Source organism: Rhinolophus ferrumequinum, chromosome 21 (assembly GCF_004115265.2).
Source record: "Rhinolophus ferrumequinum isolate MPI-CBG mRhiFer1 chromosome 21, mRhiFer1_v1.p, whole genome shotgun sequence".
NCBI classification, from domain to species: Eukaryota; Metazoa; Chordata; class Mammalia; order Chiroptera; family Rhinolophidae; genus Rhinolophus; species Rhinolophus ferrumequinum.
This window is the reverse complement of record NC_046304.1, coordinates 30,960,026-31,032,114: the sequence shown is the minus strand read 5'-3', so window position 1 is coordinate 31,032,114 and position 72,089 is coordinate 30,960,026. Positions and strand designations below refer to the sequence as shown.

The following is a 72,089-nucleotide window of genomic DNA, read 5'->3' as shown; positions in this document are numbered from 1 at the left end:
GATAAATTTAAAGTTTGTATGGAAAGGCAAAGACCTTGAGTAAACAGCAATACTGAAGAAGAACAAAATTAAAGAGCTCACACAGCCCAATTTCATAGCTGCTTATAGAGCTATATCTTGGTTATACTGTAATCAAGGTAGCAGAGTATTGGTAAAAGAATAGACATATAGATCAATGGAGCAGAATAGAGAACCCAGAAACAGATGCACGAATATAGTCAAGTTTCACAAAGGAACAAAGACATGTCAATGGAGAAAGGGTAATAATTTTAACAAATAGTGCTGAAATCGTTGGACATCCATATGCAAAATATAGTAATAGATACATGCATGCATACATACACCTAGACATAGACCTTACACTTTTGACAAAAATTAACTGAAAATGGATGACAAACCTAAATATAGAACACAAAACTATAAAACATCTAGAAAATAACATGGAAGAAAATTATGTGACTTTAGAATTGGCGATGAGCTTTTCTGTATAAAACACCAAAATCATTACTCATGAAAGAAAAAAATAAGTTAAAATTTATTAAAGTTTAAAACTTTTCTTCTGCAAAGCGCACTGTTAAAAGAATAAAAAGATGAGCCACATACTAGGAGAAAGTAAGTGAAAAACATATCTGGTAAATGACTTCTGTCCAAAATATACAAAAAAGCTCTTTAAACTACACAATAAAGAAACAGTTTAAAACTGGGCAAAACATATAAACAATAGGCTTTACAAAGAAGATATACTCATGTCAAATAAGCATATAAAGATGATGAACATAATCTGTTATTAGGGAATTTCAAATTAAAACAACCATGAAATAACACTACTCACTTATTAGGCTTAAAATCCAAAACAAACAAATGAACAGAATAAAAACAAATTGCAAATAAAGATACAGAACAGAAGAGACTCTCAGTCATTGCTAGTGAGAATGCAAAATGCTATTTCACCTTGGACAAGCTAAGCATAGTCTTGCTATATGATGCAAGGTATTTACCCAGCTGATTCAAAAACCTGTGTACACAAAAAACTCTGCACATATGTATTTATAGCAGCTATATTCACACTTGAAAAAATAAGCAGTAGTAACCAAGATGAGACATCCTTCAATAGGTGAGTGGATAAACAAACTTTATAACATATGTATAATGAAATGTTATTTAGCAAAAATAAACTATCAAGACATGAAAAGACAATGAAGAATCTTAAATGTATACTTCTAAATGAATGAAGTCAGTCTGTAAAAGCTGCATACTATATGAGTCCAACTATATGACATCTGGAAAAGACAAAGCTAGACCAGAACTCTGAAGTGAAGGTTTGGGGCAAAGGACAATCCATTCCAACATCTGGAAGCATCTGGCCCTAGACAGTCCTTGGCTGGTGGACGCATCACTCCAGTCTTCTCCTGGCATAGTCACACGGCTTTCTCCTCTTCTCTGTGTCCTCCTGTTTTGTTTCGTTTTATTTTTATAAAGACACCTATCATTGGATTCAGTGCCCATCGGGATCATTCAGGATAACCTGTTAATCTTTAAATCTTTAAATTAATTACATCAGCAAAGACCCATTTTGCAAAATGGTAGTATTCAAACCACTACACATGGTAGTGTTGGCAGTGGCTCGGGGAGGAGTGGATGGTTGGATAGCTAAAGCACAGGTGATTTTTTATGGTTGTGAAACTATTATATAATGCTGAAGTTGTGGATACAAGACACTTTGTATACGACAAAAGTCCATACAACTTTATGTTACAAAGAGGGAATCTTAAGGTATGCAAATTTTAAAAAATCATTTGAGAGGTCAAAGAATTCCAGGTTGGAATGGAAAACGTGACAAATCAATTGAACTGTATTACAAATTTAGGAAACCACCTCATTCAAAGGGGTGGGGAAAATAATGATGAACTAAGCTAACTTCGGAAACGAGTATAGTCTGTAAAACTAAAGATATGTGAAATTGTACTGCACTCTGATAAAGTTGTTTCACATGGCATTATGGGTTAACAATTCTTATGCTTCTATACATGTATAGCGGAGTTAAACAATTACGTAAATGGATTGTGGATTGTGGGAGCCAGGCTTCTCTCACTATTGAAGTGGGACGCTATGGATAAGCAAGGGAAAGAGTTAAGACTGAACCATGCAATAATAGATTAGAACTGAAGATACCAGTTTGAATTCATGTTAGCTTAATACAGGTCCAGATGGTTACATACAGAAATATCTATAAATATGACATTATATGCCCATTAGTATGTGCACATATGTTTCCTTATTGTGTCAGCTGAGAGGACATAGAAGCTATGACACCCTCATAGGAAACGCAAACCTACTACTCAGATCTTGGTTTCCAAATCTGTTCTCCAGTAAAATGAATCACGCTTCATCGGAGAAACGGCTGATTCTAGGACTTGGGCAGGAAATATACACAGGAGTCAACTGAAAGAGTTCCCAGTGGCCAAATCTGAGACAATGTGAACAACAAAATACATAAAGTTGTACTGGATTGTAACCCAAAGTATAAAATACGTACCCTAGAGTCTACATTTGTATAAATAAATGATTGAATAAACTGCTATATAGGTGAGAATAGACAAATCTCCCATGCAGAAGAATTTCAAATTTATGTAGATACTCCACTGCCCAGAAGGTGGGGCAAAATTCTCCACCATTGATGTGGATGGTGCATAATGACTTTCTTCCAAATTATAGTATGCTTCTTCTAAAAAGTACACTTTGGGGAAAGGAGTAACTTTATAGCAGAGAAATCTGACAAACATCCTCAGCCCTGTGATCAAGGTTAACGTCAACAGTGACGAGTCATGTTGATAGCAAGTATCCTTGATATGATGTGATGCAAATGGTTCTTTACTTCTGTGGTCTTCCTCTCCAAAACACACAAGTCTAGTCTAATCATCGGATAAACTGAAGACAAATTTCAACTGAAGGACATTCTGCAAAATACCTGACCAGTACTCTTCCAAATAGTCAAAGTCATCAAAGTCAAGGAAAGCCTGAGAAATTGTCATGACTAAGTGGGCCTAAAGAGACGGGATGACTACATTTAATGTGCTAATCTGGGTGGATCCTGGAACTGGAAAAGTATATTAATAAATACGAAGAAAATATGAAAAAGCCATGGACTTTACTTAAAAGGTACCAATATTGATTTATTAATTGAAACAAATATACATATTAATATAAGGTGTTGATAATAATGAAAACTGGATCTGGGATATATGGGAATCTTGTGGTATCATTACAATTTATCTTTAAATCTAAAACTGCTCTAAAACTTTAAGAAGTTTATTTAAAACAAAATGTAAGATTAAAAACAGTGAAAATAAATGTAAGAATCTAAAAACTAACTGTGGGAGTGTTAGCTTATTACATCAATGTATACATTATATTTTATATTGAATCCCTGAAACAGTCTCAGGAATATAATAATATTTAACATTTTACAATGTCTTAGTCTCCCACTATTGCTGTTATTATTCCTTTTTACTGTTACTGTTGTCTTGAAGTCCAACTTATTTTTAAAGATCCAACGAAAGCCTTCTTTAAAGGCTTTCATACTCACCTCCCATAAAAATGGTCTTTTCTTACGCTGCATTACGAGGACACTCTGCTTATAAGACTGCACTGTACTTGGATGTGCACTTGATAGTGTGAGTTTCTGAGACACTGTGAGTTTCTTGGTGTCAGCACAATACAGTATTTAGAAAATTGACACCCAATACTCCATTTTCCAGTTGCATTATTTAACAAGTCTGTCTCAGGTTTTTATCTATAAAATGGGTCCAATAATAGTACCTACATATAATGATATTGTGAGGAATAAATGAGTTAACATTTAGAAAAATTAAGAAAAATGCTGGTATATGGAATGAACTATCTAGGAATCCTCTATTGTTATATTATTATTATTATTATTAGTAGTAGTAGTAGTAGTAGTAGTAGTAGTATTTATATTCCTATTATTATTTAAATTTGTGTCACTGTCACCTGGCCATAGCAAGGGCTTATTAAACAGCTGTTAATTTTCTACTCAAGTTTAATAAATCTCGTGGAGTACAAGGCAGCCAAGTCATTGCTGTTCATGAAGCAGTAATGTGACTTTACAGAATAAGTTTAAGGAATCAGAAACTCTAAATCTCATTCCTATAATAGATTTCTTCTCACTCCACAAAAGCTGAAAGTTTCCAATAAATAATTCCTCTCTAAACATAGGTGATTATAGAATGATAGAGGTCATTTTATAAACTAGGCAGGTTTCTATTATTTTAAGAAACAATATTGTTGGAAATTTGACAGTGTCTTTCACACAAAGAAAAAGTAGTTACTATTAGTAAGGCAAAATGTTAATTAACCCAAAGACCCTATCAACCTGATTATATGAAAAGATATACTGATGTGGTGTTTGAATTCTTCAGATGCATGTAAGTTATTCACACCCAGAATACCTAAAACACACTTAAATTTCTGTTCCCAATTCCTAAGAAATTCATAAATTGCAATTAATATGTGTAAAATACCAAGAATCAGAAGTGCTATACTTATAGATAGCAGAGTGGACATAATAATTTAATCGTAAAGAATTATTTTGCATTTCCTAAAAATTCTAGAAACAGTCTCTCTAATAAATTTATTTTTTCAAGTTTAAAAATAATTAACTTGCTCTATCTTATAATTACCTACCTTAGAAAGACCAGAATATATATGGCAGCTAACATAAACCAACATGTGATAGGAAGGAATTTTATGCCAACAAAATAAATCCCAATAATACAGAAATCATGTAACTGTACCAAATATCATTATTATATATGATGTATATAAACATTTTACATATGATACAGAGGGAGAGTGATAGCTATAAAGACAGTGAGACAGCACAGCTGATTGGCAGTGGATACAAGGGAGAAAAGAGTAGCTCTTAAACTGACATTGAGAGACTCAAGTTTCATGTTCATAATTCATGTTCATAATTAGTATCACCTCCCTTCTCCCATAATTATCAAGTTGGGACTGCTCCTAATAGGTACAGACACACACACACACACACACACACACACACACACACAAGACACAGACAGAGGCATACAGAGGGTGCCAAAAAATGTATACACATTTTAAGAAAGGAAAAAACTATTCAAATTGTAATAATATACACCGATAACAAAAGATGAATACAAGTCACGTTTGACTTCTGCAATCACAAGAGGTGCTCAAAGTGGTTGCTATCAGTGTCCAGACACTTCTGATGATGGAGAACTACTGGTTGAGCAATATAGACCCAAGTGTCCACTTGTATACAGTTTTTTTTTGGCACTCTCGGTATACACCTATAATATTTTTATAACCTCTCGCCTTCCTAGACCAAAGCAATACATTCATACAGAATTATTTTCCCTTTTTCCTATTCTACCATTATTTACATGTCACCTTCAAGACATCCCATTGCCTATCTAAATATCCACTTTAATATACAACCAGTAAATTTACAAATATGTCTAGCTCTACAGGAAAGTTAGAAGAATTACTATAGCTATTCATTGTGTGTGAAAATTCTTTGGAAAGGATATGCTATTGTTATTGGTTAATTTTCCTTAAAGACTAAAAGCAATTTTAAACCTGGGCATCGTTCTTATATTTTGGTGATCATAACTTCTTCGATAATGTGATGAAAGCCATGAGTCCTCTCTTTAGATTCGTGCACACACACACATACACACTCACATATAAAAAATTAATGTAAACTTTCAGGGTGCTTATGGATCTCCTGAAGCTGTTTGGGGGCCCAAAGATTCCACATACGAATTCTTGTTCTAAAATATTTTAACTGCATAAAGCTTCTACGTCAGTAAAACACAGGTGATATGCAGTGCAAATTAATCATTCTGGGTTCAAATAGTGCCTACTTGATCTTGGCTTCAAACATGCCTATTCAAAAGGCAATATTCAAATCCAGTCTTATTGTGGAATCACAGTTTGATTCAGAAGTTTTTTCAGCTTCCAAATTCACTAGCATTTTTGATGGAGATTTTCATATTTTTTTGCACAATACCTTATCCCATTTAACATACTATGTTTTACTCTTACTGACATATGAAAGAATGCCACAGACAAACATACTATATCCCCAAAGTATTATGCTCCCCTCGACTACTACCATTTCTTGGGCACTGAAAAAAATCACACACTGCATTTAACTTCTACATCTGAGGAAACACAAACTGTAGGTCCTTCAGAAGTTACCTGTCTTTTTGAAAATACAGTGTTTCAACCAAGAATTATTTCCTATGGTTGACTCTAACCGCTGCCCTTTTCTTTCATCAGCATTTTTTTCTCTCTGAAGTTACATGTCGTAGTCTAAAGACCATCATGTTATAATAACTCTTGTTACGCATATTACGGAACTCAGTAGAAACCACTTACAGGTTTACAAAGTATTTTAGAGCATTTACCCTGTGATTAGATTGCCGTGTATTCACATTTTGATTGTCCCTAATGTAATTAACATTTCCTGTTTATCAATTATCTGGGAAGATTTGCCAAATGCATCTTGACTGTTCCGACAGGAACTTGCAGCATTACAAATTATTTGCAATAAGTTAATTTACACCATAGTGTAATTCTAGGCTACATGAAGAATGAATACTATTTATTCGTGTGATAGTGGAAACACTCTAAGGGCTTTCTGTCAAAAAGAATTGGGTCATTATTTGTTGGAATGAGCAAGTCATTAGGAAGTACAACATAAATCTAAACCAAGACAAAATTATTTCTCTCTAATTTCATCTCCATAACTTTCAATTTAAGATATTTTCTATCAGTGCAAAGCCAAAAATGAGCTAGTCAGTTCTTAAAAATCCTTATTAATGGTGAAAAAAAGTACCCTGATATTTCTGAAAATGTACATATTGAGCTTTAAAGGGTGATATAAGGATATATAAAATTTAAATGAAATAGTGAAACACAATGGTGAACTCAAGTCATCCTCTTCACTTCCTATCTGATATGTGGAATGCTGATAAACATTCAGTTTAAAGCTGAGCAAAAGTTTCTTGCTAAGTTTACTCATTATTATTTTTTTTGAGTTGAAAAATAATTGTTTATGTATAAAATATATTGTGTTTTATAATAATTGATCAGTAGACACTTTCTTTTATGTTGGCACACCATAGGATTAAGCAGAATGGGTGACAGATTCACTTGGTACGCATGTAAGGAAGGAGACATAATGAAAAGATAAAATATGAATGGTCAGTAAAGCTATTAAAATATTCAAATTGACTAGGAACCAACAAAATGCAAATTATTCCAACAAAGAAATATCCTTTTCACCTATAAAATTGGAAAATATGAAAATAAAATCCAGAAAAATAGATTATCATCTACCTATATTTATACATCTATCTAACCCTTCATCAGTCTTACCACTGGATTGAGAAAACCAAGAGGAAACACAAACTCATAGAACAGTAACACATATACACACTTTCACACACACACAACCATATATATATATATATATATATATATATATATATATATATATATATATAATTTAATTATATATATATAATTTAAACGAAATACTGAAACACAATGGTGAACTCAAATTATCCTCTTCACTTCCTATCTGAAATGTAAAATGCTGATAAACACTCAGTTTAAAGCTGAGTGTTTATATATATATATATATACACATATATATATATATATACATATATAACCATACATAACCATATATATAACCAAGGCATTTAGGACACTTACTATTTCCTGTAATCAGTCGTTAAAATGCTATATCATCATCATATAGTGAATTATTTTTTTTGGCCAGTTATATGTTGACATGCCCTCAGATCTGAATTGTGTTAAAGCATTTGGTGTGTGTGGGGACAGAGTCCCAGAGAGCAGTTTCCAGGCTCTCGGCCTCACGTGGAAAGGTGCTGGCTTCGGTAGTAGATGGCTGTCAGCTGTGGCTAATTGACTGTCAGCTGTAACCAGTTAGCCAATTAGCCCCTGATATAACTGCCACAGCTGCGCTGGTTGGAGACTTGGAGAGTACAGTTGAGTCAGTCGGTTGGCAGGCAGAGAAGTGAACAGCAGGTTGCAGGTCGTGTGGATCCAGCCTCCAGTGAGACTATAGTGGTATGACTCCCCTACCTATGGCTCCATGGGTGTTCCTTTTTGGCCTAGCCATATCCTGTGTTCTTAAGTGGGGAGCGGGACCAGAGACCCCGCAGGCTGCCCCGCACGACAAATGGCAGAGAGAACAGGGTCTCACGCACGACAGTGTGTCATGTGCAGCTGCACAGTTTGTGCACTGCCCAAACGCACTGAGCTAAAGGAGGAAGAGTAAACTGAAATCCAGTCTGCGCTTAGTTCACCAGCTCTGTGCTCTGGAATTGGACTGAATCTGCCTGTAGGAAGGCAGACAAAAGTATGCCTTTTATCAATTTGCTCCCTGCAAGGGAGCAGACTTTTCTAATTATTCTTCCCAAGAAGCAAATGTTTCTAAATTGCCCTCATGTAGGGGCTTTTTTCCTCCAATTGAAAAAAAAAAAAAAAAAAAAAAAAAAAAACAATGGTGTATTAAAGGGTGGTGGTAGTCCTGTGTAGAGAGTGAGTGATCCAGAAGCAAGTGATAAAGTTTTATTGCTGGGCTCGCCTGGTGGAAGCAATCTTCTTGTGCTTTCTTATCTTATTGTAATGGAGAAAAAGTATTTGTCAGGTCAATAGCTGCTTGCCAACTAAATTGATTTGTTCTTATAATAAGACCATATCTGGAAGAACAGCTGCTTTGGAATGATGATATGATTAAACTTAAAATCCTCCACTATTTTTCCAAGAGGCATTTATCTTTTGCATCAGCCAAGAGAAAATCTTAAATGGGAATGCGATAAGAATCACCATTCCCTGTTCTTTAAAGTTTTGATATTGACTCTAATATCTGCAATTCACCCAGCATTTGGTTTTGCTTTTGATTTAGTTGTCTTCCTCACCCATAATAGTCTTTACACTCTGTGTCAGTGAGCTATGGGGGTAATTCTGCCAGGTCCTAATACATGTTCAGATTACACATTCTATTTTACCAGTCCTATCATGAGGAAGATTAAGTCAGATCTCCTTTTATCACCTGACCCCTGACCTTGACAGCTAGACCTGTGATAGCCTGGTTTCCCAATAATTGGTATTAGACAATGGGTGGTATCTAATAGTATTTCATTCATATAAGCACAGTTACCACTGAGTTGCTGTGAGTCTCTATAGGGCAGATTAAGAGGAAGTCACAATATACAGCTGTCATGGTATTGCAGTATTCTTTCTCAAGGAATTTTTTTTTCCTCAAATAAATTTTTCCTAAAGGCAGAAGAAGATATTTAAGGTATGAGAAAAGTTACAGAGATTTTTTGAAATTAAATACCCAATCAAAAAAACAAACAAACAAACAAAAAACAAAAACAAGTCAAAGGAATTTTTTAGGCAGATAGGATGTTACAAAATTTGCATGTGAAATGTTAAACATTTGGGTAAATATAAACAGTTGTATGTCCTCTTTCTTTAAAATGCACGTACCTCTTTAGAGTAAACAAACAATATATACTGTTTTCTTCTATAGTTTATAAAGTCCATACATATTATATCTATAATAGTAGTATACATAAAACAAAACAAAAACCAAACTGTATGGACCTATGTGCCAAATCCAGCTTACAGTTTATGTATAATCCTCAAGCTAAGAATTATTTTTACATTTTTAAAAGGTTGTAAAAACAAAACAAAACAAAAGCACTATATGCAATAGAAACTGTTTATAGCCTGCAAAGTCTAGAGTATTTCTTATCTGTGTCAGGCAAGAGAGAATACACATCACTTCCACTCAAACCCATTGGTCATAAGGAGTCATGTGTTCTCACTTTAACTGCAAGGGTGACTGGGAAATGTACAGGAGCCCATGGAATATTTGGTGAGCCCATGGAATATTTGGTGAGCCCAAATTGTTTCTACTTAGGAGGAGAATTTCACAAAGGAAGAAGGCAAGGTCAAATGCTTTAGAAAAGTAATGAAGAATGAAAATTGAAAATTAAATGTTAGGTTACATCAGGAAATCTGCAAATTATAGCCCCCAGGGCAAATCTAGCCTGCTGCCTATATTTATGAATAAAGTTTTATTGGAATACAGCATGGTCATTTTAAAAAATATATTGTCTATGGCTGCTTTTGTACTACAATGGCAGAATTTAGTTATGGCATAGACTGTTTGGCTGGCAAAGAATACCATCTTTACTATGTAGCCCTTTCTAGAAATAGTTTGCCAACCCCAGAATTACATGATTAGAAAGTTAATCATGATTTTTAAGTTTTGAAAGGGTATGATAGGACCAATGAGAGAAGGAATGATAGGTAAAAAAGCAGATTCATAAAGTAGGTATAACTTTTTCTAGAAGTTTGCTGGAGAAGTAAATATAAAAACATATTTTAGATTTGTTGCTCATTTACTTATTCATTGGTTGTTTATTTTGTCAAATGGTTGTTTTGAGAACCCTAAGACTGGTTGTAAGCCATGGTGAAACTGAGAAGATGGAGACACAGGATAAGGTAATTCAGAAAGTGAGACTCTGGAGTAGTCAGAATAGGATGAAATTACAAATGTCATTGGGAGGACCAGCCTTGGTAAAGATGATAGCATTGAAATTCCCGAGCCAAGTTTGAAAAGAGAAGAAAAAGATCACTATGTAGCAATTGTATATATACTTTCTTTTTTTTCCTGACTATAAATCTAATTTGTTACATATTAAACAGTTGAACACTAGAAAAAGAATTTTAGAAATTTAGAAAAAGAGGAAATGAATTTCTCCCATAACTGAATCATCCCCCATGAATATTTATTGATAAAAAGTTAGCATTGGTTCTTCTGTATTTTTCTGGGCATGTAATTTATGAATGTTTATACAGTTATGATCATAGATGTACTGTTCTTTATTTATTTTCTTTGTCATGGTTTGTCAATTATGTTTAGATTTCTCTTTTTTAATAGCTTCCCACTTGTATAGATATTCCAGGTTTTATCTTGCCAATTCATATAATGTACATTTAAGTTATTTCTAATTATTATTAGGATACTGCAATTAGTATGCCTGTCTATGTTTCACTTTTATTAATATTTCTATAGAATAAATGCTAGAAGTGGAATTTATAGTAATTTTAAACTGAAAAAGAAATGTTAAAGGACTGTACATCCAATAGCGTTTATCCAGTAAGAAGCAAGCAAATTCATCAAACTTATGACCTGTGTGCTGTATCCAGCCTACAGTTAATGTGTGTAAGAGAGAATGGTTATATTTAGGGCTTGAAGAGAATGGAGAAGATCTGGAACATCTAATGCCAGATGACACTAGTCTTGCGGCATTTTTTAAAAAGTATAATGCTATTTTACCCCATACCTCTAAATCCTTTCACAACTTCTGAATGTTCCATAGCTAACCATAAAGTACATTTCTCATTGCTATGAAAACGTGATAGCTGACAGGAGAGCTAATCTTGCCATAGTCTCACTAGCTTTCTCTTGTTCTTTTATCTGGAAGCCACGTTAAGTAACTAAAAGGAGCTCTTTCAAAAGAAAATAGCACACTACAAAATCTGAAGTTGTGTAATTTCTTCACATTGACCTGAATGGGGGAAATATAAACTATTCAAGTCTATAGTTGGGATACTGGGAAAATAGACCCAAGTACAAGTGAAAGTTTAGACACTCTTACAGTGTTCTCTAGTCAACCTACTTTGCTGATTCATCTAACCACTTTGACCAAAGTTACCGACTGACCTTGCCAGTTTTTATGCAATACACTTCCAACATTGAAATTACTCTTATAGCAAAAATAGTAATAATTCATAAATAATTGGTTAAGTGTTTGAATTTAGCCTAATAGCTAGATATTTTTAATAGCTCTTTGCATTGTACATTCTTTAGTGAATGCTCTGTGAGAGCCTACTATGTGCCAGGACTAAGCTAATGTGATTAGGATACAATATGGACAAGACATAACCTCTGGTTTCATGAAACTTTGATCTTAGTGAGGGAAAAAGACAAGCAGTTAAAATATGTTATTATCGTAGGGGAAGGCAGGGTGTCAGTGGGTTTTCAAAAAGTTAAATCGTATTTTCAATTCATAAATAAATCATATGAAATAAGAAGTTTGAACAAAGTGAAAGAAAGCATGATTCACTGGTAGAACTGAAAATATTTCAGAAGAATTGGTTACCAGGATATGAATACTATGAAAGGGCTATGAGCTATATAAAACAAAAATATCATGATAAAAAGGACTATAGAATATGATTTAATTCCATTTTATTTCTTCATGCAGAAAATGTACGTATATTTGATTTTATGTTTGGACAAATTAAAGGATTTATACAAATTTTGAACACTCTATCTTTTTTTGAACAAAAAATATCTTGAGTTTAAAATTAACAAAGTATTTATCCAAATTTTCCAGGTATGATAAAAATCATTATGAGCATTTTCACTTATCTTTGCCGTTCATAGGAAAATACATCAGTGTAATTTAGTTTTCTTTCAAATTCCCATCATGTCAAAAGAGGGACAATTACAAAATGAATCACAAATTACCTGTTTTTTCTAATGTCTTTGTTTAGAGAAGGACATCCTTGCTATTTTCAAAGAACACACAACACAAAGTCTAGAACTAATTAGGTGCAGTTCCTTGCCATTTCTAAACCAATAGTAAAGTTACCAATAATGCTAATTAACATAAATAATCTGTTGATTTCTATTGTTAATGCTAAGTATTAAATCTTTCCTCTTTATGCCTTTTGGATATGTTGGGTGAATGGGGTGAGTGAACCTCTACGGAACCAATGACTTAGCAGCTGTGTATTTTAACTATGCAGAGACTTGGCTAAGACCTGACAGTTGCATAAACAGAAACCATGTATCTATAAAAGCTGCTAGCACATTTTGTAATAATAATCATCTGTTTTACTACTACATTTCCCACCACAATGCAATTACGTTTAGACCATTTAATCATATTTGTCTCTCTACTGTTAAACTGGGCATGATACTGGCAGTGCTGCAGAGTCTTGTAGTTGGATTACAGTTTGCTTGTAGTTTGGGAATTGCAAAACAGGTTGAAAGCAATCTTTTCTGTGAATTAATGAGATACTCAGATCATCTGCAGTTGTCATCTCCATCGAGCAGGTGCAAAAACGGCAAAGGGATAATTGTTTTCAATTTTGTTGTGCATTGTGATAAAATCAAACTCTACAAGCAACAACATGAAAGGCTCAAAAAGGAGGTGGAAAGGTCTAATAGACAGCAAAATTAAAAACTTAACTCTTGCGGGTGGCGGGTTAGCTCAGGTGGTTAGAGCGTGGTGCTGGTAGCACCAAAGTTGCCAGTTCGATCCCCGCATGGGCCACTGTGAGCTGCACCCTCCTTAAAAACAAAACACAACACAACAAAGCAAAAAAAAGTAATTTAACTCTTTGATGTGTGACTGCAAATTATTAAGATTGTTTCCACTATATTCTCATGCAAAATAAAATGGGGTTGAAAGTTTCAACACACTAATTATTCCTTGGTCTTTCTGGTGACCAGCTCCCATCCTGAAACTATTTAGGCCACCAGTCTTCTCATTAACATACAAGACGCTTAGCTTAGTGACCTTTTCTCATTTATACAGACTCTGTCTTTTCCCCTTCTAATAGCAGAGCCCACTGAACTTTTCCCACTCAAAATTTGCTCTTTATCTGAAGATCCACTCATGTTCTCAATTTAATCTCAATTCAAGCAAGAAATCCATGACCCAGTTAACAGTTACGGAATTTAACAATTCAGAAGTAAATGGTCTGCTTATAGCCGTGGTATTTTGTGCTGCTTTCCAAATCTCCTCTGTTACAGTTATATCTGGAATCCAGGATCAATTGCTAGATGTTCTAAGTTTCCTCCAAGTTTTCCTCAATTGTTTGAATATAAAGGGCAGTTATCATTTGAAAAAATAGACTTTGCAATTTTTAGAGCAGGTTTTAGTTCACAGCAAAATGGAACAAAAGGCACGTAGATTTCCCATACACCCGCTTCTCCCACATACACACAGCCAGCCCCACTATACAAATTCTGCACTAGAGTGGAATTTTTGGTACAATCATTGAACCTACATTATCACAACATTATTACCCACAGTCTATAGTGTATATGAGGGTTTACCCTTTGTGCCGTAAATTCTAGGGGTCTTGACAAATGTATAATGACATGTATATACCATTATAGCATCATACAGAAGGGTATCGATTTTAGTCCATATAATTACCTCCCCTAGGGCTCTACATGAGTGGGCTGATCTCCAATAAGATCCCTTGAATGAACACTTCCTACTGGTCTAGACTTCTAATTACCACTTACTCCCAATTGTCTCGTCTGCACTCTACTCACCTGACAAGACCCTACTACTACTTATTTTGATGTTGATCTTTTGTTAAGTTAGGCTCACAATTCTTCTGACCTTTGAACAGTCTGACTTACATTCCTCTCTACCTTCATGTTCATACAGTACAACGGGGTCAGTTCAGTCTGCAACCATCTGACTCCATCAGTCCCATGTTTTGGGTACTAATTCCCTTTTTATATTCAAATATCAAAGTCACTATGAGGCAAATCTCTTGCTTGAATCTCGATTATAGTCTTAAATACACAAGAAGTAAATTCGAGAGAACAAAAGAAAAGGCTCCCATATATTTTGAAATTAAACTTGCCTGGTATATTTAATGTTTCATTGTAATCATAGAACAAAGGAACAACACGGTATTTCCATAATGAACATTAGAAACACAGATTTTATTTTAAGTACTACTAGTTTGTTTGGATCCTGTGCAACTCTTGAGAGTTAACTCATCCAGCAGAGCATAACATCATAGAATCTTATAATTCTGAAGGATCTTAAAGATTATGTGGTTCTCTATGTGTTCCATATGAGGAGATTGGAACCTCATTGGTTAATGGGAACTACCCAATATTATTCAGTTAATTAATAGCAATAGCAGAACTAAATGTCGGTCTCCTTATTTGTGGTTTAGTGTCTTTGCCCTGTGTGGTTTTTAAGGTAAATTGTTTGAAAGAGAATGCAGGCATGGAAGCAAAAAGCCAAGGGGTTACCTTCCAGAGAGCCTCACAGTGTAAACTCTGTATTGTTAAATTTATCAAGGGCAAACTCTGTGAAATACAATCAGAAATGTATATTTGGTCTTTGTTTTGGTTTCTGGCCTACAGTTCATAAAACCCTTGGACTCTCCAGAGTGCTAAGGGTCTTGTATGTTAATGAGATGAATGGTGGCTGGGGTCCCCTAAATAGTTTCAGGACAGGAGCTGGTCATCAGAAAAACCAAGGAATAATTAGTGTGTTGAAACTTTTAGCTCCATCCTGACCTCTGAGAAAAGGAGAGAGTCTAGAGGTTGAGTTCAATCACCAATAGCTAATGATTTAATCAATCATGCTTGTGCAATGAAATCTCCATAAAAACTCCTAAACCATGGGATTTGGAGAGCTTGAGTTGTTGGATGGATTTGGAGAGCTTGAGTTGGTGCACCATGCTGGAAGGATGGTGCATCCCAAATCGGGGATCGAAGCTCCAGTGCTGAGGACCATTCTGGAGTTTGCCCCATATACCTCTTCATCTGGCTGTTTATTTTATCCTTTATAATAATCCAATGAGAGTAAGTTCAGTAATTCCCAGAGTTCTGTGAGCTGTTATAGCTAATTATAGAACCCCTGACTGGGGGTGTCATGGGAACACCCAAATTACAGCTGTTTGGTCAGAAGTGTGGGGAGTCTAGGACTTGTGATTAACATCTGACATGGGGGCAGTTTTGTGTGAATGAGCCCTCAGCCTGTGGGGTTAACATAACTCTAGGTAGGATCAGAATTAAATTCTAACACGGTTTGATATCTGGATGGTTGGAGGATTGGTTGATGAGGGAAAATAAACCAACGCTTTTGGTGTTAGAAATGTTGTGAGTAAAAACACAAGAGTCTGATTCTCAGAATTGTAACATCAAAAACTTAACTTTATGAATATTCCCTCATGAATCACATTCTAAGATGGCAGACACAATGTAAAAATTTATAGGAGACAGACAGGTACGCTAATTTTTTAATTTATGGTGGAAATATTATATTTTTAAGAAAAAGAATCAAGGTCTCTTTATCCAGGGTTTCAAAGCATTTCTGAATAAAATATTGACAAGTTATTTAATAAATCATGTATCTAGCAAGTTTTAATCAAAAAGTAGTTGATGTTTGCTTTCTTTATTATTTAAGGTATATCTAAGGTCTTCCATCTAAATAGCTCCTTCATAGATGATTTAACCCTACAAGTGGAAGGAATAATTTCTGGATTGTTGACTGTTGTTCATTGATGCTTTCATAAATTCTATAGAGGAAATACACACACACACACACACACACATGCATGTTATAAGAACATTCTGCTTTTTATTATAGGAAGAATGCTTTGTTATCATAGCAAATGCTCTTTGCTGGACTAATAATAATAATAGTAATAATAAATAAATAAATAAGTCATTAGTCTCCCAGTAAGTTTTCTTTGATGTTCAAAACACTTCTTAAACTATATTATGATTACTCATGATTTCAAGCAAAGACAGTATGTATGCATAAATGCTAAGTCTTACCATGTGTCAAGCTTATTGGTGGTAAATATTACTGCAAGCTATTAGAATAGGGATGCTGCTGTTTTATAATACATATGTATTTTTTACTCAACCGGTTATAATGAAGAATGAAAGCCTTAGCAGTGTACATATTGGAAATATTTTGTTATCACCAAGTTCGGCTTTATAGATAAGGGCACAGTTGTATTACGGCATTGCCTCAATTTTTAACTTAATCACTGTGATTATAAATAAATATTAAGCAAGATTGCTTTTCTTTCCTGGTAATTAAGAACTCTGTAGAAGTTAAAAAATGGGGGAGGTGTTGATTTTTTGGGGGTAATTGATAATTATTTAGCTGGTTCTCCCTCCAAAAGCCTTAATGGGAGATGGTACATAATACTGAAACCTTTTTCTATCCAGGCACATTGTAGCAGCAGACATGCCAACCCATTACTAAGACTGCAAACATACCAATCAGTGTGGCATGCTTCCTAATTTGCCCTCAAAGCGAGCAAGGAGCACAGATACTGTCTGAGGTGAAACATCACCTAAGATTTTGGATGGAACTAACATTACATGTGTAAAATAGACTTTAATAAGACAAATTTTTCTTGACTCCAAACTAAGACACTTATTTAATAAATGCCTCCAATTTTATTGTGAAAAGTTCAGCTTCTTACATTCGTGGTCTCCCAGCAGTGACTCCGGCTGTTTCACATATCCCAGTTGATTTAAGGGTCTCTGTGTTCCTTCTTGAATATTTTGTTTAAAATTAGACTACACTGCCATGCAAGGAAGAGTAATTCCATGATAATACTTCCTGGTACACTCTCTACCTTCACTCCTTCACTCCCTACTAAAGCCAATGTGTAATCCACACTGCTAATAGTGTGTGTGTTTTAAAGTGCATATTTCACCAAATCAGTTACTTGTTGAAAATTCTCCAGTACCTCCTCCACAATTCTTCCTTACTATACCTATAGAAGATTTTACATACTTTAAACTTATACACAAGTATCATAAATGGTCCTCATTTATCAATCAAAATTTTAATATCCATCTGAAAAGCAGTATTATTAATTATTTGCAGTTTATCTGCAAACACTGAGCCACCTCAGGACTCTTTGTCTTCACAAAACCTTTCCCTCTGGTATACGCAGGCAGGTTTTCCATAGGTTTACTTAGCTAAATGCCAGTTTTCATGCAATTCCATTTATCTGTCCTTTGTGCTATCTATCTATCTACCTATCTATCATCTATCTATTCAGTTACCTTCTTATTTTATCAAAATAAATAAGAATCTTCAATATATCTACAAAATATTATGGTTCTTGACTCAAAAAGCCAGTGGTATAAGATGGTTTGAGAAAAGCAATTTTCTTAAATCATGTGCTTTTGATCAAATTTCTACACATAGTATATGTAGAAAGGATCAGAGTTAACACTTTGTACAAAATACCTGAAAATCTTTGCTAAATATATAAGTACAAAAGTCAATGTTCTATCATACTTCTATGATTAGTTTTTTAAATGATCCCCTAAAAGGATTAATCAAAAATAAAATAGTCCAAATTTAAACATATTTAAATAAATGATTTTATTTCTGGTTATCTTTAATAAAGATATAATTGTAATACAGACATAGGTTTTATCCACAATGGTAGTTAATACATCAAAAATTAGAAATAACCTCAAGTTCAACAACAGAGTATTATTACATTATTGTATAACCATATAATGAAATATTATTCATTCATTAATATTTAGGGGAAGTTATAATATTAAAATACTAATATGATAATATTAAATGAAAATAGTTTAAAATTATATATCACATATAATCTCAACTTGTTAACAAGTATATCAAGAATCAACTATAAGAAATGACACTAAACTATTAACAATGGTTGTATTGGGTGATGAAATGTGAAAAATTTCCTCATTTTTATTATTTTCTATTTTTCAAAGTGCCTTTAAAATGTGTACAACTTTTATTAGGTTGGTGCAAAAGTAATTGCAGTTTTTGCAATTATTTTTTAACCTTTTAAACAGCAATTACTTTTGCACCAACCTAATACATTTGAAAAGAAATTAAACTTTATTTAAAAAGGAGAATTAAGTAGAGTTGAGAGAATGTGGCAATTCTACATCAGAGCTCAGAGCTCTCAAATCACGTCTGTTGTCGTCCTCCCAAAATTATTCTCCTCTAAATTTTGCTTAAACAGTTTTGTTAACAAACATACAAACTGAGCTATTTGGTTTTGTCATACACTTTATAGTTTCATTAGGTTAGAAACAAATTAGCTGGCAATTTGGTTTGGGAACATGTAACAGCTGCCTTATTGGTAGATACCTTATTAAATTGCATTGGTAAATGATCTATCAACAAATTAAAAACGCACACACTCTTCTCCTCATCTATTAGAATTCCAAACATATACAGAGACTCTATCTTATGCAAATAGACAAATCAAAGGAATACTTAAATTAACTTATTTTTTACTTGAGGTTATTCTTCGTTTGAACTTTCCACAAGTTTCACAGTAATTGAGATTTTATTGAGCATTTTCTTGTTAAAAATTGAAGAGATCATGTAATTTAGATATTTCTCTGCAGAAAATATCTCATCAACATTAGCAGATAACTATTATGAAAGCTTTCATTTGAAAACTTAAAGGAGCTTTGCAAATTTGATTTATCACAACAAACTCAGAGTACTCTTATTTAATCAGCTTCTCTTTTCTGATTATGTAATTCAGCTAAAGTCCCAATTAATATAGAAAACAGACTATAAACAATAGCCCCTAAACGGTCCAACACAAAATAAATTTGCAAAAGACAAAAATATATATTGAGATCAAACAGCAAAGCCCAAAGCCTTTGCTTTACCAATAAAAGTAAAATTTAAACATTTCCATTCAAATCTCAGAATTAAGAACACCTATTCCTCTATCAACAAGTATTTTCCACGCGCATTTTGCTTTTATTAATTTGGAGAAATGTAATAACAATAGGAACAATGACCACTTATTGAGCATTCAGTACATCCTAATAGCTATACTATTACATTACTGATGGGTTTAAAAATATTAAATGACTTATTCCATTTAATTTTAAATAAATGTTATGGAAGCACCACATATATGCGGTCTGGCAATTAAGTTCATGAACTTGCCACCGTGCGCTTACATTGGCAGCACTGTGCAAACAGCTTGGTAAGGTTTCATAACCTTGGTGTATCAGTGTCTCACAGCTGTGTTCGTGTCGATGTGTGGTGGTGTCTTGCTGAGTGGCGTTCTTTTTCGTTGTTGCGTGTTTCTGTGTGTCATGGCGAGAATATCTGAGCTTGAATTAGAGCAACGAACAAACATTAAATTTCTTGTTAAACTTGGTAAAAGAGGAAGTAAAATCAGGGACATTTCAGTCCAAGTTTATGAGGATAACGCCATGAAGAAAATGGCAGTGTACAAATGGATTGAATGTTTTTCTAAGGGGAGAGAATACGTCACTGATGAAGAGTGGTCAGGGCGGCCAGTAACAAGAAGAACTGAAGAAATCATTGCATAAATTTGTTGAATTGTGCATCAAAATCATCGGATGACTGTGAGAACATAACAGACCAAGTAAACATCGATAGAGAAAAAGTTAGGAAAGTCTTAACTGAAAATCTTGGCATGACAAAGGTGTGTGCAAAAATGGTCTTGAAGGAGTTCTTGCATCATGACAATGCATCAGTTCACACGACACTGTCTGTGAGGGAGTTTTTAGCCAGTAAACAAATTACTGTGTTGGAACACCCTCCCTACTCACCTGATCTGGCTCCCAATGATTTCTTTCTTTACCTGAAGATAAAAAAAATATTGAAAGAAAGACATTTTGATGACATTCAGGACATCAAGACATAATACAACGAGAGCTCTGATGGCCATTCCAGAAAAAGAGTTCCAAAATTGCTTTGAAGGGTGGACTAGGTGCCGGCATCAGTGCATAGTTTCCCAAAAGGTGTACTTCAAAGGTGACCATAGTGATATTCAGCAATGAGGTATGCAGCACTGAGTTCGCAAACTTACTTGTCAGATCTCATACACAGAAAAATGCAATCATAAGGGAAGAGCTCCTGATTTTCACAAAATATACACTATAACAATCACCAATATTAAGCAATATAGTATTCATAGTGTCCTTGAAGCAACTTGATACTGCCAATCATTAACTCCTCTGCTATAGTAACGATCCTGATTTCTATCACAATAGATAGAATTAAATGACATGATTGTGTGACTGATTTTTTTTGTCAACATTATGCTTAAGAAATTCATCCATGTTTTTGTGTTTAGGCATAATTTTCAATTCTTATTGCTTCCATTGTTTAACAGGATAAATATAACATAGGTTATTTATCTACCCTCCTAGTTATGGACATTTGGGTCTCTAGATTTTTGGCTTAAACAAATAACATTGCTATGAACATTAATATGTGTTCAAATTTAGTAGATACTGCTCAAGTGATTTCTAAATTTACATGTCCAAAAAAGGACATTAACCTTTTTTACTGTTTATCCTTTCATGTCAAAGGTTGAGAAAATTTATCCTTTTTGAGGTATTCAAGTTATTAACAATATTTTTATTTACATATATATTATTTTTTCTCTATGGCTCTCTATTTGCTAAATGTTATATTTCAACAAATAGAAATTCTTAATTAAATGTAATTAAATTTTTCATATTATGGTATGACTCTGAAATATGTTCTGATAAAGATATCTATTCTAAGATCATGGAGATATTCTATTATCTTTTTAAATTTTTTTTTTTTACCCTTCGTATTTAAATGTATAATAGGAATTGGTTTTTGTTTATGGTGTGAAATTTTTACATACTCTATGATTTATTGTTCTATGTATATGGAAAACTGTAGATTGATAAAAAACGTTAAAAAAATGTTTGGACAGCCCTGCCATAGACAATTTGGAGAGGCAGGCAAGTAACTACCAATTGAAAGTCAGTATGATGTGTGCTATCTTAAATTTCTAAAGAGGATTCGGTGGGAGTTCAGAGGAAAGAAATTTAAATCAAGGTAATGATGTGAGGAAATTTACCAAGGGAAGGCACATTTTACCATGGATTGAATTTTTTAAAAATATCTTTTAAAAAGATTTAATGTGTTTCCAGCAAGAGAAATAGTACAGGCAAAGGCATGAAAAAGTAAACACCATGAGACGCAAGCAGTAGAATACGTCTAAATCCAAACCCAAATAGCATCCATGTTATGAACTAAATGTGTGCCCCCCCCCAATTCATATGTTGAAATCCTTTTTCCCAATGGATTAACCTTTTTAGCCAATACAAAAATTGTCTTAGCTTTTTTTTATTGCCAAATGTAAATGTGGCATCAGGAGTATCAGAAGGTGGGGACTTTGGGAGATAATTAGGATTAGATGAGGTCATGAGTTTGGAATCCTCATGAATGAAATTAGTGCCCTTACAAGAATATGAGAGAAAGCTTGCTTCTCTCTGCTTCCCACCATTTAAGAATACAATGAAAAAATGGCTACTTTCAACTTTAAAGGTGCCTCTCACCAGATACTGACCCTGTTGGCATCCCTCAGGCTGTGACAGTCTGTATAGATGCCCTTCTGAGCCTACTTGGGTTCTACCACCTGCTATTGGGCTACTGCTGACACTCTGCTCCGATAGGCACATTTCCTCCTCACTCCGTTGGACTGTGGCATCTTGTTGGGCTGCTGTGATAGCTTTTATTCCTGAGCAGATACTCCCTCTTTCACAAGGGCTCTGACATGCTACTCTGGATTGCCACTGCTGCCCTATGTGAATACCCTCCACCCCTGGCTCAGCCTCCCTTAATCTGCTCTGAGCTGCAGCCATAGATATTTCCCCATTCAAACTTTTGCTAGCCTTGATCTCTAGGATGCAGCCTTTAAGGAATATTTAACTACCATATCTCTCCTCGTTGGCAGGTCCTGAACTCCATTTTTTTTTTTTTTTTCTCTGTAGGAGCACGAGACAATTAAAACGTTTGTTTAGGCTTTCAGCCACTTTCTGTAGGATTTCTTAACCTGTGTGCAGGATCAGAGTGCCTGGTTCACTTCTCTGACTCTCACTTGCTTTAAGTCCTGTCTTCCTTGAAAGTCCCAAGTTCCAGTTTTTACCTTCCCAATCCTGTGAGATTATCAAAAGTTCTGGTCTCTTTTCTGTCCGGCTTCTCAGTCTTATGCTACTCTGTAATTAACTCAGTGGAATAACCTAAGAGAAAAAGCAGCTTGCACAACTCAAAGCTCCCTTCAGTGAACTTCTTTCTTTCAGGGATTTGTCCCCTCAACCCTTAACTCTTTCAGCAGCTTTCCAACACTTTCAAGAAGATACACTTTTATTTAGTATTTTTTGTTGTTCTTGGTGAGGGTGGTGGTCTGCTACAAGTTATCCCATCATAGTCCTATTTCGATTAAATTTTAAAAAGCCCAAATTAGATAGATTCTATTGCAGACATTTGAAAACTAAGGGAACTCAGATATAGGAATGTAATATTACCAAGGTCACAAAGTCTGTCTCAAATTCAGGTCTGTCTGGTTTAAAAGCATTGCTACTAATGCTGTACCTTTTATCACCATAATTCAATGTCTCAATTACTCTATATTTATACTAGATTTTTGAGTAATCTATGAGAAATAATTCATAGTTCAAAATGAAGAGTTAATAAAATTAAAAGAGAAGGGGGAAAGAAATCCTCCATTTTTAAAGTGACTTAAACACAGGTGACACACATTCTTGCTTATCTAGGGAGTCACCTACACTAGGTTTTCTTCAGTTGCGCTGTGGACAGTGGGGTGGGTAATTCTTTGCCGAGAGTCAGCTAGCCTGTGCACTGGACGATGTTTAACAATATCCTAGGACACTACCCACTGGATGCCAGTAGTATCACCCAGTTGTGACAACCAAAAATATCTCCAGACAATGTTAAGTGCCCCCTGGGAGATAATGTCACCCTTGGTTGAGAACTATTGACCTATAGTAAATGGTAATTTTGAATAAGGTATGCCACTTGTATCTAACTCACAATATCGTCTCTCTTTGTTTGTTGAGACTGAAAAGTACAACTTAATTTATTTTTCAAACTCCCACTAACTCTGGCGGATCACAAAACTTCAATTCAGTAAGATATAGGCAGTGAGATCTACACATTCAAAATGAGACAAAATAGATGAGAAACAGTGGCACGTGCCTTACTGGTCATGTCCCTCTCTGAATAGAAATCCATAAAATAAATAAGCTGCCAAATTCAGCATAGCTTAGCTTTGTCTTTCGTAATTCCCCGTGGTGTGCTTAGAGGACAAGTTTAATTCCTATTGAACTTTTATCCAAATTTAGTAAAAAGCAAGATAAATCTTTCTCTGGCCCTCTGTGATTCTCCTGCCTGCTACATCATCACTCTTTTCTTTCCCAGTGTAAAGAGTTTAGCTTTCTGTTTTCAAGAGGGTTGGAAACTGTCACTTAAGCTGCCGTTATTAAAAATGTGTTCTGAATTTATTTCAACAAAGCAGGAATATCTGAGATCCTGACAAGGGCAAGAACATTTCAACTTGGAATCAGGTCAACTGCCAAGTAATTCCATGTAGCTCCTTCAGAGCAGCAACTTTTGCTTACTCCCCTTTCTATTTCTTATCTTAATAGAATGCCTAATAGGTACTGAAACTAATACAAGCCAATATCTATCAAGCACTTTCATAACTAAACTCAATCAATCAATCAATATTCAAAGAATCTAGTATCCATGTTGATTTCCAGAAAAAATATACGTGAGTTCACACACACACACACACACACACACACACACACAGACACACAAGACGCTATGATGTGACTCCCAGATCTTCCCTTTAAGGTAGGGCATACTGCCCTCGGTCTAACTTATTGTATTATTGGAGGCAGTCAGTGCACTATAGTTTGAGTTTTAACTATATAATAATAACATTATGTTAGTTACTTTTATAGCCTCCAATTAATACTCCTTTATAATTTTAAAAACATATTCAGAACATAAGGGCAGAACACTTCCCAGAGTAATCTACACATGTTTAGTTGTAAAGCTGAAAATAGTTATGGGTAGTTCACTTTAATTGAAAGACAAAAGAAAAATCTCATAGCCTGTACAGGTACAGTCACTCTATGATAAGCATACAAAGTCCAACTTACCTATCTGAAAGAAAACAGGTATATCACTTAGGGTATACACCTACCTTAGGCATCACTAATGAAGATCTGCTTTTGAATCAAAGGAGGACACAGGAGTTCATGGACAAATGTGTATCTCTTGGCTGTACAATACACGTTTTTGGTTTTGTTTTCATTTGTAATATGCCTTTTTAGCCAATATAAAAATTAAGCAAAAATACTAAAACCCACAAAGTGAGGCAACATAATAAGCAAAAAGTTGCTATATACAAAATACTACTCATAAATATCAAGAGGTCATGGATTGTCTTAGTCCGTTCAGGCTGCTCTCAAAGAACACAAGACCTGGTGGCTCTTAAACAATAGAAATATATTTCTCACAGTTTTGAACACTGCAAGTCCAACGTCAGGATGCCAACAGGGTAAGTATCTGGTGAGAGGCAACTTTAAAGTTGAAAGTGGCCATTTTTTCATTGTATTCTTAAATGGTGGGAAGCAGAGAGAAGCAAGCTTTCTCTCATATTCTTGTAAGGGCACTAATTTCATTCATGAGGATTCCAAACTCATGACCTCATCTAATCCTAATTATCTCCCAAAGTCCCCACCTCCTGATACTCCTGATGCCACATTTACATTTGGCAATACAAAAAAGCTAAGACAATTTTTGTATTGGCTAAAAAGATTAATCCATTGGGAAAAAGGATTTCAACATATGAATTGGGGGGGGCACACATTTAGTTCATAACATGGATGCTATTTGGGTTTGGGTTTAGACGTATTCTACCGCTTGCGTCTCATGGTGTTTACTTTTTCATGCCTTTGCCTGTACTATTTCTCTTGCTGGAAACACATTAAATCTTTTTAAAAGATATTTTAAAAAAATTCAATCCATGGTAAAATGTGCCTTCCCTTGGTAAATTTCCTCACATCATTACCTTGATTTAAATTTCTTTCCTCTGAACTCCCACCGAATCCTCTTTAGAAATTTAAGATAGCACACATCATACTGACTTTCAATTGGTAGTTACTTGCCTGCCTCTCCAAATTGTCTATGGCAGGGCTGTCCAAACTTTTTTTTAACGTTTTTTACCAAGGGCCGTATGCGGTAAAATACACAAACAGCCGGGCCACTCACTCGAGGTGAAGGACGTATTGCCTCACCTGGTTTATCTAAGTGAACTAAATATATTTTTGGAATTTGCTGTGGGCCAATTAACAATGGATTGCGGGCCGCAGTTGGCCTGCGGGCCGCAGGTTGGATACCCTTGGTCTATGGATATAATTGTCTATTGATAATTGTCTATGGACACTATTAAGGCAGGATTTACCTTGGTCCTGCTACATACTAAGACCTTTACAAATAAATAGATGAAGAAAGAAAGAAGGAAGGAAAAGACAAGTGAAATGCTGAGTGCTCCATATTATTTAAGTGAACAGGCAACTTATTGTGCTCCAGCAAAATTCAGTGCCGCATAGCTTCAGAGGTCCTTTGGTTGCATAAACAAAGACAGGTGGCCCTAAGTAAAAAAAATAAATAAATAAGTAAAGTTTATTGGGGTGACAATGGTTAGTAGCGTTGCATTGGTTTCAAGTGTACAATTCTGTAATACATCATTTATATATCACATTGTGCGCATTTACCACCCAAAACTGACTGTTTACCACAGTCAGTTTTCCTTCCATCACCATATATTTGACCCTGTTTACCCTCATCTACCATTCCCCTCCCCACTTACAGGTTAGTGACCCAGAGAATAAAGTAAAGGATGTCTTGTGGGAGATTTTTCCTCCTCCACCCTCTTTCCACATTTTGTTCCTTGTATTTCACATGCATCTTAAAAGGGAGAAACTAAGTGAAATATATAAATATATCCAATGCTCTATAAACAAATAAGGTGCAAGCCATGTCATGTTATTTAATTCTCAGCCTGGCAGAATCTCTAATGAACTTCCAGAATAGAAATTTAGCTCTCAGCATTAAAACTTAAGATTTTTCGTAAAATACATCATTCATGGATCATTACTCTACCAACATCAGAACTGACTTATTAAATCCTCCAGTGAAGGAGTGTTTGCACTTATATATTTTAAAAGGTAATTTGGCTGGTTGTACAGCAAATATTTAACTGCAAGAGCCTAAAATTGCCAATGTTTATAGACTTGGGTCTTTCATGTTACTTCCAGCACGCTTTCCTGTGCTAACATTTTGCAATGCAAGCTGAATTCTTAACTACTTTATTGTTTCCTAAATTGCAGGTGTTTTTAGGCTATACTAAATCTAACAATCTTTCCCAGACAAATTGGGGAATGTTGATGTGTTGAACTTCTAGTATTAACCCCAAATATTTTCTCCTATGTAATAATGCCCCCATAACCTAATTCACAGCTGATAGTAGCTTTAAACCTGTTTTCTCTTGGAAGGGGCAGGTTTCTGTGTTGCTATGGAGACAACTCTTTGCAAAATAAATGGCACCAGGTAACTAGTTTCAAACAAACTATTGACTCTTAGAATAAGATGTTTACCTTCATTTTCCTACCCAAATTATAGAATTTCTCTCCTTATTTTTTTATCAATTTTGAGGGAAGTTCAAAAAGAAATGCAAACTATGCCTCTTTTTGCGAGGGATGTATTTCAAAAACCACATACGTTTTTCTCTATCCCTTCAGATATGGAAAAAGAGGAAGAGAGGGTGGAATAATAATACCTCTACAGTTGCCTTTCTGAAACTCAAGCATCTCTATAATTGGCTATAATAATTTATCCTAGTGTGGAAAAATCACATAAATGATCATTATTTTTACTATGGTCCTTGAGACTGCAGAATTCTTATTTATTAGACATATTTAATTCCATGTCTCAGACCATACCTGTTTGTAAGTGTCCATAACACGTTGCCACATAGAATAAAAACCACAAGGCATATGAATACAGAAAGTGCACCTGCCATAAACCTCTCTTTATGAATTGCTATTCTCTTGTGAAACCCTTCAGGACATTCTCTTTCTATTAGAGACACGGTTTTAACTAGCTTAGCTCCCTCAGCTCAGCAAGAGGTTTGTGATCTCTCTCTCTCTCTCTCTCTCTCTCTCTCTCTCTCTCTCTCTCTCTCTCTCTCTCTCTCTCTCTCAATGTTTCCTTCATAATTAAATAACTATGAGGTAAAGTTTATTCAAACTAAGCTAAAAGTGCTTACATTTACATTTGGCAAGAGACCAGATCTTAATTACATGTTTAAATAGTTTTAGTACCAGGATGCACTACTCATAGAAAAAAATGGATATTTTCCCCACATATAAACTCTAAACCTATCATTTATTATTGCTTTAAGTGAATAACATATGCACACTCAGGAAAATAACATTCCACACCAACTCTAGGATATAGTGTGACGCAGCAGTGGAGTTGTGAGCTTCTCTATCACGGGATGCCTTATTTTCAGGTTATAAACTTGAGTAAGTCTCATGTTTCAAGATGTGCAAAACTGCTACTAACAATTTATAGTAGGAAATGCCTGTTGCTTTATGTAGGTTGAATTGACATGAAACAAACTCTAAAGGATAAATAGTGAACTCTGACAACCACTTCTAGTTCTTTCTCACGAGGCAACGGGCAATACCTCTTCCTTTTAATAGCCAAGTACAAATAACCTACAATAATATTTTTCCAACCAAGGTCTCTGGCAGGAAAAAACAACTAACATAATACTAAGCTATTGGTAACCTCAAGTAAACTCGTATTAAGAACAGTTTTAGGAAAAATCAGACTCTGCTTAAATTTAGAAAAAAAAGGAAGCATATAAAACGCAGGCTTTTTTAGTTTCAAATAGTTTTTTTCTAATATATAATCAGAAGTCATAACTCATTGCTACACAGTGAGTTTACAAAGTTATCCTTTCTTAATGCAGATATTCCAGTGTGTGTGTGTGTGTGTGTGTGTGTGTGTGTGTATGTGTGTGTGTGTGTGTGTGTGTGTGTGTGTAGTATTTAATTATAGTTGACATTCAATATTATTCTACATCAGCTTCAGCTTTTAAATCATCATTTTTCTTGATATGGTCACTGAAATGGTACGTCTGTTCTGATTACTCTGGTATTTCTCTGACTGATTCAGAAGAGGGTCATATCACAAATGCCATGACTCCTTCGGCAGGCCTCATCTTAGAGGGTGGATAGCATTTATTAATACTGCTACAAAACACAAACTTCTCCATGAACTCCTGCTTTCTCTACTGATTCAAAAGCAAATCTTCATTGAGTGATACATAATGCAGATGTATAGCATAGAGATGTATCTGTTAATTATTTTCCTTGGTAGGTAAGTTTGACAGCCTTGTGTGGTGGACATTGAGTGACTATGTCTTCATATGTTATGAGTTTTTTGCTTTTGTTTTTCAAATAAAGTGAACTTTCTGTAACTATATTCAGCATCACTCCTTTTTTCTATCCATCAGACCCCAGATGTTTGGATTATCTGGCAGTTTTATCTAGGCAGTTTACTGTCCTCATGTCTGAATATATTTTTTTAAATCACAAATGATTATTCACTGGCAGATATAAGAGTAACTAGCATAATATTCTTATTACATGGTAGAAACTTAAATATAGTTCACTATTGACCATAATCTGGTGAGCTGGGCTACAGGAGGAGGGAGATAATCCTTATGTTATAACTGAGCAGATTGAACTTAACTAAGCTGAGGAATTCCTTCAGTATTAGGAGAAAAAAATGGCAGAGACAGAATTCAAACCCAGGACAGTGTGATTTGAAAACCTATCCTTTCTCTAACTCTTCATGTTAGTTGTTACTGGATACTAAGTAGTAAAGAAAAATGTTGTTCATAAACTAAATTAGGGAAAAGCATCCCTACATAATTCTCACACCATTTTACATCAAAAATAACTACCTGATAGTTGACTAATATATATCAAAAGTCTTTCAAATGTACATTCCCTTTGACCAGGCAATTATCCCAGTGAAACTAATATAAGTATAACCACAAATATTTACCTACAGCAATCTCAGAGTTGTTCATAATACTCATCCCAGACAGTCATTTCACCTCCAGAACTTAGTACTTTTACACTTCTCATTATAACACCTGAACACGCTTGCCCTAAGTGGTTATTTATGTTCCCATATTTAGTGCCTTTTCTTTGACTTTTGTGGAGGCTGGAGCTCATCAGTAAGTGCTCACTGGAGCAACTCTGCCGAGAAGAGTTGTGTATTAAAAGTGAGATATTAGAAGACGAGATTGGAAAGTTTCCTGTGACTAACATGTAAGTCTGATGCTACTCTTCTGCCTAAAACCTTTTCGTGATTTCCAGTTAGTCAGGTATGGATCAAGAACCTTACTTAACTAAGCCTGCCTACATCTTTAGCATTATGAAACACCATCTCTCCTCTCGTTCTTTGAGATCCACCTGTACCACACCGTAAGTTCTGAAAAGGCACTGATGCTCTCTCCCACCTCAGGATATTGGCAAGTTCTGTCACTTCTACTTTAGAAAAGCTCCATCATTCTATACCCGCTCTACCTTGTCAGTGCTTACTCATTCTTCAGTTCTCACCTCGGTAGATAATTCTTCTGGGAGAAGTCTCTCCTGAACCTTAGATTAGGGTTACCAGATTTAGCAAATAAAGACAGGATGCCCAGTAAACTTTATTTAGCAAATAAAGACAGGATGCCCAGAATTTCAAATAAACAACTGTTTCCGATAAATATTTCAGATATTTGTCAGTATAAGAAGGTCCCAAATATTGCATGGGGTATGCCATATTTGTGACTGTATCTCGGAATAGAACTGATTTTCCTCTTAAATATTCTCTTAGTACCTTTATTCTTTCTTTTCTGTCAATTATCATAACTTATAGTCAGATATTTATGTAATTATTATGCCATTCCCTGTACCACTTTGCAAGTTACATAGGAAAAGTACTATTGTATGTCTGTTTTGAATATCACTGTATCCTCAGTGCAGGAAAATGAGAAGGGATAAATAAATCCTCTCAGAACAAATAAATAAATTAGTAACATAAAAATACATGTTTAAAGATGAAATTTCAGGCTAATAGTAAATTTTTTCATAGATAGGCGAGTATATTTTAATATCTTTAGTTACATAATAATTATTATTATATTGAACATTTATTATTTATTCTACTTCAGATAATTATTTTGCATTGCATGAAGTACTTTGCAAATATTATTTCTTTTAATCCTCATGACAACTCTGTGATATTAGTAGATTATCATCCTTGTTTTACACATTAGAATACTAAGAATGAATGAAAGAAGTCATTTTTAACAGTCACAAAGCTGATATGTTATGAGCTGGATTGGAAATGTTGAGTCTAACTCCAAAGCTTTTATATATACTGGGGGTACCAAAAAAATGCATACAAGCGGACACTTTGGTCAACGTTGCTCAAGCAGTAGTTCACCGTATTCAGAAGTGTCTGGATGCTGATGGTAACCACTTTGAGCACCTCTTGTAATTGCAGAAGTCAAACGTGACTTGTATTCATCTTTTGTTATTGGTACGTATTGAGTGTAACAATTTTAATACAGCTTTTTTCCTTTCTTAAAATGCACCCTCTGTATACATATATATCCTTGTATATATATATATTCACAGGATGTAAGTACAACATAGGGAATATAGTCAATGGTATTATAACAGCTATATATGACGTCAGAGGGGAAGTAGACTGGGAGGGGGGTTATCACTCTGTGAGGGGTGCAAATGTCTAATCATTACGTTGTTTTGTAAATCTAAAAGTCATATAAAAATTAAATTTAAAAAATAATAAATAAATAATCGAAGAAATGTAAGTTAAAAAAAGAAGAAGAAGAAACAGAATACTCTTTCTTTGTTAAGAAATACTCTACATGGTTAAGCCAGGCAAACAATGACAAAACGGTTTTCAGTCAGTCCACAACTTTTGAAATGACATCAGGAAAACAATACAGAGGTCCCAAGATGGTAGATTGGGCTATGAATGACTGTATCAATTGCCATCAGGGTTACATGTGATCCACTGAGCGGTATTCCAGGGAAAGAGTGGAATTTGAGGGATAAAAGTTTCTTCAGTATCACACTTGCTGTGGTTCATAGGCAGATTCTGATACTATTATCGTTGTCTAGATTTAACATCTCTAGGTGCCAAATGAAAAACAAAAAGACTTATTTTTTTTTAATATGTGACACATTTTTTATGAGGGCAATACAAGGAGTATGTCTTATATGTCTTAAAGCAAACTTTCTAATTTTATACATTGATTGTTATCCAAAGAAACTACCTATTGCCTCTGCTTTTCTCCTTAAATAACATACTTAATATGTCTTACATATAATAAGTGCTTAATACTCACTATATTTTCCCTGGAAGTATTTTTATGTTCTTAATGTTAACTTTGATGAAACACATTTTAATTTCATTTACTTTTACATATACGACTGTTAAATAAAGACATCTACATGAAACTAACAAAGGAGTGTAAGTAAGCCATTTCTCATTAACCAACTTATGGACACAAGAAGTTCTCATTAGAAACACATGAAGCAGATATATCCTACTGGGATTAAATGAGACCAAGAAGACATTCCTGTGAACTGATTCAACATATCATGTCTAACTGTATTAATTCTTTTCAGTTTTAGAGAAACAGAATGTATTCAGTGATCCTAAATTAATGTGATGAATCAAACATCACATTCTGATAAGTATCTAGAGGTCGTGAATGTGCAGAGTCATGATGTAGAATCTCATATCTATACAAATATGTTGTTGGGTGAAAGGGAATAACTGAATTAGCATGCTCCAAGATATATGCAAATTTAAAATGTGGATTTTTAAAAAACATGTTACTAATACAAGTGGGTCTCTAAAACACACACTCAATCATGTCATTTTATTCAAAAACACATTGACTGCTTCTCACTACAATGAAGAAAAAGTCTAGACTTTGTCATGGGAGATATAAACCAATAACTCTCTAGTCTTAATCTATTTAATTAACTTCAGTCCTACCACTTCTCTTTGTTCCAAAATCAGTACTTCTTAAAATTCCTTTAGTTTATGGACCCTTATGAGAATCTGATAAAACATATGGGTCTGTTCCCCAGGCTGTGCCTTCTTATCCACACTTAGCTCTAATGCCTTATTCACAGTGAAGCCTTAACCAACTCCCGCAGGCCAAATTTACTCTCCTGGATGAATAAGCACAAGTACTGTGTTACAGGAGAACATCATTAGACTTACAGTGGTTCACATGACTTTGAGTTCTCAGAGTCAGGGATCTTGTCTTATGTATCTTTAAATACTAAGTTCCTAGCACAGATTTTGGTATAGAGTAGTCACTTCAAAGTCACAGAGAATGACCCCTGTTGGCTTTACTTGAATTATTTTAAAACAGTAAATTCAAAGAAATGAAGGTGAATGAAGAGAATAGATGAGCACTCATGGCATGCAGACACCTATCATTAAATATATATATATACATATATTTAGCAAATGAACAAAAAAGTCATGAATGTATCACACACAATCTCACGCACATGTGTGTTTATGTATCTATGTTTATCTATTTATCTATTTATCTATCATCTATCTATCTATCTATCTATCTATCTATCTATCTATCTATCTATCTACCTATCTATCTATGATTTTTCCAAATGTGAAAGGTAAACAGAAACACAGAAGATTGATATTATTTAAGTCATATCCTCCTCTTCGGATGCATTTAACTTCATGAGAAAAGCATGACTACTGGTGTCAGCAGGCACATCCTTTGGGGATCAATCTTTCGTGTGATCGCAAATACGTCTTTTAATTGATAGAGCTTTAGTCTAGCCATTTATAATATGGGGATGAAGAAGGAGGAGAAGGAGAAAAAGAAGGAGGAGGAGGAGAGGAAGAAGAAGAAATACTAATACTGTCATATATATATATATATATATATATATAGAGAGAGAGAGAGAGAGAGAGAGAGAGAGAGGAGAGAGGGAGATTATTTTGATGATCAAAAAAGGTCACACAAAATGACTGCAAACTTAAACTATTATACAAACAATTGCTATTATTAAGTTATGCTGTTATGAATGGAAAGAAAGAAAGAAAGAAAGAAAGAAAGAAAGAAAGAAAGAAAGAAAGAAAGAAAGAAAGAAAGAGAGAAAGAGAAACCCAAATCTTCAATATCCTATATGTGGATAGATACAGCTGATATTTTGGAGAATTATTGTGTAGGCATAATTTGATGGAAGGGTTTTGGTTTTAATACAACTCATTTCAAGCTACCCCAAGTATGCTTAGCATAAGGCAAAGATGAAGTAAGTACTGTTTTCTTTATTTTTAAAATTAGCTATCTAGGAGAACCCAGAGTATGAAAAACTGTAAAGTGAGCAACAGGTGACAGAATTTTAGAAATAGCCAGGAGTGCATTTCTACATATTCATTATATGCTAACATTGTTTGGAATAAATATTACTGCATATGGATTGTGGTTTATGAGGTCAGCAGGATACATACAGCAGCCCTATGGTATTATTATTCCCATTTTGTAGATGAGAAAATGGAGGCTCGGCTAATTTGAGTATCTTACTGATTACAACACTGTAGAGCAGAAGCACTGGGATTTAAGCTTAGATCTGCCTGATGCCGGCACACGTTCTCCTTCTGTTTTCTCTGTTCTATCTCAAAAATCTTATCCTGCTAGAGTATAAACAGGTGTTCTTCAACTCACTCTCTTTTCACATATGGAAGTCAGCTAGCCCTTATTAACAGTCTAGTGAGAGAAGAGTGGAGAGGGCAAGGAAAACGCATTTTCTAGAGTGTCTGGCCTACTCGAAACTCAAAAGGGTTTGTGGTGTCAAAACCCATCTACTCCCGCAGCAGTGATAGGATGGGTTTACTGCTGGTTAACAAGAAGGTTGAGAGTCCATCTCAATACCCCGGAGGTATGAACATTGAGGGAAATATGTTATATTTGTCTTCTTGCCTTAGGAACTCACCAATTATGTGAAAATTCCAACTGGTTTCCTTACCTGATTTTAAGTACTACCTCTCAAGAAAATAAAAATGCCCAGAGACAGGATGCAAAGATCATAGGAGATAAAAATACAGAAAGGATTGTATTTTTTCCCCTGAGGAGTCAGAGGCAAATTAAAAGATTTCAAGAGTAGGCAAATTTAAAAAATGATAGAGACGAACAAAAAAAGAAAAAGAAATAATTTATTCTTATAAAAGCAATACAGAAATTTTAACAAGGAAAATATTTTCTCAGTTAATAAATTGTTAATTAAGAATATCAGGATTAAACCAGTATATTGTATGATAGTATAATATACACCATAAACATACATAGTGACGCACACTCACTTTGTGTTGTGAATACAGAGGCACAAGACATACATGGAAATATATATCTAGAAGGATGGCCATTAACTGATATCTATGGTTGAGTGTGGTGGAATCAGGTGTTATCCACCTGATTTGCAAAATTGTACCCTCTCTATTTCCTACAATGAAAATAGAATATTTGTAACATAATTATGTGCCTCTTCCATGGAAGATTCCACAGTTTTCCACAACATATGGAAAATCCACATGTTATGGTGTTTAAGGAAAAGATACTCTTAATGATGTGTAGCAATACCCTTTGGGGAGAGACAGGGAGTTATATATAGAATTGGTTATATTGATACCTAGCCTAACCAAGGAGGATAATTTTGTTCTGAAACATTCTGTTCTGTGCTGTGTTCTGGAACTATATTGCCAAAAATTATAATCTCCATTTTTCTTTATTGCATACTTTACTTAATATAGACGGATAGCAAACATTTCTCTTTTGCTTCCCACACCTTGGACAATCCAGCAGCTGAATCCCTTTCCATGTTTGAGGAAACCTTCTATTATAAGACTTAGTGGATGGAAGAGACTACGTTTATCCTCTTGCCACTAAGATATAAGCATGTGACCAGGTTTGGCCAGTCAAAGTGTCCATCCTTGTCAGGGTTTTGGTGGTAGGTGGAACCAGCAACGGGTTGAAGTTCCAGGGGCAGCAGTGACAGACCACAACACAGGCAAGTGTCCAATGGAAGTGGTTGGTGTAAGAACTGTGATCCACTGCTCAGCACTTTACTGCTTTTGTGGCACAGTTTTGGCTGTGGTTCTGGTTGATACCTGGCCTCCATTACTTTGTCCATATGTCAAGCTTGGTTCTGAAGTTTTCCTCTCAATCTGGTAATGTATCCACTCTCATTTCTAGTCATTTTATTCTTAAATTGGCTAACGTTGGTTTCTGTTACTTGTACTTAGAAACACTTGACTAATATAAAGTGTGAAGGAATCACTCTAGGGGAAAACAAGTAAAAGAACTTCCTGGAATGCATCCTTTATCATTTTGAAGTTTGGGATAGAAATGTAAAGATCTCAGAGCACAGGTGATATTTTATGTCTTTTTCCAGTTAAACGTTGTGCTTTTGGAAAAGAAAGGAGGAAATTCAATGTAGATATCCTGGGCACACAGATGGCATTGACTGAATTTGGTTTACAGAACCATTGTTTATAACAGCAGTTTCTGGCAAAAGGATGGTACACCCCTCACCAGTGCTGGTGGGGATGTTTGCATGTCATAGCTCAAAAAAATGTGAACGATTTAAAGTTGACCCTGAAGAAGAAAATTCCCTAATCAAATGACATGTTTATTATAAAGGGCAGCACATATTCATTCAGAAAATATGCATTAAGTGCTTTCTCTGTGTCCGGTACTATGTTTACTGGAAAGAGAAAAACAGTGAGAAGTGTGCTCTGTAGGAATGTTTCCTTTATACTCTTTTAGCTACTCTTTATCCATAATATCGTAATATTTTGTTCATTTGTTTGTGTCCTATTCATTTGTGAATTTCTTGGGGTTACAGGACTTATCTTCTATTCCTTCATGTTCCTAGCACATAACACAATCTCTGATATATAACTTGACTTTCAAAAATGTAGATGGAGTGGGTGAGTGAATGTATGAATGAATGAATGAATAAAAAAAGGACATTACCAGTAAGTAGGCTAAACAATCACCCTCCATGAGTGAGTTTTATTTGCATTCCAGTCAACTTGCTCATCAGTGACATGAGGGAACACAGAAGACAAGCATATTAAATTCATGGATGCTGTGTACGTGTGAGGAATACCTAAGACATACACTGACAATCAGAGAGTTCATTATTTATTATATCATCTAGGGTAACTCAAGAAAAGATTTGAAATAGTTTAGGATAAAATATTTCATTCTGGTTCTTAAAAAATAGTCAGCTGTCTAGGAAGGGCTGGGATAGATTTGGCTTAAAAAACAAGTAATAGGATGAGCTAAATAAACAAATGAAGCATACAGGTGATACTGTCAGTTCAGTGAGGTGGCAGTTTAACCGGAGTCCTCGTGTCAGTGCTATTGCTGGGGAAGGGAGGCAGCCATCCCCACTGCACTGCCCTGCTCAGGCTCTGCAGAGAAACTGTTCTCAGCTGCTCTGCTTTGGAAGGTCGTCAGAAAAGTAGAGTGCATTCAGAAAAGGGTGATCTTCATGGCGAAGTTTCTGCAAGCCATAACATATATTTCAACAACCTGAGCAGATGTAGTCTAGAAACACTTAGCATGAGCCGAGTGTGATCAGCTGTTGTAACCATGGCTTCACCAGCCATCTCGACTAGCTGCCTCAAAAGGAAATAAAATAACTTTCCAAAGCAGAATCATTGGTGGTTTTCTAAACTCTCGACAAGGGAGATGGCCTTTTGTGACTGAAGAGGTAAAAGATTTAAAGACTAAATAAACATTCTGGCCAAGTAACGATGGAGATTTAGCCATTTGCCACTGTTACAGTTTCAAAAGAGCCCGCTTTGCTCCTGTAAGCAAGAAAATGCACCCTTGAACAATATGCTACATAACATCACAGCTAGAATTAGAACAAACAGAATTTAGTGTGCTGATGAAACATTATCACATTACTGGACCACTCGGAGAGTCAAGCTCTTACAGAGTCAAACTTCAAAATTGATTAATCCCTGCGACTAGCATCAAAATGAATTCCCTAAAGTAGGTAAATGTAGATATCTACTCCTTGCAACTAATCTCTCTGGGTTTTACCCAGATACTATCTTTGGGCATTTGGGGAAACTTAGTAACCTCACGCAAAAAAGAATGTAACTAACATCAGAATACTAGGTGAGCAATGTTTAATTACACTCCATTAGAAGCTATCAAAACACCATTGTAATTACACTTGACTCATGCCACCTTCCTTGTAAGGTCAGCAATTCAGACCTCTGCTAATAGATACAGAGCAATCTGCATTCTACAGACCTTAATGATGCCTCATCCACAACCAGCTTAGTTTTTAACAGAAGGGAAGGAGTTGAGATGAAACTTGAATATTAACAAGAACAAGAACAACAAAATAACTACCAAAAATATCTTATGTAAAGATGAGAAAACAGTCACTTAAGTAAGTAAATAAATAAGTAAACAGATAAATATAAACAACAACAACAAGGCAGGAGATTAAACCTGATTGAACATGGCAAACCTTATTTAGTGACGTTTTTAGAAACTGGGCTCCAAACTTCTCTGGACCTAGTATTGGATTTATGCTAAATTTATGACATTTAATTTTCCAAAATGTTTTCAGTGTTGCTAACATCCCTATTTAACCAAAGCTTTATTTTATGAGAAGAACATAATCAACTAGGAAAGGGAAAGGTAGAAAAATAAAACTGAATACTTATTAGAGCAAGGCATTTGATATGATGAATATCTTATTTAAACCACACAACAAGCTTGCAAAGGAATTGTTTTCACTGTTTTACAGAAGGAACAATGCAGCTCTGCAAGGTTCTGTAACTTGCCCAAAGTCCCATAGCAAATGTTAGAGCTGAGATTCTAGTCCAGGGCTTCATGACTCAGAAAGCTCTGATCTATTAAATAACACCCCTATCCGCCACTCCCCACTCCCATGCCCGCCTGTACCATGCACAAACAAATCAGCATGTGGTGGGTGTCTAATTAAGTTTCATTTTCAAAACCATTAGGAAGTAAAAAAGGTCAAGATTCATGTGAACTTGGAGAAGAAGTAAGAAAAACAAGAAAATTCAAGGCAACAGAAAAATTTGGGCAGGGCATTGAATGAAAAGAGGTTTGGGGTTGGATATGTAGATAAAGAAAAGGGCACTTTCTGCAAGGTAACGGTATTCCAGAGAATCAAATAATAGGTGATGATATTACTCTGTCTCCATCTTAAGAGAATTTGGCTTTTATGTTTCTAAATTTTAGTAACCAACAAAAGGTTTAATTTAAAGTAAGTAGAGTCTAATTAGAAAACTCTTCAGTCCTAACATAGTGACCAAAGTCTGCTTGTCTCATGCTCTCAAAAAGTAATTATTTGTCCCTGGCCTTCATGCAGTAATCACAGATAAAGCATAATGATTGCTTAGCTAGGGTATGGGTAGTCAATCCAGTAGAGAGGCCACAGCATATGGAGTAAATAGCATGTTTTGGATGAACAAACTCAAGGAAGATGGGTAGAATGATCACAGTCCTTTATAGTAAATAGCAACCTGAAGTGCATGTAGTTCCTAAAATTCCATAGGGGAAACAGGTAGAAGTCATTAGAAATTTCTGGGCGGACGAGTGTCTCAGTTGGTTAGAGCGTGAACTCTGGGCAACAGGGCTGCCGGTTCAATTCCCACATGGGCCAATGAGCTGCGCCCTCCGCAACTAGAATGTAGACAACAAACTGCCACTGAGCTGCCACTGAGCTCCGGGAAAGAAGGATGGCTCAGTTGGTTGGAGTGTGTGCTCTCAACTACAAGGTTGCCGGTTCGACTCACACAAGGGATGGTGGGCTGTGCCCCCTGCAACTAAGATTGAACAACCGCAACTAGACTTGGAGCTGAGCTGCTCCCTAACCAACTAAGATTGAAAGGACAACTTGACTTGGAGCTGATGGATCCTGGGAAAAACACACTCTTCCCTAATGAAGTCCTGGATATAGTCCTATTCCCCTTCCCCAATTAAAAAAAAAAAAAAAAATCTTAAAAAAAAAGAACCATATTAAAAAAAAAAAAAGAAAGAAAGAATTTCCATATGCCAACCCTCTGTTAGGGAGAGCAAATCAAATATTTCTATGTATTTAGAAGCATGAATAAATCACCACTGGTGATTACCATCTCAGAACTGTAAAGGAAAGGCTTTTCAAAAATATCTAACACTGTTAAAATATTTATTTAAGGAAACTGAGGCTGAGATAGGTGCAATTACTCATCCTGAGTTACAACTCATAATTGGTAGAACCAGGATCAGAGTTTAGTCCTTTTGTTTTCAAGACCCTTGTTTGTAAGCCCCATTTCAAAGATTTGGTGAATTTAGAAAGATAATGAATATGTATTTTCCACTTTTTAATTTTGATTTTTTTTAACTTCCTCCTCTTGGACTCTTGCATTAGATTTTGCTCCAAATGTAGTGTCTACTGGGACTGGAATACTTAACCTCATACTAAGGCAATACAACTTTCTCTCCTACCGATCACGATTTAACTGCCTCGTTCAGTGTCTTTTTTTCACAATATGATAATTAGACATTTATATAATTTATGATGTGATCCCCCCAGTAAGTCTATAACCCACCTGACACCATACATAGTTATTACAATATTATTGACTGTATTCCCTATGGCATCCCTGTGACTGTTTTATAACTGCCAATTTGTATGTCTTAATCCCTTCACCTTTTTTTACCCAAACCCCGAACCCCTCTCCCAATTGGCAACCATCAATTTGTTCTCTGTATCTATGAATTTGTTTCTATTTTGCCTGTTCATTTTTTTTGTTTGTTTTTTAGATTCCACATATAAATGAAATCACATGGTATATGTCTTTCTCTTATGATTTATTTCACTTAGCACAATATCCTCTAGGTCCAACCATGTTGTTGAAAATGGCAAGATTTCATTCTTTTTATGGCCAACTAATATTCTGTTGTTTATATATATGTACCACATCTTCTTTATCCAGTCACCTATCAGTGGACACTTAGATTGCTTCAATATCTTGACTATTGTAAATACTGCTGCAATGAACATAGGGCTGCATATGTCTTTTCAAATTGTGTTTTGAATTTTTTTCAAGTAAATGCTCAAAAGTGGAATTGCTTGCAGGTTTTCAGTTTTCATTTTCCAAATTTTCTACAATGAAAATACCCTGTTTCCCCAAAAATAAGACCTAGCTGAACAATCAGCTCTAATACATCTTTTGGAGCAAAAATTAATATAATATTATATTATATTAACCAGGTCTTATAGTAATAAGATCGGTCTTATATTAATTTTTGCTCCAAAAGACACATTAGAGCTGATTGTCCAGCTAGGTCTTAGTTTCGGGGAAATACGGTATAATACTTTTATAATCTAAGCAAACTACATGTTATATATATTTTTTACTTACCATATTTACTGGTTTATTATAAAAGGATCTAACTCAGGAACAACCAGATGGAAGAGATATAGGGCAAGGTATTTGGGCTCAGAACTTCCATGACCTCTCTGAGCACACACTCTCCTCAAATCTCCATGTGTTCACCAGTCCGGAAGCTCTTCAAATCCTGTTCTCTACGTGTTATAATTTTTAAACCCACTACCTTTTCATTCATCTCTCCGGGCACATACATGGTTCTCTAACTGCACTGGTATATATTTATATACTCTACTAATATACCAGTTTTATTAAGATGATCACGTTAATGTTGAAGAAGATTCTGAAGTCACAGCAATTAAGGATAATAAACTGCTTCCACAGAACATATTTTGTAAGTAAGTGGGAGCATAAATCTTAAGTCTATGGCTCAGTGAACTTTTACGTAAATAAATGACTCAGGTCCAGGTGTAGAGCATTTTTATCACATAAATCAAGACATAGAACATACCTGTTGTTGGCAAGGGGCAGGGGTAGGAGAAGAAATTTTCCCCCTACCCTTGTTAGTTCTTCTGGCTTGTCCAACAAATAAACTGACACCACATAGATCAATGGGAGGAAAGATTCATATTTAATTCATACATACAGAGGTCTCATCAAATAGGACCTAAAGAAATCACCAAAGCATGCAGCTTTTATATTTTTTAGACATAGCAACAATAAATTTGTAAGGAATAGACAGGACACAGAAATGTAGGCTTGGGCACTTAATTATTGAAGAATCTAAGCAAATTTAGGCTTAGGGTGGTAAATGTGTCAAGAAGTAACAAGGTTCGTTTATTTCAGTTTCTTGGCCTTGAATTCTCTGGCTATGGTGATGACAATGTCTCCTTACCTACTGGTCCAGGGAGGGTACCTTTCACAGCAGAGACTTATTTCCTGCTTTCAGAGGGACATGGAAGGGTCAGAGTGCTCTTTTTGCACTGGCTGCTTTTCAAGTAACTTTAATTTAAAATAATCAATATGGGACTGTGGCATATGTTGGGGTGGCCCACCCTGGGCCCCAACACTGTCATTTCAGAAAGCTGCTTCTTATGCCTCTCCAGTCAATAGCCACCCTCAGCACTTTAATGCATGGTATTAGGTTGGTGCAAAAGTAATTGCGGTTTCAAAGGTTAAAAATAATTGCAAAAAAACCACAATTACCTTTGCACCAACCTAATAGTTGTAGAAGTAATAAGAAAATCTACAATTTATTTAGCTCTTGCCATGTGCTCAATTCTACACTTGATCTTAGCCAAAAGGCCGAGAAGCAATATCATGTGCTCAATTCTATGCTAGCCCTTCTAAATACAGTAATCTCATGTAATCATACTAATTCTGATATACAATGAAGAAATGGAGGATTGTCAATATCATTCAACTAGTCCAAAGTCACACAAATTGTTAGTGGCAAATAGAACCCAAACAGTTATTTGACTTCAAACTTGAGAATTTTTTCCATGTTGTGCAGAGTTCCATAAAATTGAACAATGGACTCGGATAATAACCACAAGCTCCAGAAAATGACTGGACGGTAAGACTAGTTGAGACATCAAATAATGCAAAGCTGGCAGCGATAAACACGGGAGACCTCTAAATACCGGGGATAGATAATCCCAAGGTGCCTTGCCCACTCAGGGACCGTTTTGGAGAGGTTTTAGGATTAAAGTCACTATGGTACATCGTATTGTTCCGGGAGAATCCAATCTTCCCTAAGAAGATTACATGTCCTTCAGGGTCTCAGGAAACACTGTAGCTTTTAGGCATTTTTATTTAAAAATAAATAAATAAACGGTGTATTAACCCAACCGTAAAGCAAAATAATTCATTCAAAATCTTACTGAAAATTGAACTGAAACAATGATGAAATTAACAGAGATATTATGAACCTGAAACTAAATGAAAATTCATTTTCACAACTGTGTATGCTCAAATCTTCAGTTCATTACTCTTCTGACAGTCAGATCACTCGGCAGAGCTGGATGGCAATTGGCGTTTCCCCAGGCTATGCTTCCCTGAGTGAGTGACCAGGAGTGAGGCTGCTTCTGGACCCAGACCTTAATGGACCACACACTAACAGCGGAAGGAAACAGTCCTTACAATGCATGTGAATTAAGTATACCATTAGCAGGCTTTTCTCTTTAGCTAAAGCCCTTCCACTGGGAAAATGTGTGCTCCAGAAGCCTCTCTTCCCTTTGCAACAGCAAAAAAAAAGAAAGAAAAAAAAAAGGGAGGGGGCAGGTGGGGCCATGGGAAGACGTCACCCTCCCTTCTGCCTCAAAGGTAAATTAAAATGGCTCTTTGTATCAGGTGGGGAAAGAAAGGGTGATTTCCCACATTAGGAAACCACCATTCAGGATTCAGAGGTCTATCCTCTAGATGTATGACTCATATTTATTTCCTACGGGTTTAGAGAAGCAAGAATTAGCAATGAATGGCATTCTCCACAGCTCACGGGGGATTTGCCTTAAGCCAAACTCCTGCTTTAACTTTACACGCTACTGAAAGCTCCAGATGCTGCTTGTGTGACTGCCGTCAGAAACCTTCAAAGTTGTGGCAGACCCAGAAACAATGAGACAGGGAAGGCACACAGGTTGAGAGGAAGAAATTGAAGATCCAATAATACCAGAGGCCCAAGGGACAGGATAATTCCAGAGGGGGTGGCATTAGGAAAAGAGCATGGACCATAAAGACCATTTTACCTTCTCTGAACGATGGATGGCTCCCAGAGGTAGTAGAAAGGACCCAGCCCAGAATCCAAACCGGCCAACTAATCAGTCCCTGAACAGGATATTGCCACTCTGAATAACCTGCCTGTGCTCTACCTTTCAAAAATCAAAAAACTCATCTGTATTTCAGCTTAGTCATACCCACAGAGGAAGTATTCCAAAGCTTTGACCTCTGTTAGCACCAAAGGATCAGGCATGCAAATGAGTACTGCCTCCCAGGCCCTTCGCTGAATTATACTCATACCAAGTGCAATGTTAAAGGGACCTGCAAAATATCAGAAGTGACTTTAAATGTACCTAATTTTTCTGAAACCCTGTTATGGAGAGCTTCATGTAGAAATCTTGCATGCACATTTCAGACTCTGAAGAACCTTCACACCAACTCTCCATTCTCCCTCCCCTTCTGCTCCAATCCTAAACATTAGTAATCCACCTTTTCTTTTTCTCCTTACTGGACATTCTTAATTTAGCAAATCTTGGAAGAATGTTTTTTAAAGCATTTTAGATCAGTACTTTGCACTCTTTTCCGAAGTGTTTTACAACTTATTCATGTAAGCCCAAACTTTCTCTGTTGGGAGAACGGTGAATATCAATCCTGACCCCATGTAAGAACCATCTGGAAAACTTGGGGGAATAAAAAAAAAAAGCGAACTTTGGACATACCCATGACCAATTCTCTAAGGATAAGGCTCAAGTTTATATTTTAAAACCCCCCTGGTGACATTGATATTCATCTGTGGTAAGAACTCTGTACTAAAAGTTTAATGCTTATGTCAGACGACAAGCAACAAAGGATAGCTGACGTTTCCAAGTTTTAATGGATGGTTGTCTGCTGTCCTGTGTTACCCTCGCAAATGAAACTGGGCATTTTGAACAGAGTTTCATATGGCAAAGCTAAGCAGGTGTATAAGCAAGGGACTCAGTATTAGGATTCTAATCCCTGAATCATTCTGTGAGATTACGAACCGTACTTTGATCTCCCTGCAGATCCCCGCCCCAAAAAGCAATTTGGAGGAGGAAGCTGCAAAACAGAAATAATCAAAATGCTGCAGCAGGAAATCTGACAGGAAACATACAGCAGGAGAAGAAAAATATCAGGCAGCATTCATTAAGGTCCCCAACGCCCTGAGAAATACTGCTTTGAGGGCTAGAAAAATATCATCAATTATAGTGCTAGTATGTCTTCTAACCTGAAAGAAACTATCATAGTCAATATGCTGCTGGGATGCAGAGCCTCTTATTCTTGTTGTAAGGATATATTTCGTCTGCAAAAACACCAAAGTGTTTGTGAGCAGGAGGAATTTGCCTCGTGAAACTTACTTCCCACTCTCAAGCCTCCTGTCCCAGGACTTACTAATGATGAGAGCATTATGGGATGGGTGGAACTCCGGGGGCACAACTTTGCTCCTTCCCATCACAGATAAAGAAGTGAATGTTTACTTGATTGTGTTTGTGAAACAACGACCTAGGCTGGTAACTGGCTTTCCTGAGGCCTTGTGATGACAGCGAAAGTTAGGGACAGAATAAGAGCAGATTAGCGATCACCAACCTAAACTGGACTGGCAACATTTCCTGCCTACTTGTGTTCTATTTCTTGACACCTTTCTTCCCCACTCTTCACATGGATTATATTGTGTTTCCCCGAAAATAAGACCGGGTCTTATATTAATTTTTGCTCCAAAAGACGAATTAGGGCTTATGTTCAGGGGATGTCCTCCTGAAAAATCATGCTAGGGCTTATTTTCTGGTTAGATCTTATTTTCGGGGAAACACGGTATCAAAAGTTATGCCCTCTCCTCAAATGTATGATACACAAAACTGCGTCTCTTACCTCATAGCTCCTGTCCATTCATAGCATCTATAATACTTACTTATAATTTTGGATTGCAGATGACCCTTGTGGCCACTCAGACCCATCTTTATATCCGGACTTTTCAGCATCACTAACAATGAAAAATTCCTTTATATTTTTCTGCCTGTCTTTCTCTTCATATTTTTGTTCAGCCCTAAAGGGGTTTAGTGCTTCAGGTAATTTTCTTGACATCAGTTCTCATCAAAAAAATCTGAGTTAGACTTTGGTTCTTTGAGTAGCTTCTCTGGGGGCAACAGTTCTCCCTAAAAAATAAATAAATAAATAAATAAATAATGGTGAAACTGCATTGAATCCTTTTCTAACTGTAAGGATGACCTATTGCATCGATTTTCCACTCTTTTCGGGCCCAGGTGATTCTGGTATTCAGCAGAGATAAGACCATGTACTAAAAGCTTAGTGCTTAGCTAGCATAGCAAAATCCCAGTTCTCTTGGGATCCCTTTTTCCAACATTATCATCACAGGCAATATTCTGGAAATGTTGAACAGAGTCTCCCATAAGAACTTAATCAGGTTAGCTTGCTGAATGTTACTGTTCCATGGAAATGTATTTACATCAGAGAGTAACTTTATAAATGTATGTGAATTAAAGCCTATCATTTTTAATTGTACAAAAAAAAACATTTTCCACACATTAATGGCATCTTAAGGATCTGAAGGCAGAAACTACACACAGACTTTATGCCCTTAACAAAAATTATCTCAAAATGGGTCATAGACATAAGTGTAAAATGCAAAGCTATAAAACTCCTGGAAGACAACATAGGAGAAAATTTAGATGACCTTGGGCATGACTTTTTAGATATAACATCAAAACACGATCCATGAAAGAAATAATTGATACACCAACTGCATTAAAATAAAAAAACTTCTGCTTTGCAAAGAACACTGTGAAGAGAATAAGATAGGTCGCAACTGGGATAAAATATTTGCAAAAGACGTGGCTGATAAAAGACTGTTACCCAATGTATATGAAGAATTCTTAAAATTCAACAACAAGAAAGCAAACAGGAGACATCATGGATAGACCTTGAGGGTACTATGCTAAGTGAAATAAGTCAGACAGCTAAAGGCAAATACCACACGATCTCACTTATATGTGGAATCTAAAGAACAAAATAAATGAAAAAACAAAACAGAAACATACTCATAGATACAGAGAACAAACTGATGGTTGTCAGAGGGGATGGGGGTTGGAAGGCTGGGTGAAAAAAGTGAAGGGATTAAGAAGTACAAATTAGTGGTTACAAATAATAGTCACAGGGATGTAAAGTACAACACAGGGAATATAATCAATAATATGATAATAACTACATATATACTAAACTAATCAGAGGGATCACTTTGTGAATTATATGTGTCTAACCACTATGCTGTTCACCTGAAACTAATATAAAATAATATTTCATGTCAACAGTAACTGAAAAAAATCATTAATGATTCAAAAATAAAGCAAACAAGCTGATTTAAAAATGGACAAAATACCCTAATAGACATCTCACCAAAGAAGGTATGCAGGTAACAAATAAGCATAGGAAAAATTGTTCCACATCATCTGTTGTTATAGAATTACAAATTAAAACAGTGAAATACCACTACACAACTATTAGAATGGCCAAAATCCAAAACACTGACAACACCAAATGCTGGTGAGGATGTGGACCAATGGGAACTCTCATTCATTCCTAGAGGGAATGTGAAATGGTACAGACACTTTGGAAAAGAGATTGTCAGTTTAGGTTTTTTTTTTTTTTATTTTATTTTTTATAAAATTATATATAATGTTACTGTATGATTCAGCAATGGTTCTCCTTGATATTTACCTCAATTAAATAAAACTTATGTCCCCAAAAATCCTGCCCATGAATGTTTATGGCAGCTTTATTCATAATTTCCAGTTCTTGGAAGTAACCAAGATGTCCTTCAGTAGGTTAATAGATAAATTAACTCTTGCACATCCAGACAATGGAATATCATTCAGTACTAAAAAGAAATGGCCTATCATCCATGAAACATACGTGGAGGAACATTAACTGCACTATAAAATTCCAACTATATAACAATCTGAAAAAGGAGAGATTATGGAGACAGTAAAAAGATTGGTGGTTGTCAGGGGCTGGGAGGGAGCAGTGAGGGATGGATAGGCAGCACACAGAGAGAATTTCAGGACAGTGAAACTACTCTGTATTATACTACAATGGTGGGTACCTGTCATTAGACATTTGTCCAAACACCAAGAGTAAACCCTAATGAAAATTACGGACTTTGGCTGATAATGATGTGCTAAAATAGGTTTGATGGTTGAAACAAATGCACCTTTCTGGTATGGGATGCTGATAGTAAGGGAGGTGTGTGTGTGTGTGTGTGTGTGCGTGTATGTGGCGCTGGGAGGGGTGCTTATGGGCATATATTAGAACTCTGTATGTTTCTGCTATATTTTACTGTGAATTTAAAACAGATCTAAAACAAACTATGTTAAAAATGGGCAAACCAGGGTAAAAATCAAAAAATTGAATTCAAGTTAAAAAAAAAAAGAAAGAAAACTAACAAGGCACACACACAAACATTAAATATTGGCTCTGCTCTCCCTTAGGAGTAGAGCAATTTAAATAGACCTGGGGAAGGGGGCCTGTGCTTCCACAAGAAGGGTTTTATGTATCAGTTTGTTAACTTTGAAATATGCCCCTGGACCCCTCAGCCCAAAATATAAAAACTATAGGCTTGGGTAAGACCTTCACTTGAGATTTGTTTATAGTTTTTCCACATGAGCTTCTGTCACTCTACTTAGGTTCCATCAGCCATAAATTTTCCATTGGAAAATTCCTCTTGATTTCTGAACATGAAACCACTGCAAGCTATGAGCAGTTTGGGATTTCTTTTTCAATTTCCTCAAGACCAAGGAATATGCTGTACTACTTAGACTATAGCCATGTATTAGCAATCTACAGTTTCTGCCTTTGATGACTGACAGCTCAGTGAGGGGAAAATAGTATTTTGAAAGCTGCGGGAATTCAATTATCAGCTCTGCTCTCATGGGCTCTCTTCCAAGGTATTGGGCCTGATTAAAGGAAATGTTACTTTTGGAAGTGTGCATTGCTACTGAGCAAAAGCAAAAAACAAAAAAACAAAAAACAAGCATACTGTATGATATATCTGTGTTCCATATTAGCTATCTTGCATCTCGCTATTTGTTCACATTTGTTTTCTTTCGTTGCCAGAAGTGAAATTATGGGTGTGGGTGTGGGTGTGGGTGTTGAGTTTTTATGTTGCGAGTTTCCAAATATATAAAATCCAGATATAACTGAATCGTTCATTCCCCTCTTTTATAATCATAAGTCACCCAAAACAGATGAAGGGACCTCTACTTGCATAAATAGGTATGAGACCAAATGGAGGATTTTCAATTGAGACAGGAAGTTACAGTTGTTATAGATACAGCAACAAAAATCATGGTCCAAGGCCTACAATTTAGATATTAAGAAGTCAAAAAGAATAACACTAACAATAAGAAGTATGAGTCAAACAATAGAAATAGAAGTCAAAAAGAATAACACCAACAAAGTTTGAGATTGTTTACTTCCTCTCACATGCATTTGAGGAAATGGAGAAGAGCACGGGGGAGTAAAATGTGTTTAAAAAGGAGGCTACTTGGCCTCAAATCTGCAAGTAGATGAAGGCTGTTTTTTAATGATATGAGAATAATTAGTGCTCACACAGAGAGGAGACAGAAGTCAAACTTATATCTTAAAATCATTGGGAGTGGAGATAGTGGAAATGGGATGGCTCGGTGCGATGTCAGAGAGATAGGGGATGGGGGGTGGGTGGTCCACAGTGTGAGGGATATAAATGATAAACGTCTAAGTAAAAAAACAAAAACAAAAACAAACAAAAAACACCTCATAGACACAAACAATAGTTTAGTGGTTAACAGAGGGTAAGGGGGGTGGGGGGTGGGAGATGAGGGTAAGGGGGATCAAATATATGGTGATGGAAGGAGAACTGACTCTGGATGGTGAACACACAATGGGATTTATAGATGATGTGATACAGAATTGTACACCTGAAATCTATGTAACTTTACTAACAACTGTCACCCCAATAAATTAAAAAAAAAAAAAAATCAGTGTTGTACTAATGCTCTCTGTGAATGAAAGAAGGCTGGAATACACTGTAATTGGCACTCACTAGCTAATGTGAGGTCTATGGGAAGCTTGTTTCCAAGGAATGAACAGGAAGCAGACAAAACCTCATAGCCTCACCAGTCAGAGCCTAGACCAAGCTAGACATTGGTTCAGTGACTGAACTCCCAGTATTCCTACAGGTCAAGAATCCTGAGCTGTCCCTATGAGACCTGGGCTATTGGAGAAACCTCAAGGACTTGTGTAAAGACTACTATACAACAAACAGAAAGAGAAATATGAGTGTAAATAAAACAAACATGAGACAAGAAAGGAGAAAGAGGAGGGACGTTCCAGTCAAAATATGCCTGTAAATAAAAATTTAAAAAAAAAATGTGATAAACAATAATGCTACCAGGGCAGTCAACAAAAATTATTTTTTTTAAATGAGGAATTTTAAAATTCCTATGGATATAAAGAGAATGTCACTCATCGAAGAATAAAGAATATTTTTAAATAAGTAGTCAGAACTAAAAAAGAACAAGTTTATAAGCATAGTGATATAGAAGTCATTGAGATTGAAAAGCAGTACTGAGGAACTCATTCAGGATGTGGATTGGATAACTTAAAAGGTCAAAAGTTGTTCAGATCTATAGAGAATAGATTAGCAGACACCCACGTTTATTCAGGGGGCATTCTGTAAGAAGAGAATAAAGAGAATGACAAAGAAGCGATACTGGAAAAGAAAATGCCTGAGAATATTCCGTAATGTAACATATAATCCACAGACTAAACCATCACACGGAGTGCCAAGTAGGAAAAAATTATAATAAATTTGTAACTTTACATATTTTAGCAAAACTATGGACCATTAATGCTAAAGACAAAATATTGAACATTAGCAGGTAAAAAGACAAACTGCACACATATGGATGATGGCAAATAGCAGACTTCTCATCAACAACAATATATGCCAGAATAGAGTGGAGTAGTATTTTCGAAATATTAAGTGAAAATAAGTAGCAGCTGAGAATTCTATAGCCAGTTAAATTCTCATTCAGCAGTTAAAATGAAGTAAGAAAAAATTCAAACCCATCAAAATTAATGGGACTTTTTCATTCATAAACTTTCGTGAAAGAACTACTAATGGAGGTAGTTGACTTTTCTTCGACATAAAGAAAAGTCAAGAGTGTAGGAGTCTGGTGCAAAAAGAAAAAAGAAGTGTGATAAAATGAAATATATTTGCAAATTTAATTTAATATTGACTATGAAGTAATAATAACTAATTTTGAGTTTAAAACTCTTAGAAGAAAAGAGCATGGAGTAAGGTGTTAAGAGTGTTAAACCACATGGGCATCCTTAACTACTTAAGAGGAACAAAGTGGAACTAATTTTGGGCTTGTTAGAAATATGTTCAGTAACATGTGTATACTACAATTTTAGGTATGTATAACACGTATACACATGTAGTAACGTGTATACCATAATTTTAGGTGAAAGTATTAAAATTATGATCTCAGTTTACAAACCAGAAAAGGAGAAAAATACATTTTAAAAAAGAGAGGGATTTAAAAAAAACTTTACCTAGGCAAAGCAAAACCTAGAAAACAAATAAATGTATGTATATATATTAATCTCAATAAACGCTAAGAGAATAATTCTGTTACAATGCAGTCTCTTACTTTGACTTTCAAAACCCAGCTATATGCTGCTTGCAAGAGTTCCTTCTCAAACAAAAATTCACAAAATCCTTAAAATAAAGTAGGAGGTATGGGTAAGTTAGGGCAAGATAAACAAAATAAGGTTGGTGTAACAATATTAATACCAGACAAAATATAATTTTAAGAGAAGGACATCAACAGTTATAAAGAGTGGCATTGAAATAAAAAGTAATTCAATAAATGTGAATTTAAATCATTATTTCACTAACAGTCTAGCCTAGGCACCTACGTACAATGAGACAGAATTCATTTGCTTGCATAGCTCAAGCATTTTCAAGATGTCATCCTCAGGAGACCACTGGTGGCTATCTCATCTCTGTCCTTCTCATGCTACCTTATACAAGGTCTGACAATTAAGTTTGCGAACTTGTTGCAACACTGTTGCTAACCTTTTTTTGATATCAGAGGGATTATTATGAATTTGTAAAAACTGGATTAACAGTTAACCAAGTTGACTATTTGGAAGTACTGAAAAGGCAGCATGAAAAAGTTAGACAACCTGAACTTTTCACCAACAATTCATGGCTCTTGCATCTGGATAATGCACCGGCTCACATGGCAGTGTTTGTGAGGGAGTTTTTAGCCAGTAAACAAATAACTGTATTGGAACACCCTCCCTACTCACCTGATCTGGCCCCCAATGACTTCTTTCTTTACCCAAAGATAAAGGAAATATTGAAAGGAAGACGTTTTGATGACATTCAGGACATCAAGGGTAATACGACAACAGCTCTGATGGCCATTCCAGTAAAAGAGTTCCAGAATTGCTTTGAAGGGTGGGCTGGGCACTGGTGTCAGTGCATAGCTTCCCAAGGGGAGTCCTTCAAAGGTGACCATAGTGATATTCAGCAATGAGGTATGTAGCACTTTTTCTAGGATGACTTCGCGAACTTAATTGTCACACCTCGTATGCTTCCAAACTTGAAGTCTGCATTTTTTGTTTTTTAAAGAAAGTACACATTCTTACATATTGAAAGCTCCCATGGTAAATTTAAATAATTAAATAATTAAAGATTTAAATAGCTCACCACAATACATTAACCAGTCCATAGTACTAAGACATTAAATAGTTGAAATAAAATTTTCTATCGTAAGGTTTGTCTTAGAGAAGTGCCTCATAACGGCACAACTAAAATAATCTACTGGAAAAGGAAAAGAGAAAATGATTCTTTTGATATCTCTTTTTATGATGATAATTCTTGACAGAATAGCCATTTTATCAGTAAATAAATCCCTAAAGGGGAAAACGGATATTGAATCTCTCGCTCTATCTCTACATTTTTTTCATAGAATCCTCACACGTTGAATGAAATTTGGATTAAAAAATAATAAACTGCAAAGAAGATATCACCACAGAGCCATTTAATTTCTTTTTGCTAACACTCTATTTTTCTGTCTAACACTCCAGAGTGAAGGTAAAATATAGCATTATTGCCAGGAACAGTAAAACAATTTTCCCCTTTATGCTACCACACTAAAATGTAATTTAGATGTAAATATAACTTTTATTTCCAAATATGAACTTCACGATGCCCTACAGACCACTTGTTCTCAGGGAAGACTGCAGAGATACAGTTCAAGAACACGCTTTAACACTTCATCCGTAGTATCCTGGCTGCTGTAATGCCTGCGATTCCACATTTCACAACACAGAAAACACAAACGTCGTAACGTGTCTCAGGCAGATAGATCTGCCTTTCATAATCAGCATTGACAGGGCTCCTCTAAAACACAGATTTTCCAAACAAATTGCTCTTGGGTTTTAGATTGTGGTCTGCTCTTGCATTGCAGTCAGTTTTACTTCCTCTGTCAATCTTTGTTCTGTTCACCATTTCCACTGATTCTACCTAATTACATGTTTTCATTTTTCCCTGACTGGACCCTCACATAGCAGTCTCTCAACAGGTCTCGCCTCCCCTCTGTCCCAGCTCCCATCTCCTTTGCATTATAGACAGTAGTATTTCTAAGGTGCAAATGGGACCATGTTGCCACTTTAAAATTTAAGTCGATGCATAAAATAAAAACTGCAAAAAACAGAATAGGGTTGAAACTCCTTGGTATGGTATGAAAAGACTCCCATGATCTAATGCTACAGTATGTCTAGTTTCTTCACCTGCCCCTGCCCTAAATGTCTCTCCTTCCTTAGCCATACTGATTTACTAACTTCCCCATAAGCATACCAGTGTCTTTTACCTTTCTATATCTTTGAGCATTCTATTTCCATAGCTGAGAATCCTTTAATCTCTTAAAATTTGCTCTAACTCCTTACAGCACCTTCTTGTGACCTTCACAAAAGGAATCAAGCATCTTCTACTTGGTTCCTATTTCATAGCACATGTACATCCTTGTTTTGATTCACTCATCTCATTATTTAATAGGTCAGCTGGATGAAAAATCTAGAACTAGCTGCCAGGATGAATTACGATTATCAGAGCTAGGCAAGTTGGCACAGTAAAATGCAGTTAAGGTCAGATTTGAGTGAGTCCCAAACCCAAGTATGTGGAGATTCAATTGCTCAAGTTTCTTCTGCTTCATGTTGGTGCTGGGCATGAGGATTTGGCAGGTGGTAGAATGAATCCGAGTGGAGAAGAGGATTTAGAAGGAAGAGGTAAGTTTGAAGACTCCTATGTCTCCATCTTGGACCAGAAATCTGAGATTATATATTGAATACGATATCAGACAGACAACTCTCATGACCATGAGCGATTTATTTATTCTCCCTGAGCCTCATTTTTCACAAAGTTAATGATAGTTCCTATTTCATAGTTTTTTGTAAATGTTTAATAGATCATTGTATTTTATATAATTATTATTATTATTATTATTACTATTATTACTATTTTTATTTAATATTGTCTTGATCCAGTCCTAAGGCTCTAGCTAGAAACTGGTCAGTTGCCCTTCTTGAGTAACTGATTAAGTCTACATTTCAACCACTTTCCTTATTGAGGTCTCACAAGCTAGGACCATTTAAGCACCCATCTTACTTACCCTAGGGCCAGATGCCAGATGGCTAGGGATTGCCCCTATGCCCAAGAGCCCAGGAATTTTTTCCATTTAACCATTGCTCAGGAAGCTCAGAAAACTAATCCCACACTCCTTGCTATACATAAACTGCTTCCTTTAGCCCCAGTTCTTACCCTGGGGGCAATTTCTTGTGTAACCATGTATGGCAGCCTTCTCTCATTTGGAACGCTAAGTAACAAAAGATTCTACCTTTCATCGATTAAAGTGTCAGTGTGTTGTATCCCACTGTCAAAAGAATCTTTAAATTTTATAAATCAATAACAATGTTGAAAATCAAGCACAAAGTAGATCTCTTTCTTTGCAAGTGGAAGAACAATGGTGGCTACCATTACACATTTTTTTCTATGAATTCAACAACAAGGCCAATTATAAGTGAAGCATAGACAGACTTTAGTGTTTTTTTTAAACCTTCTGACATACCGTCAATATCCTTGCCACTAGACCAGTAGACCGGAGAAATGTCTACTATGTCATCAAGATGGTCTCAAGGGTACTTCCACAGTATTGCTCACATAGTTTAAGAAATAATAGAAATGCCAGTCATAGAAACCAACATGGTACATGTTATTTATGGCAATCGAGATGATGGAGGGCTTTTCACTTCTTACACTTGTTCAATCCCACATTGCGTATTAAAATATGCATAATAAATTACATTAGGAAACATTATAAGATTAGAGCAAAACCACTGCCATAGCAGTTATTATGAAAACTGGCTATCAACCAATATTCACTCATTGGGAACATGGTAATTAAAACATCATTCTGTTGGAAATATTTTTGGTAGATTATTGTAAAATTTCACCTAGAATGTGTTATTTACATCACACATGAAAATTTATCTTTATTACTATTTACCCTCAGGTATTAATTTTCTCTAGAATACAAAATATAAGAGCAAACCTCTAAATATGTGCTTATTGACATCACCTGTGGCCACTTAAATTTATTTGTAATAGATCTGGCTTTTTTCCCCAACACTCTGATATTAATTATAATAATAGTTATAGACTATTGATCGAGCACTTATAATAACAGCCACTATGTTAGATTTTTTTGTTTGTTTCCGTGTTTCAGCCTATTTAATCCTCACCACAACCCTAAGAGGTAGTTGTGTTTGACAGTTTTTTGTTTTTTATTTTTAAATAGACTTAGAATGTAAGATGCCCAGGTTCCCAGAGCAATTAAATACAGAACAGGATTTGAGTTTAGATCTGCTAACTCCAGAACTTAGGTTCTTAATTATTATATTATGGTCCCTCTATGTGCTCTCTGAAGTTTTTCTAATGGCATCCTTTTTCCTATATGTAATGTTTATCCCCAGTCTTCATTCTCTGAAATGAGCAGCAGCAAATAACTCTGTACAAAACTACCATTGGTTATCCCTCTTGAAATTCACTTTATCTTGCCTTAGAGTGATTTTATTTTTCTATTTTCTATATGTGTTTCTATTCCCTTCATCCAAATAATTTCTTTTCATCTCTTCTTCTCCTTTTTTCTTCTTCCACACAAGGGCTTTCCCCAAGGCCAAGTCCTTGGATTTTTATTTTAACATCTACTTTGTCTTTCTTATTTGACCCTGGTGTAAGCCTTAAATTCTACGCTGATTACCATTTTCTAAAAGGATACTTTTACTTCATAGTCCTATTACCACCTCACACTGAATAATAACTAATTGAATGCCCTTCTTGTATCCATATGTACCATTTTTATTTTATAAATCTATTATTATTATTATTATTATTACTATTATTATTATTTTGCTGTAGTAGGGCAAATAACCCAATCTTCGTGCCTCTGTGTTCTCTCCTTAAAACAAATAAATAATCTAGATAATTTCTGCAGTTCCTGTAGACTTTAGAGTTTGATGATTCCTTGTTCCAATCCATGGGAGATTTACCCTCTTTTGAAATTTTAAAGTCACGGTTTTGAAGTTAGTCATAGTTGGCTCTGTAAGAGTCGGTCTTTGACTAATTGAAATTGGAGGTCTCATAAAAGAAATGTCTGGTAAATGCTCAGCCTTTGGTGACTTATATCCCGAACCATCCCATTATACTAAACTTATATCTTAAACCACCCATTCCCACTTGGAAATTTCTGTTTCCTTAAATCTCTCCATTTTTGAAAAACTGAAGTGTGCGTTTCTATCTCCATCAGTGCTCAATATGGCTACTTACTAGCCTCCTCTCCAAGTCAATTTCTTGAGCACTTATTTTGTACTCCATTTCATTTCAGTCTTTTGGCTAATAGCCCTTGAGCCCTTGCAAATGTATCTGCCTTGGAGACTTCCAACCTGAAGCCAATGCATTCTTAATGGTTTCTTCTTTTTTTTTTTCATTTTCTACATCATTTACATTCTTCATTTGTAAAAACTTCTGAACAGATACCTACAAAAACTGCTTCCCCGTGTGTTCTCCCCTCCAATTATTTTGAGTTTTACTTTTCAGTAGCTTTCTCAATGTATTAATTTCATTATGCCCCTTTCCTTCATAATCATATAACTCTCAATTTCTACAGATTAACTAAAAGTATGACTTCAAAGCCATCTACCTCAGCTATCCAAATGTATCTCTGTCTACTCCTCAAAACACAGCTAAAGACGTTGTTTTAATCATCTGTCTTCTCAACGTTCTCTAAAAAAAAGTATAAAGGACTCTGTAGTGGCACTATGGATCACCGCTGAGTTCCTTCTTCAAGGAAAGACTTTTTGCCCCTGTTGTTTGATGTGCTGTTCTAAGACAGCTTTCCATTGTCAGTACGTGCAAAGATAACATCAGCTGCATGTAACAACCTTGCCCAAGGTAACAACCTTGCTTCAGTAGCCCAGAACCAATGGGAAATCAAGGAGAGTATAGAGTAGTACCAGTCATTTTTCAAACATCTTGATTAAGATATTCTACACATCATTAAATATGCTCATTGAAATTGTAAGCTTCAATTATTTTTAGTAAATGTATAGAGTTATGCAACCATAACCACCATTCAGTTTTAGAACATTTACATCACCCCAAAAATATCCCTTGTGCAAAACTGAAATTAATCCTCACTCCCACTCTAAGTCCTAGGCAACCACTGTTCATCTTTCTGTCTTTGTAGGTTTGTTTTTTCTGGAAAAGTCTTATAAATGTTATCCTACAACATGAAGTCTTCAACTGCACCCCCATTGTAAATCCATTCTCAATGCAGCCAGAGTTACATTTCTAAAACTCACATATCATTGTTATATCCCCAATTTGTATCTTTTGTATTGGCCTACATAGTCGAAAATCCATTGTATGTAGAACATGGAAGCCTTTACATTGTCTGACTAGAGCTAATATTCTCACCCTACCTCCAAACACTCCCTTACAATTCAGACTTAGATCTGTGCATATTTTGCCTATTTTTTCTTATCTTCTAAAATCCTCAAATATTTCTTCACTTGTGAAGCTGTCTCTAACCCAACACAGTATTCAGTACTTTTCTTTTAGTACATAATTATGTCTAATTCTTACTTGTAGCACAGGTCACATTGTATTTCATTAATATTTACATAAGCCTTTCCTTCTACTAAGTGAACTTTTTGAAAGTACAGACCATGACTCTTGCAAATCTTTACCCCCTGATACAGCAGAGCTTCTGGTCCATAATAAGTAATAGATGAATGTTTACAGAATAAATGAATGAATAAACCTATGAAAATTGAAAGCAGTATATTGATGACATTAGGATGAGGAAAATGGAATAAGTTGTTTCTAATAATCGATTATATGCTTGAAGTCAATGCCCTGGATCCTGAAATTCTTAATTATAAATAGGGAACAATTCATGTGATAATTTCAGAACTGTTGTATACTTCCCTGTCTGATAGGAAACTGGGATTTCACAATGTAGGGATTGAGGTTGATAGCTTCCTTTGACTGGGCTCTCAAAATTTTTTGAACAGAGCAGAATCAAACTAAATGCTTGATTGTTTTGAACAGAGCAGAATCAAGCTAAAATGTGGCTAGGCAGCTCTTGAAACCATTATTGAAATTACCATTAAGATTCAATTGCAGCATGGGATCTTTAAAGGAGTTACCAAGACAGTATTTCTCAGTTATAAAACTGAGGGCTTATCATGTTGAAAAACATGGAAACTATTCAAATTCTCTCCTCTTTACTTGTGGGTAGAGTTATTTTCATACCCGCTGCTTTATACCGGCTACATGTACAGAACCGAGAGATACATTGAGACCAAATTTAGTGCATTCATCCTCAGGAAGACCATTAAGGCTATCTATTGAGATACTGAATTTAAAAGTATAGTCCAATCAAAAGCTAGCTAAGCTTTATCTTTTGCGCATAAGTGAAACACCATGATCTATATTCAACAAAGACACATGATTATTTCTGCAATGTCCAAGAATATAAAACACAGAAAATAGTGACTCCAATGTTCTTTCGGGTCTTTCTGTTAAATAGCATATGTATATTCTGACAGGCAGATTGTAAGGTAAAAATCTTATATTCTGTCATTTTTTAGTGTTTAACGTACCCTGTGCCCAACATAGCAAGGCCTATCACATCATGATGAAATTATTGGTAAGGCTCCCGATTACTTTTCTATTGCTGCTCTAACAAATTACCACAAACTTAGTGGCTTATAACAACATCCATTTATTATTTCACAGTTACGTGGTTAGAAGTCGAAGCACGGTGTGGTTCAGTTGCAGCCTTGTGCAGGGTCTCACGAGGTCTACATCAAGATGCTGTCTGGGCTGGCCTCTTATCTAGAGGCTCTGCTTTCATAGTCATTCAGGTTGTTGTAAGAATTCAGTACTTCGTAATTCTAATTCATTTTCAAGCAAACAACAGCATGTCCAATCCCTGTTCTTCAAATTCTGACTTGCTCTTCTGCTGCCAGCCAGGAAAAGATTTGGTAAACTCCCGTGTGATTAGATTAGCCCCACTTGAATAATCCAGGATAATCTTACAATTTTTAGTTTAAATAATTGGTATTCTTAATTACACCTGTAAAGTCCCTTTTGCTATGTATTCACCAGAATAACATCAGGAGGTTCAAATTATGGGGGCCAAAATCCTTCCGACCACTGGCTCTTAACTTGAAATGAATATAAGATATTACATTGGTCATCCAATTCTTCTATTATTTTTTTTTTAAATTATTGCCCCCCATAGCCAGTTGATACTAATAATACTAACAATAGAGCTAAATGAAACTTAAATTTACTGCGATGGCTTCTTGGCCCATTTTTTCACCCTTTAATCTCCAGGAAGACATCTGTAATCCAATACAGAATGCAAACGGGGATATTGGGTGTGATATTTATACTTTGCATGTATTTGTTAAGGAAATCATCAACAGCCTCTATTGAATCATTGGGTTTTTGAAGTTATTATTTCCATTTACTAATGACGCCATGCAACATTTTTAGTGTGAGTGAGTTTTAAAAAGCTTTGTCTTTATGCTGTTAGAAAAATCTAGTGAGAACTCTGAAATTTTCTCTCTAACTATATTTATATGTATGCATATAACCCACAGGGGTCCCTAAGTGTGCTTTGCTTAAGCGAAAATGAAATAACAAACAGAGATTGATTGGAAGAAGAAATAGGAAATAATAATTATTACACCATGGATTTAATTTACATTGTACTTTAGCACCTTAAAAATCCTTTCATATATACTATATTAAAGGCTGACATAAAGACACCTATACAAATAGTTTTATTTTTCCTCAAAGCAACATTCTTGTGTTCACTTTACATAGTTTCTATTAAAAACACAATCAATATCACTGAAAGATCATGTGAGTTGAAGTTTGTTTCTTCATTTCTTAAAATCCAGGCGTGTTAAGTTGTATTGTTCAATATATATTATATTCTACATATCTGGCCCTGTTTAAGGTTGATGAGTATTTCTGATACAGCTACAATGTTTTGAATACCTTTTGTGTCCTAATTAAAATAGGAAAATTGAGATTGAGAGAGTGGCAAACTTTGGATTTAAATACTAAAGTCTAAATCTGTCTCATGCTAAGACTCCACTATGCCTCCAGATTTGGGGTGTAAAAGTCTGCTGGATGTGGCCATTGGAAGGCAAATTAAAAACAAAACAAACCAAACAAAACAGGTAAGCAGCAAGGATGAAAGCCACTCTGTGATAACATGAAGTTTGGCCTAAGTGGACTTTAGAGAAACAGAACCATCAAGTAATCACTTATAAGAAGTTTAGCAGCTATAACGCAAGATGTAAGGTGACAGGTTGAAGAGGGAAGAAAGGACACCAAAACATTCCTTGTGTTGTGTTTTCCTTCTCAGGATAGGGACTATCTGAGAATGTTTGTAGCCAGAGAAAAGCAGTTGAGAGAAACAGAATTTCCAGAGAAGAGTCAAAGATGGAGCAAAGTCAGAGAAAAGATGAAGAGAATAGAATAAGAAGCTTAAGTGCAGAAGTTTTCCTCAGAAAAGAGAAAGGATATTTATTGTCCTTACCAAAGAGGAAAACGAGGCCATGGCATTTGTCATTTTGAAGCAGAGGAGACTTAATTTGATAGCTTGCACTGCATAAACTTCACTATTTAGGTGACATGAAGAGGTAAGAGGATCTGTAAGCTGTGTCTTTTGCAGTTCACATAAGCCAACTAGTGGTGGCAAGCCCCATATATAAGTAGAAGAAGATTGATTAGTGTATTAGTTACAAGTTCAGGTACTACAGTGAGACTGAGTATAAATCCTGGTTCTACCATTTAAACTCTATTGAGATAAATTTCACATACCATCAAATTCACCTATTTAAACAGTATGGTTCAGTGCTTTTTAGTATGTTCACCGAGTTGTGCAACCATCACCACAATCTAATTTTACACATTTACAATACTCCAGAAAATAACCCATTTAGCAAGCATTGCCCTTTCCCTCCCCCACTTCCCAGTCTTAGTCCCAAACAACCATTAATCTACTTTCAGGCTTTATGAATTTGTGTCTTTATGACATTTTACATAAAAGGAATCACACAATATATAGACCTTTGTGAAAGTTTTGTTCAGGATTTACCACATTGTAGCATGCGTGTATCAGTACTTCATTTCTTTTTATTTCTGGATAATATTCCATTGTATGGATACATCACATTTTGTTTATTCATTCACCAGTTGATGGACGTTTAGGCGTTTTCCAATTTGGGCTTTCATAAATAATGCTACTATGAACATTTGCTACAAGTGTTATATGGACATATTTTATTTCTCTTGGGTATATACTGAGGACTGAATTGCAGAGTCATATGGTAACTGTGTGTTTTCCAACAGGGTCTATCATTTATCCTTGTAAAAGTTATTTAACATCACTGATATTCAGGCCCCTAACCTTCCAGTGGATGTAGTGATTGTACTTACATCCTAGGTTTTGGCAGAAGATTAAATCATATAAATAATGTAAAACTTGGCACATAAAAAGCGAGGAGGAGATTAGTTTTATTTTTGCAACATGACTGGGTAACAACAAAAAATACTTCTAGTGTCTCTGGTGTGTGTGCCCGTGAGCACCTGTGTGTGTGTATGTGTGTGTGTGTGTGTGTGTGTGTGTGTGTAAGAGAGCAGAGAAAAATTGAGAAATTGTGACATGCATGAGTGTGACACTTCCTTGGCTCTTGCACACAATTTCTAGCTACGTCTCTCTTTTTGGATCCTTGTACGTATTTTAAAATATTCTCTTTAGAATTTCTTACTAGTTCAAAGGTCTTTCCATTTTGAACTAGACATTATTGCCTCACCCACTCTCTCCCGTCTTTGTTCTTCCATCTGTAAGTAACTTGCAACCATCCTAAATCATCCACTAACCTGGGGAGCCCGTGATAACCATCCACTTCTAGCAAGGACTATTTGGTCTTAACTTTCATCGTGGTAATGATACTTCCTTCCTTTTCTTTATTTTTTTCTTAGAACTGGCATTTCCAAGTCTATACTATGATGCTTTTGGCAAACAACCATATTTCTGTCCTCATCTTTTTCAGACCACTCCTAAGAAGTAGGCATGGGAAAAAGAATAATGCCTCAAACTTCACCATGATGAAGAAAATAAATCAAAAAACAAATAAACAGGTCATAGTAAGGACCTAAAAGCAGGCTAAAATTACTGAGTTGTGTGGTTGTGTGTTTGCCTAAGTCTAAAGTTGCTCAGTCTAAAGTATTTCTAACAGAGTGTTTTATAGTAGAAGCTTGAGGCATTGCAGAGCTGATATGTCTGCCCAGAGATTATTATATTTTGACTGCTGGCACTTCCTGTATTCTGCTCTTCTAGTTGTTTCAGTTCTTTGAGATATTTATATTACTTCGGGATTATATTCAAGCTCTTGAATCTAGTGTAGACAGCCTGTTATGATCCTGCTTCTGTCTACATTTCATAGTTCAGACTTCAGATGCCACACTTCAACTGAAATAAAGAACTTCCAGTTCCCTCTGAGCATTACACTGTCCACTTCATCTCCAAATCTTAGTACGTGCCGCTCCCTCTCCCAGTAATACAGGAATGCTCTGAGTTAGGAGAAAATGAATTCTTATGGCACATTAATTCAGATTTATATTCAGGAATGCTATTGCAAATAAATGATATATCAAGTACAAAGTAACCAAATAAGGATATGTCATACAGGTTAAGCAGGGGAGCCCTTTTAGGGCTTTCACTGTTTGTTTGCTTGTTTTTTTCAATTGGCTTATTCGGCCAACCTACCAATTGTTCTCCTTTTCTCCAGTGATTTGCTCAGTGCCCTCCATACATTGCTTTCTCCCTCCTGTACACAGCATCAGAGTGACTGCTGCCCCACTTAAAATCCTTCCACTGGCTCCCAGGAAGAACGTAAACCCCTTGGTGTGGCCACCCTACTCTTCACAATCCGGCTCCTGTGTCAACCTCCAGCCTCATTTTTCACCATGTTCTATGTGCACACTGAATTTCAGCCATACTGAACCCAACCTGTTCTCCCCTGACTCATGACTCTGTGCCTTTTCACATTCTTCTTCTTTCTAGAATTCTCACATGTGGTGTTCTAAGCACTGGAGATTTGTAGTAAATAAAGCCAAGTCCCTGTTCCTTTGGTACATGAATCAGTGACAAGGTCTCACCCCATCTGCTCATATCGCTTCACATTATTACAGCTCTTACTGATGTTTTACTCTCTGTACTGTTATTTTTGTTTGTTTTGTTTTGTTTTGTTTTGTTTCTCCTCAAGATGGGAGCTCCTTGAGTATGGGGATTTTGTGTTCTTTATAGCTATATCTTCAGGGCTTTATATATAGATTCTGGGACATCGTGAGCACTTAATAAACGTTTACTATGAAGCAATGAATTAACACTGAAGATCCCAGGACTCCCAGCATCAATACTGACTCAGTCTAATTTGGGCTAATGCTTGATGAGATTAGCTTCATTGGTACCCAAGCCATACAGGACTGTGGAATGAGGTTAACAAGGCCCTGCAGGGCTCAGCAAAAGGGGTCATACCATGTCCTAGCCAGCACCTCTTATTAGGATGTACACAATGTTTATTCCATCTATGCATTGTCACGCACATCTGTGAGCATATTCCCTCACAGAATGGAAAAGTTTGCATTAGGTAATCTCTTGGGTCGCTTTCATCATTAATACCTTATTGATAAAATGAATCAGGAAAAAAACAATGCATTGTCTAAAAACTGTCAATGCAGATTACGTATATGTGAAAAAGAGAAGCATATGTTGGGGACAGTTTAGAAACACTGAAACAATCCATCCGTTTCTTAAAATTTTACTAATTATTATTAACAAGGCATTATTACAACAAAACAGTACACTTAGATTCTCCTAGCAGTGAAAAGACTTTGCTAAAGAACACTAATGAAATATCATCTTCAAATAGTTGCCTATACAAAACTTGGGAGGGTGCTTTTTGTCTTCATATGTCTTTTCAATTTTCATAAGCAGTATTCAAGAATTAATGGTAATTAAGTGCCTGCACATACACATTAAGCAGACAGACTTTTAATTTTGATGTTCTTTTGACAGAGATGTTGAAATACATCTTCTCTTCACTGCTTAGTATTTACTGCCCGTCTGGGCATGAAATCACGAATTTTATGACGCTCGAGTTCAAAGCCACTTTTGTTACAAGTTGTACTGAGACAAAAATAAAAATAAAGTAAAACATGAACTTTTGATAAAGCATTAAATTATTAATTACTCTTTGCATGAATTAACTCTGGAGAATTTTTTTTTTCTTGATGAAAGTATATTTGATACAAGGTATATTGTTAAAAACTTCTACCCTGACATGTGTTCTCCACCTCACCTCTCCACTTTATAATAAAGAAAAAACAAACCATTGCTTTAGAGCCAGGAATTTAGAGAGGCTAAGGACAGAAGAGATCATCTAATTAAACTCTCACTTAAAAAAAAAAAAAAAGCCCTTGTAGTGCAGGGGATCCTGCCGACTACGCCAAGTGTCGTGCGGGGCGTCCGGCGGGGTCTCTGGTCCCGCTCCCCAAACAAGAACGCAGGACATGGTGAGGCCAAAAAGGAACACCCATGGAGCCATAGGTAGGGGAGTCATACCACTATACTCTCACTGGCGACTGGGTTGGAGACACAGGAACCAGGAGCAACACAATTCTCAACCCTCACTGTGCCGCTTGCAGACTCAGTCACCATCTTCTTGCTAGCTCCCCCTTTTTCCTTTCTTTTTGCTACTAGCCTAGCCACGGCAGTTATATTCATGGCTAATGGCTCACTGGTTACAGCTGACGGCCAACTAGCCACAGCTGCTGGCCATTTGATCACAGTCGATGGCCATTTACTACCTGAGCCAGCACCTTTCTATGTGAGGCCGAGAGCCTGGAAACTGCTTTTTGGGGCTCTGTCCCCACACTCCACCCCTACAGGCTCTCGCCTCACAATCTACGCGACAAGCGTCTTCCGCGAGGGGCCCTGTGCGAGGAGCCTGGAGGTGAATGCTATTTCCTGGACACAGCCAAGCTCTCTGGTCACAGCCAGGGTTTCTCAGGGCACCACCAGTACTTCTGGGCACAGCCAGACTTCCTGGACTTCTTAGGGTACCACTAGTCTCCCCAGATACAGCCAGGGTTTCTCAGGGCACCACCAGTACTTCTGGGCACAGCCAGACTTCCTGGACTTCTTAGGGTACCACTAGTCTCCCCGGGCACAGCCAGGGTTTCTCAGGGCACCACCAGTACTTCTGGGCACAGCCAGACTTCCTGGACTTCTTAGGGTACCACTAGTCTCCCCAGGCACACGAGGGCCTCTCAGGGCACTGCCACTCTCTCTGGGCTTAGCCAGACTTCCTGGACTCAGCCAGGGCTCTCAGGGCACTGCCACTCTCTCTGGGCTCAGCCAGACTTCCTGGACACAGCCAGGGCTCTCAGGGCACTGCCACTCTCTCTGGGCTCAGCCAGACTTCCTGGACTCAGCCAGGGCTCTCAGGGCACTGCCACTCTCTCTGGGCTCAGCCAGACTTCCTGGACTCAGCCAGGGCTCTCAGGGCACTGCCACTCTCTCTGGACACAGCCAGACTTCCTGGACACAGCCAGGGCTCTCAGGGCACTGCCACTCTCTCTGGACACAGCCAGACTTCCTGGACACAGCCAGGGCTCTCAGGGCACTGCCACTCTCTCTGGGCTCAGCCAGACTTCCTGGGCTCAGCCAGGGCTTTCAGGGCACTGCCACTCTCTCTGGGCCTCTCAGGGTACCGTGCTGGAACAATAGCGGCTCACAGTCAAGGTGCTTACATATTCTCGATTGCGGCCGGTCAAGACACAAAAGCAAATATCTGCCAGTTCCATTACATGGTGGTATGTTCCCAAACAGTCAAGCGGTCCATTAAATTAGGGATGGAAGGCAATTCCACATAGTCCATAGTCATTCGCCAGGGCTGTACTGGGGGTGAGGGATGACCTTGACCTCACCCTCAGCTCCTATGGAGGACTCAGCAAGCGTTTCCTCCTGGGACTACAAGTCCTGCATCCGGGCTGTCTCAGCAAGCACTTCCCAGCTCACAGGGCCGCAAGGACCTTCGCTTTCTCCGGCCTCTGCTGGTTGGGGAACCGTCCATGTCTTCCCACCCCTCCACGGGGGTCCAGCTCTCTGGCAGCTGCTCCTCCTGGTCTACCTGAGACTGAGTGTTCATAGGCACAAACTGCTCCACCGTCCTTCGGAGAGCTTTGGCCAATGCCATATCCTGCTCACAGCGCCATTTGTCGTGCAGGGGATCCTGCCGACTACGCCAAGTGTCGTGCGGGGCGTCCGGCGGGGTCTCTGGTCCCGCTCCCCAAACAAGAACGCAGGACATGGTGAGGCCAAAAAGGAACACCCATGGAGCCATAGGTAGGGGAGTCATACCACTATACTCTCACTGGCGACTGGGTTGGAGACACAGGAACCAGGAGCAACACAATTCTCAACCCTCACTGTGCCGCTTGCAGACTCAGTCACCATCTTCTTGCTAGCTCCCCCTTTTTCCTTTCTTTTTGCTACTAGCCTAGCCACGGCAGTTATATTCATGGCTAATGGCTCACTGGTTACAGCTGACGGCCAACTAGCCACAGCTGCTGGCCATTTGATCACAGTCGATGGCCATTTACTACCTGAGCCAGCACCTTTCTATGTGAGGCCGAGAGCCTGGAAACTGCTTTTTGGGGCTCTGTCCCCACAGCCCTATGTACAGAATCCTTTACAGTTGTCAATTTAGTTATCTAAGAAGTTAGGAGATCATAACCATATTACACATCGATTCATTTTTGTTTAACAGCTCTAACCATCATAAAGACTCTCTTTCTGTGGTTTCACACTGTGCCTTGCTGTACCCCTTACTTATTGGCAGGAGTGCCCCTTTTTTGCATTCAGCAGTCAGGTGGAGAACCAGTCCATCCATTTGGGGTAGGCTAACTGTTTAGCAAAGTAAACTGGTTCAACAGGGCAGAGGTATGTTGCTATCAACTGAAACAGGTAATCTCACAACCCTTTTATTCTTAACTAATTGAAAAATATATCAATTAAAAAAAAACAATTTCTGAACATTATGGAGAATGCAGATTTTTCACCCTGGAAATCTTTATGTAAATAGATTGTTACTGTGAGAGCATTCAAGACAGGTATCATAAACTAACATGTGGAACCAACAGAGTTGATTAGTTGGGAATATTCAAGGTGTTATGAGAATCAAAAGAAATAAGAGCAGGTGATAAATTGGAATACAGGAAAAAAATGTAGTATGAATGAATATTAGAGACAGTTGTTCATGCCTGTGGCCCATCTATCTTTTACCCATTTATGTACCACAGCATGTGGCAAGGAAGATATTCTTTTTTTTTTCTTTTTAATTTAATCATGTCACTTCCCTGCTTTTTTTTTTTTTGTCTGTTTTTGTTTGTTTGTTTTTTAATTGGGAAATATTGGGGAACAGTGTGTTTCTCCAGGGCCCATCAGATCCCAGTCATTGTCCTTCAATCTAATTGTGGAGGGCGCAGCTCAGCTCCAAGTCCAGTAGCCATTTTCAATCTTTAGTTGCAGGGGGCATAGTCCACCATCCCATGCGGGAATTGAACTGGCAACTTTGTTGTTGAGTGCTCCCACCCTAACCAACTGAATCATCTGGCTGCCCCTCCAGAAGCTCAGCGGCAGCTCATTGTATTCAATTTAGTTGTGGAGGGCGCAGCTCACTGGCCCATGTAGGAATCGAACAGGCAACCCTGTTGTTCAGAGCTCACACTGTAACCAACTGAGCCATCCAACCGTCCAAGGAAGATATTCTTAAAAGGTCCATAGGCAAAAGAGAAAACAACAACAACAACAACAAAAAGAAGTAAATGAATTAGTCAAAAGTGAGAAAAAGAAGTGACTTATCATTATCAAACTGTATTATTTTAGATTGAGTTAAATGTGTTGATTCAAGAAGGTGAGTGCACACATGGAATTTAATAATAATGTAATCTTGCTTACATGCCCATTTTACCAAACCTGCCTGATAATCTGGTTGCATAAAAAGTAAATGTTCCAGCTAGAAAGGGGTTGGCCCCCACTAGAAAGCAGAAAAGGAAAGTTGAAGATACCAAGCCAGTCAATGTCCAGGATTAAGAATACCTTAACCTAGTGATACTAGTTATTTGCACTATGCACCTGAAAGCTTTATCAAGCATCTTCCGGTCTTCCACTATGACCACTGTGAATCCACATGCCTGAGAGGTAAATCCAAGCACTGGACAACATGCCGTTCTCAGCATTGTCCCTCCCTTCACATAATTCCTCCTTCAAGATAGTTTTGTAACGAACATGCTTGTGTTGCTGGTCTCTCTATACTGCTATCTCGTCAACTCTCTCCCAGGAACCAGCTCAATCACTTTTGTAAAGAGGCTTCTGGATTGGCATCCCACTTTACTACTCTTCTACTGATATTTGTGAAAAGCAATGGTAGACATAACTCAGCAGCAACTACAACAACCTGCTTTGAAAATATTGGCTTTTCACTATTAATTTCATTCAGAATATTTTAACTTTGTCATTAAAAGAAAAAAAAATTATGACAGGCACATTTACACTTATTAACAAATACCTGTTAATAGACTGCTGCAGAAGGTTTTTCTAAACTTTGTAAGTTGTTTCATTTCAGCTGTATTTGTTAAAAAAATACATTTAACCTTTGAGTCAACTACTTAAAACTCACAAGTGTCGCTTACTCTGGGCAATTATTGAAGTATGTTTGAAGAGTTCATGATGTACCAGACAAAGAAAAGGAACCGTCTTTGCCAGCTGACTTCCCTATAATTGCTGTTTGGCCTTTCTTGTAAGGTCCAGTTGCATGCAAAACATTAGAAGCTTCTTGCTATCCTTTATCTGCAATGATTAGTAGAGAGCTCCAGCTTAAGCACTTTCCAACTGGAAAGGCTTTGTTCTAAAGATAAGTGATACTATTGAGGTGGGTGGCAAAAGAAAGTTTAGGAGGATGACTTAAAATTGGGATATTATTTGATGTAACTTTCCACTTACAAGCCGAGGTAGAGGCATGAGAACTATGCCAGTTGACAATAGAATATGAAACAGTTCTTTGTGTAGAGAACAAGATGGACTGTGCTGAAGAGTTCTCTCAAACACACACAAAATAGCATGATCTTAAGTGTAAAAGCAAACTGTGCCCTTCTTTAGAAGATTACAGCAATCACTGTGCAGAAATGAAATATCAAATACAAGGGTGAGAAAATGAATGAGAATAGTGACCCCAGCTCACAAAATATAGTGTGGTAAAAAAATTATCTTTCAGGCCCTCAAAGCAATAATGGTTAATAACTCCCGTAAGGAAACTAAGCACCTCCTTAAGTCTTTCTGGGATCTTAACAAAGATCCTCATCCAGGTCCTTGATTTGATCTACTCCTCAAGTTGTGTCATTACAATCGACCACAAAGGCAGTAGAATGTTTCTGACTTTTATTCTGATTGATAATGAAGTGAAAACAAGTTTCGAACAGAAGACTCTTTTAAAGGGATAGCTCTGTTGTTGGTTAGGAATTGTCTTTTGGTGGGGTAATAGGGGGAGTGGGATCAAGATTATAAGCAAGGAATCCATTTAAGGATGTATTTTGAAATAATCCAAATAAAAGAACATGGTGGCTTGAACTAGGGTAGTAAATGTTTAAGTGGTAACAAATGAATTTTGATTATATTTTGTTTTTAAACTTAGTGGGTTTTGCCAATGGATCAGATATAGGAGAAAATAAAAAAGAGTTATGGATGTCTTCTAGGATCATTGTGTGAGCAACAAAAACAATTCCCATTTACTAAAATGAGGAAATCTCCAGAAGGGGCTCTTTCTGTGTATGTGGTGGTAATGGTGGTGGGGTGTGAATTGGTGAACTTCAGGACTTAGGTATTGAGCATAACTCTCAGATAAGTTTAAGAAGTCTCTCAGATATCCAAGTGGAGATGTTCAGTGGACAGTTAGATGTATGAGTCTATTGGGCAGAGAAGATGTCAGGGAACTCTTTCTTATTTTTCACTCCAGTCTATTAGGCATAGCATTGTTGAAACAAAAAAAAATACATTGGACAAAGTTGAACAGACAAGGAAAACTTTATTCAAGGTTATTGCAATAGGGGAGAGAAACCAGAATTGAATTCTGCTAGAACAAGGAGCAGGGACGTTTTTAAGAGCTTGGGTCGGGGAGGAGAGATCTTAGGCCATTAATTTCTGTTTGCTAATTATCCAAAGAAAGGTATATATTCTCTTATTTTCATGACAGAAGGTAGCTTTACAACTTGGAGCAAGGCACCCACAATTAGGCTCCTCCCCTCTCTCAGAGACTGAAATCTTCCTTGATGGTTACATTTCAAGGGGATGTCTCCCAGGTCCTTAAGAAAGATATTCAATAGTTGTAAAACTGACAAGAGTCTTTCAAAAAGGCTTACATCTCAAAGGGACAGAGAAAGAATTTACAATTACAAGTTTTCTAAAGTAAATGTTCTAAGGAAAGGAAAGGCAGGGACCTCTGGGGTTAGGCCATCTGGATTCTATAAGGGTAGGGATAAGAGAGAGGTCAAGGGCCTAAATGCAGGAAGAAACCTATTCCAAGTTTGGGCAAGCTAAAGGAGACATTAAGGCTGTCTTGATCAGTCTCCGATAGGGTAACCATATAATTTATGGCTTAAGTCAGTACACTCTGAGAGTAGAAGAGGGCACTATTATTAATTAAACTGAATAATAAGTGTAGGAAAGGACTGCTCTGTCAAACTTCAAAGGATGGCTAGTCTACCTTTACATTCTTCATGCAGCTTAGAGGAGAGGGTCTCATAAGATGGAATATATCTGTGAAGACAAATAAAACTTAACCTTAAAAACTCTATCTGACCAATTGCCAGGAAAAAGTATATTGACACCAAAGCTCTCTGAAAGATTAATCATGGAGATGATTCAGCCTGATTCCTCCTCCAACATCCAGCCCAGGTATCACTTTGTGTTGACGGCAGAGTTTTCTGTGTTCCTCAAAAAGAGGACTTAGCATTTTTCTGTTCACTTGTCTCTCTCCACAACAAAACTGGAACACACTGGGAACATGGACTTCCTCTTTAATCATTGTGACTTCACCACCTAACAACGTGCCTAAGTATACACACAACAAACATAGATTGATTGACATAAAGAGGAGGGTGAAAAAGGGAGTCAGCATGGTACCAACATGTGAACCTTCAAAGACTGCAAGAACAGTTATAAA

The 72,089-nt window shown here is 36.4% G+C and overlaps 1 pseudogene; it reads right to left on the bottom strand.

Moving 5' to 3' along the window:
- Positions 1-42,464: 42,464 nt before the first annotated feature.
- LOC117014152 (uncharacterized) lies at positions 42,465-42,674 on the bottom strand (annotated as a pseudogene).
- Positions 42,675-72,089: the final 29,415 nt, after the last annotated feature.